The sequence below is a fragment of the Mus musculus genome, chromosome 8, assembly GCF_000001635.26.
Source record: "Mus musculus strain C57BL/6J chromosome 8, GRCm38.p6 C57BL/6J".
Taxonomy (NCBI): Eukaryota; Metazoa; Chordata; class Mammalia; order Rodentia; family Muridae; genus Mus; species Mus musculus.
The window spans coordinates 25,330,629-25,391,576 of NC_000074.6; the positions used below are offsets into that span (position 1 = coordinate 25,330,629).

The following is a 60,948-nucleotide window of genomic DNA, read 5'->3' on the forward strand; positions in this document are numbered from 1 at the left end:
CAGTGTGGCTAGGAAGATGAAGTGGTTGCTGCACTCCCTACGTTCTGGTGGGCATGCCACTTCACGTGTACCTGTTAAATCCAAACTGACCACCATGTGGGAAATCTTACACCCACAGCTTTGTATTTTGACCTATGGAGGAGACAACAACTTCAGTTGTTCTGATGGACAATGCTATACAGCACAGCACTGTACCCCAATTTTTAATGTACCCCATTTTTAAACGTAGTTTATATACACTTGTGTAGTTTCCTCAATGAGACATGCAATAAGAGACAGCAAACTTAATTCTAGACACATGGTAGTTTAATCAAAAGTTACTGGGTGACCTATAGCCCCCCTCAAATTCTGCTTTTTTGTGTGTGCATTATTGTTTTGCCTACATGTATGTCTGTGTGAGAGTGTCGGATCCCTCAGAACTGGAGTTACAGACCATTGTGAGCTGCCGTGTAGGTGCTGGGAATTGAACCCGGTTCTCTGGAATAGCAGTCACTGCTCTTAACTGCTGAGCCATCTCTCCACCCCCAAATCCTGCTTTTTGTTACAGTCTGGGAATCTGGGGTTGTCAGAAAGGAAAAAATAATAAACAAAATCTTGGCCAGACACATGATCAGTCTAGTTCAGAGCAAAACTCCACGGGTGGCTGGCTGCCTCTTGCATCAGGAAGAAGATTGGCTTTTAGTTGGAAGGTCAGCAGGCACCTCCTGCCCACGGCCGGGACTAATGATGAAGCTCTCTGACATGGGGCTGCCCAATAACTCATGAGGCTGCAGGAAGCTCTGTTCCTGTGCACCCTGGGTTGGTAATGTGCAGTAGGCCAAGCAGGCACTCAAGAGGAAATGGTTCTAACAAGCAGAACTTCCTTTTAAATCTCTCCATGATTTGAAAACTAGCTCTAAACTGGAAAGCATGTCTGCTCTGTGGAGAAGGAAAAAAAAGGTTGGGGAGGGCGGGGACTTGCCTTGCACAACGTCACCATCACACACTAGTCTGTCTCGTGGAACTAATTCTGACTCTTTAGTGCTAGATCATAGAAGAGTCAGTGATTTGGGATGCTATATTCAGCCCAAGTGAAGCACGGTGGTACCAACACTCTCTGTAGTTGATATGACTGAAAACCAACCCTATGATCTCAGATTAGAAGCCAGAGGAGGAGAGGCCCCTCCTCCCCTGCCAGCCTTTCAGCCTTTGGGGTTTCCTGGGTTAACAGGTCTCCACTAGACATCCAATGAGGCAAAGTGACCTTCAGAAGCCTGAACCTCTTGTTTTTTCAGAGAGTTAACCTTGGCCCCTCTTGTTGTACACACCTCTCTTGTTGTACACACCTCAGCTTTTCCTATCCGTGGTTCTGCATTTGTGGCAACTACGGAGCCTCAAGGCTGCCTATGAAAAATGCTTTGTTATATTACATTGCCCCCTGGCTCCAATGAATCGCTCTGTAAATCACACTATTGTTAAAATGTCCTAGGAAAACTAAAACCACTTTCTGGGGCTCTGAGAACACAAGGACATTAATCAGAGGCAACCATTACAGGACGAATATTAGGGAAAGTAAAGAAATAAAAAAACACGGTTTTAATGTGTAGAGCTTAGAGAGGTGGGACTGGGGCCAAGCCAGAATATCTTCACTCGTTCAGAAATACCCTGATACAGGAATACATTATCTCTGAAGGCTTTAAACCCATTTAGTTTTATAGCAAAACAATATTGAACACCTGCTGCACCTTAATGATCCCGTTCAGGCAGCCGAGGGTGAGGATGGAGTGGGGGCGGGGCACACTCTATAAATCAGGAATAACCTTTAGTCAGACTCAGCTGGGACCCCAACTACAGTTGTAGTGAGGATGAGGGGTAGGACTCAGACTCCAGGAAAGCATCTAAGACCACTGATGGGAATAGTCATAGGGGCAGGAGGCTCTACGGGGAGGCCATAAACCATTCTGTACTTACGTATGTAAAATGGGGAGGCACAAAGAGGGAGGAGAAGCGAGGGACAGCTTTGACGATGACAAACTTTACAGTCTGAAAATTTAGTCAACAGAATTTTGTTCAAAAGATGTTGGCCTTGCTTATCTTGTGCACGTGAATACATGCTGGTGTGTGTGTGTGTGTGTGTGTGTGTGTGTGTATGCATGTGTGCTATAATTGGGAACATGCCACTCTGCCCCTGTGGAGGTTCTGACCTTCAGTCTGGATCGTCCATCCACCTTGTCAGAAATGCCTGCTGTCTCTTGTTCAGTGCTCTGTACGCCAGCCTAGATGGCGGGCAAGCATCTGGCAATTCTCTGTCTTTGCCTCCCATCTCTGCCGGGTTCCATGGAGATTACAGATGCTTGCACTGCTGGCTGGAGTTCTGAGGATAGGAACGCAAGCTGTGGAGGCTTGTGCGGCAAGCGTTTTACCCAGTGAGCTGTCTCACTAGGCCTCGCTTGGCCTTTCGCTGCTCTGATTGCTCATTACAGAGTTCGGTTTCTAATAAAATTTGACTTAAAAGTAGAAACCTTGTGCCCTCTGATGTCTTGCCATCTAACCGCATGTGACAAGCCCAAGACAGGACTGTCCTTAAGCACATATTAGAGACAGTCTTTAAATCCCAGCCATCCAAAATGAAGGTTGCCCAGAGGGGAGATCGGTTGCATTCCCCTGACTAATTGCAAAGAAAAAGTCAGCTGCAAAGGTCAGCGTCTTCCTAGTCTTGCTAGTTCTTCACTTCTCAACCACACAAAGAGAGCAAGAGTCGCCTGAAATACCACCAACCTTTTAATATTTTGGTCTATAAGCCAGGTGGTGGTAGCACACTCCTTTCATACCAATACTCAGGAGGCAGAGGCAGGTGGATCTCTGAGTTTAAGGCCAGCCTCATCTAGGACAGCCAAGGCTACATGGAGAAACTCTGTATTGGAAAATATGTGTGTGTGTGTGTGTGTGTGTGTGTGTGTGTGTGTATTCTTGCTCAATAATAATTATGGTTAAACTGTACTAAACTGCACAAGTCTGAGATCAGCAGGCACAGGTAAGGATCATGGCTCTATATTTTCTTAGGCAAGTGCAAGAATTATTTAGGCCATAATTTTTTTAATCTGTAAAAACTGAAATAGTAGCAGCATTGGCCTTATATGACTTTTGTGAGAATAAACTTATAATCTGAGAAGGGGCATGAGAACCAGGACATTACTAAGCAAGTAGTTAATGTTATTAGTATGAGTGCTATAATATATTCATAAATCATCTCCATATTACTTATATGTGCATAAATGCACACTCACTTTTTAAAAAGGTGTCACATTTGTTGGGTGTGGTGGCTCATCTTTCATCTCAACAGGCAGGAGGCAGAGGCAAGCAGTTCTCTGTGAGTTTGAGGCCAACTACACAGGCAGTTCTAGGTCGGCAAGGACCATATAAAAGAAGCCTATCTCAAAACAACAAGAAACACGAAAAGACCCCCACCATAGTTTGCATCTGGTTTTGATCATCTTTTTTAAACTCGCAGTGTATTGTGAGCATTTCACACATCATTAATCTAGACACCAATTCCAGAGCAGCAGAGGATGTCATTACATGAATGGACCCTAATGTATTTAACCAGCCTCCCATTATTAGACAATTCAGTTGTTTTCAATGCTCAATAGCCTCGATGCTTTGTGAGGTACTACTGCCTTGTAGAAGCTCCCTGCACCAATAATTGGTTTTTGCCTTAGGAGAATTCCCAGGACTAGAACAATGGAATCAAGAGAAATGCAATTAAGATATTATAAAAAGAACAAATGCATTTACAGAGAATAGGACAAGAAAGAAATACAATTCTACCACGCTAATACAATTAATGTAATTTAAGTGATTTAGACATTCCAGTGTTTCCACTGGTACATAGAAGAGATAGAAACTTCAAGTAAAAGATGGGCATATGTTTCTTATTTCTCTTCCCTTCTGAAACCCACTAGAACGACAATAAAGAACCAAAGAAACACAAACTCACAGTGTTAATGGGAAAGGGAGATGGCGACGGGCAAGAGATGCAAACGGAATTATGAGGTCTGAGAAGCAAGCCAAGTGGCTGAGAACTGAGTGGGTGAGAGGCAAGGGGACCCAGGCCATGGCTTGAAAGTCTGCAACTGGGTTTAAAGGCAGCAGCTGGAGTCTCCAAATCCCTCTGTGGGGTCGTGGCTCTGAAAGAAGACAATTGACCCTAAGAGAGGCTAAACCACAGCATCCAAGTCAGGAGGATCAGGGGCTCTGGGGTTGGATGAGGACTTTCAAGAAGAACGGATTGAGGTGACAAATGTATCTAGTGAATTGGTTCTCAACCTTCCTGTCTTAGTCAGGGTTTCTATTCCTGCACAAACATGACCAAGAAGCAAATTGGGGAGGATAGGGTTTACAATTCCACATTGCTGTTCATCACCAAAGGAAGTCAGGACTGGAACTCAAGCAGGGCAGAAAGCAGGAGCTGATGCAGAGGCCATGGAGGGATGTTCTTTACTGGCTTGCTTCCCCTGGCTTGCTCAGCCTGCTCTCTTATAGAATCCAAGACGACCAGTCCAGAGATGGTCCCACCCACAAGGAGCCTTTCCCCCTTGATCACTAATTGAGGAAATGCCTTACAGTTGGATCTCATGGAGGCATTTCCCCAACTGAAGCTCCTTTCTCTGTGATAACTCCAGCTGTGTCAAGTTGACAAAAAACTAGCCAGTACACTTCCTAACACTGTAACCTTCTAACACAGTTCCTCAGGGTGTGGTCCAACCTCCGCTGTTGCGGTAAATCTCCAACCCAAATATTCCCCAGCAATGAAAACACAGCTCAGTTAATATGAATACATGCTGTGCACCTAGATTGGTCAGATCTACCGTTACTGTCTTCCACATCTTATGAGACCCCTTAGAACTTGTGGTTTCTCCAGGCCACGTGCTTCTGCTCCACTTTTCTTCCTCTTCCTCCTCCTCTGTGTCCTCTCCCTCTTTCATTTTTTCCTTCTCTCTCTCCCACTTCTGTTCCACCTTCCCTTTATCTGCCCCAATAGGCAGCTCTCCTTTATTTTACAAATTAAGGTGGGAAGCAGGTTTACAGGAAATCACCTGAGTGCTGACTCATTCCTTGTTCACAACCCCTCACAGGAGAACAGAATTAACATCAAATATAATGAGCCCCAGAGCTATCCACAACAACACCCCCCCCCCAAAACCCGGCAACCATAACATTATTTTGTTGCTACTTCATAACTGCCATTTTGCTACTGTTGTGAATCATAATATAAATATATGATATGCAGGATATCTGATGGGTCTCGACCCACAGGTTGAGAACCACTGATCCAGTGGCAGTTAGAGGCCTCCACCCTGTTCTCAGAATGCTGGCCTCCAGGCTCACACACCCTCTCCCCTGTTCTCATACTTGCTCCCAGGAGAGAATTTGAATGGATGGCTCTTGTATGAACAACTGGGAAGCTTAGGGAAGCTAGTCAGGGAATGGAGCCCCTGGGAAACATCTCCCCACAAATGATGATGACATTTAGTAACTGCCAGATTATCTTCACACCACACAGAAAAGATCTAGAGCGATCACTCAATAAACACATCAAAGGCCAGGCATGGTGGCACATACCTTTAGTCCCAGTACTTGGAGGCAGAGGCAGAGGAATCCTTGTGAGTTTGAACACAGTCTAATCTATATAGCTAATTCCAGGGCAGCCAGGGCTGTGTAGTAACTAAGATCCCCTCTGAAACAACAACAAATATATATATATCAGAAAATACCTAGACCCCTGACTCTGTTGCCTGCCTGTGGATCCTGTTGCCCTAGTTGGGCTCCCTTGTCTGATGTCAGTAGCAGAGGACTAGGCAGAGTGCCTAGTCCTGTAATTGGTACTGAAAAAATGTAACATAAAAACAAAAAACTAGGCCTTTAGGCCCGGGCTTGAGAATGTGACCTTTGTGACTCAATGCTCCAAGGCATGCTAATCATAAAACAGATGGCGACATTCCTCCATCCACCCATTTCCTGGGTTCAGGGAGTGTTCGTTCAAAGAAAGTCACCCTGACCGTTGCTGGAACCCACTATGCAAATGTGCTATTGTTAGAGGCTCATAGAAACTGTCTTAAGAAATAACCCGCACAATTATCAGGTATTTTTCTTGTGACTTTGCACTTCCTCGTGACTCTTAACTGGTATTTTTGGTATTTTCCAACAACACCCTCCCCACCCCCTTGAGTTGTGGTTTCTTCCTTTAAATACCCCCTTTCCCAGCTACTCGGGCACCCATGATCCTCTACCCCTGAATGGTGTATGACTGTGGGCCCCAGAGTGCGCCTGGAATAAAAGTCCTCTTGCGGTTTGCAATCATGAGTGATTTTGGGTGTCGCCTCTCCTGAGTCGGAACGTGGGGGAGTCCTCACATTGTGGGTCTTTTAGTACCCTGGTGGGGGACCTCCACCTTCTCAGAGGAAAAGGGGATGGGAATTGGGGGGAAAGGCTTATGGGGGGGGACTGGAAAGAGAGGAGGAGCTATGACCAGGATGCAAGTGAATAAATACATTAATGGGGAAAAAAAGAAAAAGTTTGACTAAAGGAAGAAAGAAAGAAAGAAAGAAAGAAAGAAAGAAAGAAAGAAAGAAAGAAAGAAAGAAAGAAAGAACCCAGAAAACAACTAGGTAAAAGACAAAGAAAAAAGATCTCTGAAAAATGTTGCCTATATGAAACAAGAACAGGCTGCACTGGTTAATTTTCTTTATTTCTTTTTTCTTTCTTCTTCTTCTTCTTTTTTTTTTTTTTTTTTCCTTTTCTTTTTTGTCAGCTTGACACAAGCTAGGATCATCAAGGAAGAGGGAAGGAACCTCCATCTGATTAGAAGTCTGTAGGGCATTACTTGGTTAACAATTGTTGTGGGAGGGCCCAGCTTACTGTAGGGAGTCCTGAGTTCTACAAGAAAGCAGGCTGAGCAGACCATGGGGAGCAAGCCAGTGAGCAGTGATCTTCCATTCCTGCTGAGTCTCCCTCCAGGCTCCAGCCTTCACATCCCTCAGTGATAGAATGCGGTCAGAGAATTGTAAGCTGAAAAATACACCTCCCACCCAACGTGCTTTTGATCATGATATTCTATCCCAGTAATAGTAACTGTAACACAGCAAAATGAGAGGCAGGATTAAAAAAAAATAGAATCCTATAAAAAAATTAAATAAAAGTTACTCTGGGTTATTAAATATACAAGGACAACAAAAAAAGCTACAACTTTCTTTGTAAAGACAGATGATGAACCTTTCCCAGAAATAAAACTAAAGGCCTAGTTATAAAAGTAAAAGCTACAGAAAAGAGTACTGTACTGTACCTACGTCAGAGGTAGAGTCGCCTGTCACTCATGGGGCCTTATATTCAATTCCCAGGGCCGTCAGAAAAAGAACATAGTTAGAGCTTATGGAGGAGAAGATTTGAAAAACATCTCACAAAGAAAGAACCGAGACAACAGACAGGAAGAAATCACTAGGGGCTCAGGACACAGTGCAGTGGTCAAGTACTTCCCCAGCATAGTAAGGCCCTTTAGTTCAATTCCCAAACTCAGGGGGTCAGGGGTGGGGTATTGGAGCCTGGTTTGGTGACTCAGATCTGCCGTCCCAGAAATTAAGAGGCAAAGACAGAGAACTGATGTGAGTTTGAGGCCAGCCAAGGTTGCATAGTGAATACCAGCTCAGTCAAGGTTATATTATAAGAGTCTGTCTCAAAACAAAACAAAACAAAACAACCCCACAAAAATAATAAATCTTACTAAATAATGTTGGTCTGAAGTAGAATAATTCCTAATACAGTATATGAGAAAAGGTATAACATTATAATGTAAGACATTATTCTGCAATTTTTTAAACATTTATTTTATTTATTTTATGTATATGAGTACACTGTAGCTGTCTTCAAACACACCAGAGGGAGACATCGGATCCCATTACAGATGGTTGTAAGCCACCATTCGGTTGCTGAGAATTGAACTCAGGATCTCTGGAAGAACAGGCAGTGCTCCTAACTGCTGAGCCATCTCTCCAGCCCTAGTCTATCATTTTTATCACTAGAAGTTAAAAGATTTGGGAGGGAGTATCCAAACAGCAAGCTCTGCGTGGCTTGGTGAGCATGTGATCAGAGGTAGCTGCAACATGAACCAACACAAAACCATAAACTCAATGTACTCGTTTCTTTTCTCTTCCTGTGTTAAAATGCATACCCCAAAGCAACCTATGTAAGAAAGGGCTAATTCTGGGTTATAGTCCCAGAGGAATAGAGACCAATATTGGGGGGAAAGGGGAGACATAGAAACAGACAGGACAAGCACGGCAGCAGGAGCAAGAAGCTGGCTTACAATATGTCTTCCACACACAGGAAGCAGAGAGAGCAGGCTGGGGGCAGGGGAAGGGACTTCTCTGTGATTCAGAAACTTGCTAGAGTTTAAGAATGCCTGTCTTAGGGCAAATCATTTTCTGAATGACCAAAGTGGGACTGTAGATACTCTCATACTTTCATGTTCTAACTCACTAGAGGGAAAACGTGTGGAGGGCTGGTTTTTGTTAGTTTGTTTTTGTTTTTGTTTTTTGGACCAGGTCAGGACCTGACATCCATTACTTCTATTACATCTACTTTGCAAGACCTGCTTGCATGGTAACCCTAGTTTCAAGGGCAAGTTGGGAAACACAGTCTTTAGTTGACAGCTACATATTAGTTATTGTCATTTTATAAGGAAAAAAGGGAAGAACAGATTTAGGAAACAAATCAGTATTTTCTACCACATATACAGTGTAGGCACCAGGGAATCCAAGACAGAATAAGTAAGATAAATCTGTAGCTGATGTTGGCAGTATGTCCTATTCACAGAAGGACCTACTCATTGGACCACAAAATAACCAGTTCAGATGCAATTAGGGGAGCTGGAAATGTCCAGGAATAGTTGCCAAAGAAAAGAACAAAACCAGAAGAATACCTGCATTTGAATACATGGCCAGAGCTTGTGGGTAAATCCATGACAGGTAAACAAAATACAAAACCAGAAAAGTATTAGTTCCAGGGACAACAAAAAATTGAATGGGAAAGGAGATATAATTATAGGTTTCTATGTGGCTAACCTGAGAATAATATTTACATAGTTATGATGTAAATATTTAATATTGATTGAACCAAAAACGGCTGTGTGACTATTTGGGGAAGGCGAGTCTCCTGAAAGTGCACACAGGCCAGGTAATGAACACAATATACAATGTTTGTATAGTTCTTACTGCCTGTCAGTCATTTGAGGTCACCATGTATTTGACTTTCCGTGTGTGTGTTTTGTGTGTGTGTGTGTGTGTGTGTGTGTGTGTGTGTGTGTGTGTGCATGTATGTCCAGGTGCACCTATGTGTCTGTGTGTGTGTGTGTGTGTACGTGTGTCTGTGTGTCTGTGTGTGTGCTTGTGGTCTTGTATGTCCAGGGGCATGTGTGTGTGTGTGTGTGTGTGTGTGTGTGTGTGTGTGTGTGTGTGTGTGTGACTGCATGTGTACATGTGTGCATGCATTGTCTACATTTTTTTTTAAAGACAGGGGCTTTCACTGTACTCATAGAGTAGACTAGGCTGGTTGGCTAGCAGAAAATCTAGCAAGTTTCCACAAAGAAATGGAAACAAATAAGATTGTTCTTGAAGAAATGAGAAACAGAAAGAGAGAGAAGAAGGAAAAGATTGAATGAGACAGAGACATCTCTCTTGAACGCTTGTCCCGGGCTTCAGGCCTAAGAAGAGAACAATGGTTTCATGGAAGTCCTGTGGAGGGGACACAGCAGGACTGAATGAACACCTCAGTGGTGTTCTCTCTCTCTCTCTCTCTCTCTCTCTCTCTCCTCTGTTTCTGTCTCTGTCTCTCTGCCTGTCTCTCTCTGTTTCTCTGTCTCTCTGTCTGTCTCTCTCTGTCTCTGTCTGTTTCTTTCTGTCTGTTCCCGATTCTCTTTGATGGATCCCAGGCTTGTTTAAAACTCATAATGCTCCTGCCTCAACCTCCCAAGTGCCTGGATTACAGATGTATACCCCTATGTCTGACTTGTAGAGAGGTTTGATCCACATTTCTAACATGAGCCTCTCTCCTCAGTGACCAAGGCAGCAGTAGAAAAAAACTGTGACTTTAACACCAAAGGTAGACAGTGAGTTCCAGCCCAGCCTGGGCTCCAGAATGGGAGTTTCTCTAAAAAAATAAATAAATAAACCAACAAATCCAAACAAATAAAAACCCACAGAACCGTAACAAAGGCAAAAGGTTGAAGAGGCAGCAAAGTCATGCTGAGGTGACTGGCTTCAGCCCTACATGTAATGCGAGACTCACTGAGAACAGACAGTTATCTATTATGTGGTCTTGGTCAAGGCATTTGCTTTCCATGAGCCTTGGTTTTCTCTTTTGCAAACAACACCACAATACATACATATGAATAATCCACTGTACTTTCCAGAGCTGGACTTCATTTTCCATTTTCCTGAGCTAGTTTTTTTTTTTTTCAAAAAATGAAATATATAGCAAAATTACATAGTTCGTTTCTGTGGACTCAAACTCTACCCCTATGCTCTTATGTATCTTTCTAAATATTCTCTCAGTTGCATCAGAGAGCCCTACGAAGTAAAAAGAATTCCTCCAGTTCATAGTGGTGGAATCAAGAAATACTCCCCACACACACCTCCAGGCTCCTTAGCAGACTCAAGTCCTAAATCCAAGTCTCTGGGAGCTACATTAGAGGCAATTTCAAGTGGACAGTGTGTGCTGCGATTGCAGGAGATGCTACAACTAGGGAAGAACAGCTGCACACAGACAATAGACACCGCAGTGCCAGCTCTTCCCCTGGTGCTGTGGACAAGCAGACGCAGGAGATGATTGCTCTCCTCGTTTGATCTCTGTTGCTATAACAAACACCCTGACCAGAAGCAGCTTGTGGGAGAAAAGGGCTTGTTCTTCCAGATCACATTAAGGGAAATCAGGGCAGGGACTCAAGGCAGGAACCATGGAGGAAGGCTGTTTACTCTCTCTGGCTCACGTTCAGCTTAGCTGTCTCAGACAGCCCAGACCTGCCTGCCTAGAGATAGAGCTAGAACTGACACAGAGGCTGGACCACTCCGCGTCAGTCACCAGTCAAGGCAACCTCTCACAGACAAGGCCACATGCCAGTCTGATGGGGGCACTGCACCTTGGGAGGTTCTCTCTTCCCAGGTGACCCTAAATTAGGTGAGGTTGACAACAAACTAACCAGGTGTGCTGGCTTGTTTTACATCAACTTGACATACGCTAGAGTCATCTGAGGAGGGACCCTCAACTGAGGAAACGCCTCCCTAAGATGGGGCTGTAGGCAAACCTGTAGGACATTTTCTTAATTAGCAATTGACGTGGGAGGGCCCAGCCCATTGTGGGTGGCACCATTCCTAGGCTGGTGGTCGTGGGTTCTACAAGAAAGTAGGTTGAGCAAGCCACGGGGAACAAGCCAGTACATAGCACCCCTGCCTGGTCTCTGCATCAGCTCCTGCCTCTGGACTCCTGCCCTGTTTGAGTTCTAGTCCCGACTTCCTTGGGTGACACACTGTCAACTGGAAGTGTAAGTAGAAGAGGCCCTTCCCTCTCCAAGTTGCTTTTGATCGTGGTGTTTCACCGCAGCAATAGTGACCCTAACTGTGACACCAGGACAGATGCCATCCTTCTTTTCTGAGTTCTCGTTCTCCTCTTGTTTTCAGAACCTTTACGTCTCTGATCATTTTCACTTAGAAGATATTAAAGTCCAAATAACAGCTGTCGCTATGAGGACTAATGTTTGTGAACCTGTGAAGGGAAGAGGCCTTGGGTTGAATTTCCCAACTGAGCCATGGAGATAAATAAAATGGAGAAAGAGAAGGGGGCCTGGAGGACTCTGTTAAGTAAAGCAACGTTTTTGACAGAAGGGCCTTTGAGGTGACCAACAAACTTCAAATCCTGTGCTTGGCCATGGCCCGCTCTCTGCAGCTCTAGGCAATCTTTGTGTGCTAAGGGACCCTTCCATGTGTACCTCCCTATTGCTGAGTCACTGAGGCCTGACTGAAGCCGAGGCCTGAGGCCCAGTTGGACCTCTACTGGATGCTTTTAAACACCATGGATGTCTTCCAGGCCTACCCACACCCACACCCACACCCACACCCACACAACCCCACTCCCCACCCCAACCTCCATTCCTCCTAAAGCAAGTATTCTACTAGGAAAGAGTCATTGCAGCCTTAGGCTGTCCAGGAGCCAGAATCGGCAGACACTGCCCACAGTTCCGAGCCTCACCCTGGTCTCCTTGAGGGAAGGGGTCTTCTGAGGGGAGGAACTCTTCTGAGGAGGGATATTCTCTGAGAGTTTCCTCAGAGTAAGGCTCTCCTTGTGGGAGGAATTGTCTCCTCAGAGGAGGTCTCCCCAGGAAAGAAGTCTCCTTAGGGAAGGGGTCTCATCCAAGGGAGGGAGGAGTTCTGCAGAAGAAGGGTTTCCCCAGGGGCAGGGTCTCCTTAGCTGATGCTGGCTGAGGCAAGAGGGGTCTCATGCCAGGCAGCTCCCACAAGACAGCAAGAGCCGGTACAGTGCAACTAGCTTCCTGGAGGCCTCCAGAAGCCTCTATGGGGCCCTGTAAGAGAGAGCTTGGCTGGTCCACAGCCTTCCTGCCAGGGCTGGGACTGCTTGGCTTAGCCCCCTAGAGGTGCTGGCCAGCATCCCTTCCTAGCCTACATCCACATTGGTCATTTCCCTGCCCCCACTGCCCTTTAGCGGGACCGCTGACAAGTTGAATACATCGGGAATAACAGCCATTTGTTCTGGTTATCGCTGCCGGTATTGAAGCCAGATGTGTGCGTTGCTGACATTGACATGGTACATCTGGCTGGGTTTTTGGTTTCCATCGCGGAGTTTACCACATCCACCCCAGTCTGCTAGAAGACAGGAGGCAAACATCTGGAAGTCATTGCAGCTGTCACGCTTCAAGGGGATCTTGTACCACAGAGAAGAGAATTCAATACGTAACTGAGCAAAATTACCCAGCTCCTCTTGTCAGTGCAGATTTCAAACGCCATGCAGGAGAACGGCAGCCACGCTATGGTGTCCTCCTCCCTCCGGTCCTATGATGCTGGCGGGTTCCGAGAGACCTGAGCCATGGGTCTTCTCTCTCCACCTAGCTACCTCACTGAGCAAAACTCTCACCCAAGGTCACCTGTGACCCAGCACATCAGAATATTTGTAAATCCTGGGGAGGCCATTTAAGACATTTTCTTGGTTTCCTTTTGATCGCAGTGTGCTAAAAGCTTTAAATTAAACAGTACTTAGTCACCACCACCCCCCACTTCCGTTCATACCCTGTCTTTTTTCCATAGTATCCAACACAGTAGTCCTACTCTATATATTAAGCTTTATCTCATATTTCTTTCCTAAGGCAAGTATTAGCCTTTATTAAGACAAAAATAAATAATACTAGTTCTTACTCTCTGACTCCTCCCCCCCCCCCCCCAGCTTTTGTCCTCCCTGGAATCTTCTGTTTCCTTCATCTCTATACAAATCTCTTTGTCATTCATATTCTGCCTCAAGTTTATTTTCACCCATGAAGCCCCTCCTGGCCTCCCGGGCCTCTGTAGATCTGGCTTTTGTGTGTTTCCCTAATTAAGCATAAGTTTATGGAGAGGGACGGCTGTTTAGCATGGCCCATCTCCTATAGAAGACTGTGTCATGCGCTGAAGTATAGAAAGTCCTCCACAACCCCACAAGCCTACAAGCGTGAGTTACTGGTTTTTGTTTGTTTGTTTGTTTGTTTGTTTTTTGTTTTTCATTTTTATTTTGTTTTTTCGAGACAGGGTTTCTCAGTGTAGCCCTGGCTGTCCTGGAACTCACTTTGTAGACCAAGCTGGCCTCGAACTCAGAAATCCGCCTGCCTCTGCCTCCCGAGTGCTGGGATTAAAGGCGTGCGCCACCATTCCCGGCGAGTTACTGGTTTTTAAATCACTCTTTCTTCCCACATGGTTTTTCTCATCATCTATTTTACCTTTTATGACAAGACTCACTGTGCGTGTATGCAAAAGCTGGGTGTCGTCAGCTTTCTGCAGTACAGCTTCAAACCACCCAGTAAATTAAAAATAGCAGTGCTGTAAGAGTTCTGTCATTTGGAGAGTTTATTAATTTTAAGTTCTTTCCATTATAGGGTAATCACTTTTTTTAATTAAAAATATCACACTGGGGTGGGAGAGATGGCTCATTTGTTGAGAGTACTTGTTGCTCTTACAGAGGGCCCAGGTTCTATTTCCAGCACCCACATAGCGGTTCACAACCATATATGGTAACTCCAGTTTCAAGGGATTCTCCTGACCTCTACAAGCACCAGACATACACCTATTGTACAGACATATATGCAGGCAAAACACCCATACACGTAAGATAAATAAATTATAAAACATGGTATACTTATGTGTAGGTCATGGGAGCATGCATGCCACAGCCTAGCATGCTGGGATTGAAGGTTAGCTAGCAAGAGTTGGTTCTCTTCTTCCACCATGTGTGCTCCAGGAATCAAACGTGATTTGTCACGCTTGGCAGCAAGTGTCCTTATCTATGAGCCATCTTCTCTAGTCCTGCAATAAGAAGTTTTACAGCTGGGCTTGGTGGTGCACACCTTTGATCCCAGCACTTGGGAGGCAGAGGCAGGTGGATTTCTGAGTTTAAGAGTGAGTTCCAGGATAGCCAGGGCTATACAGAGAAACCCTGTCTCCAAAAAAAAAAAAAGAAAGAAAAGAAAGAAAGAAAAGAAAAAAAAAAGAAGACGTTTTACATTTTACAAAGTGTTTATTTTGAATGTGTGTGAGTATTTTGCTTGTGTGTGTGTGTGTGTACTGCCTGTATGCCTAGTGCCTGCAAAGGCCAGAAGAGGGTGCTAGATCCACTTGAACTGATGTTACAGACTGTTTTAAGCCATTATGTGGGTGCTAGGAACTGAATCCTTGCCCTCTGCAAGAGTAGCAAGTGTTCTTAACTGCTGAGCCACGTCTTCAGTGCCTGCAGTAATACACTTTTATGGTAAACTGGGTTTCCTATACATAACCTGCACTATAGCAAGCCATCAACATTTCAGTGTAAGGTGCACCGTAGCTAGAGCAGCCGTTGAAGAAGCCGATGGCCATGCATGGCTACTGGGGATTAGGAGATCGTTTTCCTTCATGGGTGTAGCCACCAGTAAGTTGTCCACCATCCAGTTAATAACGCCACACCCATGCACATGTGAGCAACCTTAACCAAACTCATTGAGTTCACAGGAGTGACAACAGAAGATGTGAACACAGGGCATGGCCATAGTTGGGTGAGGAAGTGGGAATGGGGAAGAGAGGAGGAGGGGGAGGTGACAAGTACGGACAAAATACATTATACACACGTCGGAAGTTGTCGAAGAGGAACACAAAATCATTTAATATAGTAAAATCGAAGCATGGTTGGAGAAGGACTAGGTTACGAGGTCACAGGTCAAGGGATCTGAGTCCTATTCCCAAGAGTGTTCCTAACCTGCTTAGTAGTCAGGAACCTCCCTCATGCCTCCAACCCCCCTACAGCCAACAACCTTCTCTTCTCCAGGCAGTCACCGAGACAAAACCTGGGAGATAAACACTTGAGGAGGGCAGATTTATTTGGCTGGCAGTTTCAGTCCATCGTCACCTAGCCCATGAATTGCTTTGAGCTTGAAAGTATATGGTACATCGTGATGGTGAGAGTGTATAGCACACAAGACTGTTCACTTCAGGGGCTGGCGAGATGGCTCAGGGAGTAAGAGCAGTCAAGGTAAGAGCACTGACTGCTCTTCCAAAGGTCCTGAGTTCAAATCCCAGCAACCACATGGTGGCTCATAACCACCCATAATGAGATCTGACGGCCTCTTCTGGCGAGTCTGAAGACAGCTACAGTGTACTTATAATAACAAATCAATCTTTGAGCTCAGAGCAAGCAAGGATCAACTGAGGCTGACTGGAGTGAGCAGAGGTCCTAAATACAATTCCCAATATAAATAAATAAATCTTAAAAAAAAATAAAAAGACTGTTCACTTCATTAATTTCAGAACAAAAGAAGAGGGGTCCCAGCATCCCCTCCAAAGGCGTATCCTCCAATGGCCTAATTTCATTCCACTTAGGCCTCATGACCTACAAGTTCTGCTGCCTGCCAGTAACCCAAAGGTAAGGGCCAAACATTTGACATGTAGCTTTGCTAGAAGTTGATGATTCAAACCATAGCAAGCCTCTCTGTGTGATGAGCCTGTGGATACTTTGTTGAGAAGAGGTGCATTCCCAACAGGCCAGCTTCTGGACCTTTTCTGAGATTAGTAGGCAACCATCTTGATCCATGATCTGCCTACAGAGCTCTGAAACAGTACAGAGACACAAATGAGTCTGAAGATGGAGTAGGAGAGGCAAAACTGGCTGGACATGGTAGCACATTCCTGTAATCCCAGTACTTGGGAGGCAGAGGCAGGTGGGTTTTTGAGTTCGAGGCCAGCCTGGTCTACAGAGTGAGTTCCAGGACAGCCAGGGCTATACAGAGAAACCCTGTCTCAAATAAAACAAAACAAACAAACAAAAACGAAAAACAAACAAGGAGAAAGTGTAAGTAGTGGGACTTTGTTGTGGTGCACACCTAACCTCAGAGTGAAGACAAGCCATGGCAGCAAGCATTGGCAAAGATGTATCTGGCCACTTAGAGTCCCCAGGGTGTTGTCCTTCCTCTGGACACTGATGTACAGTACCTTGCTCGAATCTTGTTGTGTAGCTAGGCAAGAATGTAAGAAAAGCAGCATCCAGAAATAAAGGAGAGGGACCAGAGGGAAGACTAAACAGGAACACACTGGGCAGTAATGGTGTATACCTTTAATGTCAGCGCTAGTGAGACAGAGATAGACAGATCTGGGTCCCAGGCCAAGCCTGGTCTACAGAGTGAGTTCCAGGACAGGGCTACACAGAGAAAGCCTGTCTCAAAAAAAAAAAACAAAAAAACAAAAAAAAACAAAAACAAAAACAAAAAAACAAAAACAAAAACAAACAAAACAAAACAAACAAGAGGGTGTTTGGATGGAATGAGGTAGGAAGGGGAGGGACGCAGCCAACTCAGGGTCTTTGATCAAAGGATTCTGCTTTCCGTCTGGGACAGCATCTATAAAATAAAATGATCCTTAAAGCCTACAATCTCTTGCATTATATAATTCATCTAGAGACCACTTTTGAACAAATCAGCAAATCACTTCTGATTAAACCCCAAATCCCATGCAAGTTTGTCCAAACTCATGGGACTCTGAGATCCCTGCACAAAAAGAAGATGGCAGGCATTAACTTCCTCAAGCCCTGAAATCCCTGCATGCTCTCGCCTTGGATGGAAGAAGCTGTTTTCTTCCCTCCTAAAAAGGAAATTACAATAGGAAGGCTGCAGATTAATGACCTAGAAAACTTCTCCAAAGGAAATGAGACTTAATTAAACTCCATTAAATCATAACTCCTGGCTTTTGTTCTTTGGCCTCTCAGTACCGAGTTCGGGCTGAATTTGCTCTGTCTCTGGGGCTGTTGAATTCAGTCCATAAGCTCCAGGGAACACCTGCTCTTCTCCAGGAAGAGCAGCCAGCCCCTCTCCTGAAGAAATACCTTCAAGACATCATAGCCGGGTAAGTCGCATCCCCCTTTAAGAGAGAGGCTGGTTTTTCTAATTTGTGATGGTTTACGATCAACTTGACAACTTGACTACTTAAGAGCCAGGATTATATCATCCTTTCATTAAAAAAAGCTAATAAAAAAAAAGCGATTAAGGCATCCCATTAGTTGGCTGCAAATGAGAGGTTATGTAATCATTGTCTTGGCCAGGACATGAGCGCTCCTGCAACTGCCCAGTCCTCACACAGAGAGAGACACATGGAAGAAGTTCACATCTCTTGGCTCCTGCTCACAGGACTCCGGTATTTAAGCACCATGCCCTTCCCTTCTCTCCCTGGGCCATTCTTCTGCCTCAAGTTTACCTCTTGCTTTCCCCCATACAAACTTGCTTTCCCGCCTTTCCAAAATCTTGTCGATTTGGACACATTGCTCTGTATCATAGTCTGTAGTCTCATGATGAACAAAAAGGCCCAGGTAACTTTCAACCTTCCACACTCTCTTTGAAAGTGGGACCTTTGAGAGGTCCCAGAAGAGGCCCTCTCTTTCCTCAAAATGCCACCTTCCTTTCTTTCTTTCTTTCTTTCTTTCTTTCTTTCTTTCTTTCTTTCTTTCTTTCTTTCTTTCTTTCTTTCTTTCTTTTCTCGTTCTCCTTCTCCTTCTCCTTCTTTCTCCTTCTTCTTCTTTTTGGTTTTTTGAGACAGGGTTTCTCTGTGTAGCCCTGGCTGTCCTGGAACTCACTTTGTAGACCAGGCTGGCCTTGAACTCAGAAATCTGCCTGCCTTTGCCTCCCAAGTGCTGGGATTATGCCACTTTTCTTCTAAATTCGGTTGTTTGTCCTCTTGAAGACTAAAGTTTTCTGCTATTTAGCAGGTCTCCCTTTTAAAGACCCTGGGAAAGTACTCATGTAGCCGAACCCCTTATACTACACAAGTCAGCTCACCACTCTCTCAAGCCAGGGCAGCATGCTTGCTTTATTGGGCACTTTTTATCCAAACTTGTTCGTGACCTTGGGGAAAACTGCTTCTGCACTCTGTAACCGAGCTAAGTATTACTACTTAGCTAAGAGAAGTCCATCTTGCACTAGTAACATCTAGTTAAGTCCAAGGACCAGAACTTCCTGAATAGGTCAGAATAGTTGGGACTGTATTAATTACCTAAGATGTATGTGGTCGTTTGAATATGCTTGGCCCAGGGATTGGCATTATTAGGAGGTGTGTCCTTGGTGGAGGAAGTGTGTCACTGTGGGGGGGGGGGGGGTTGAAGACCCTCTTCCTAGCTGCCTGGAAATCAGTCTTCTGATTATCTTTGGAACAAGATGTAGAACTCTCAGCTCCTCCTATGCCATGCCTGCCTGGACACTGCCATGCTCCCACCTTGATGATAATGGACTGCACCTCTGAACCTGTAAGCCAGCCCCAGTTAAATGCTGTCCTTATAAGAGTTGCCTTGGTCATGGTGTCTGTTCACAGCAATGGAAACCCTGACTAAGACAATGCAGTTCAAGCCTGTATGCCTCTTCTGTCCCTACAGGCATGGACTCAAAGGATGACAAAGGGACAACATCATGTTCCTCTAGATCTCGTCCACTAGTGTAAAAGATCTTCCAGAGCACTGGTTCTCAGCCTAATACACATCCTCATATTGCAATAACCCCTAAACATAAAATTATTTTTCATAATTCATAACTGTAATTTTGCTACTGTTATAAATCATAACATAAATATCTGTGGGGGTTTTTTGGGGGGGATGGTGTTAGGTGACTCCTGTGAAAGTGTTGTTAGACTCCGCCAAAGGGGTCACGACCCACAGGTTGAGAACCACTGATTTAAAAATGTGAGAACTAGTGTACAATTTAATTTATTACTCACCTCAGTATGACTCAACGCGCTTCCAAGGAAACTACAGTTGCAAGCAGGATCATACAAACCCATAGTTCTAACACTCGAGAAGCTGAAGCCTGAGTATCACCGTTCCGAGGTCAGCCTGAGCTATACGGCTGATCCTGTGTCCATATTCGTAACTATATAGTTTAAAGGGAGTAATCCTATCATGTGAACAATGCCTCCTCCAGACACCATAGGTTGTCTAACAAAAAAGCCTGGTGCCAGGTATAGGCTACCTCTTGTTAAGTTATTGGTCAGTGGATTGCCGTTGCTCTTGGTGATTCTCCAGAAACTAATGGTAAAACTCTAATGCTGAAGACACACCACATACCTGAGTCACAGGACGTGGGAAAAGCAAGCTGAGTACCAACCTGGAAGCTTCATCCCCACTGTCTAGCTTTCATAGCACCCGAAGGTGCTCTGCATGTTGCAGGAAGACAAAAATAATCAACAATTTCACCCAGCTGTGAGCCATGGGAGCTCTAATAACATGTAGCCTGGCAAGATATGCCTACTGGGCCAATATGGAACTCACACCTGGTACTATTAACTGTGCCAAATCCCAGGGCTAGCTAAGTCATAGATCCAGGGGAGAACCTAATACTATTATTATGCTAAACAGATGTAGTAATATAATGCCTCCTTAACTATTGTCCTTGTAATCCATAGATAAGTACGTTTCTCAGTGCTCATCAGAGAAAGTTCTTTTTACTGTAGAGGGTGATTAACACAGGGACGCATAACTCGTCAATGTTCAAAGAAAAAGAGATGGTGGAGAACTCAGCTCTAATTGGACATCTGTATCACACTCTCTACCTGCAAGGCTCAGGAATGACTGTAGAAGAGGCAGATGGAAAGACTGTAAAATCCAGTAGTAGAATTCTGCAGCGAAACAGTATTTGATGGGGCAACATCATCACATATACACAAACCCCCAGTGGCTGTGATTGCTTGCATAAAACCTGTACAAGACCAAACCAGTCAAAATCCCAGCATGAATTTCTGAGAGCCTAATGAAGTTCTACCACTAGCTAAGGTGCTATTGGTTATCGGTGGATGCTGGGAGGGAGAGTCAGCTGATCTTTTGTTCTGTGTTTTGTTGTTGTTTCTGGGATTTAGCCCCTGAAAGCCCCTATGGCAGCACTTTGTTCTACATCCAAATTACATGAAGTGTACTTAGTGGGTTTAGAAAAAGAGAGAGAGAGAGAGAGAGAGAGAGAGAGAGAGAGAGAGAGAGAGCCTATGAAGTTTGGAAAGGGTGGCGATGGTGGACAGGGGAGAAATTAGAAAAGGGCAAGAGATGGATTTGATCAAGATGTATTTATATACATGTGTGAAATTCTTAAATAATGAAAGACTATTACACATACAGAGAGAGAGAGAGAGAGAGAGAGAGAGAGCACTTAGAAAGCATTGTGGAAGGAACAAAAAGAATGTAAGAGCCAGAAGATGGGGAGACATATAGCAAAAAAAGACATCCTTAGGACATGGCATAGCTATTGCACTGGTGAAGTCATTACAGCTGTGGCTATCTGCACAAGACTTGTATGAAATTGGGCCCATCAACATTTCAACAAGAATGAGGGAGGGGCCCATAAGGCCTGGGAAGGAAGTACCATTCTCATCTCATCGGTGGTGTGGCCACAGATACGTTGCCCTTGTTCCATTGAATAACCTTCCACCCACACTTGGGCAAGTACTAATTAAACTCGGAGGGCCACACACAGAACTAAGGAAGACACAAGGATAGGAGGAGGGTTTACTGAGCAGTTTGCCAGCTGAAGTGGGGAGAGGATGAAGGAGGAGTGTGTGTCAGGGGGAGGATGACTAAAATTCACTATCTAAAAGAATGAAGCTGTCAATTAAAAAATAAAGAAATAAGAGGGAAGTGTTCAGGAGATGGCTCAGTTGGTAAAGCGTAAGGACCCAGTCTAAACCCAGAACCCAGGTAACAGTGAGAGGGGTGGCATGCACTTGTAATTCCTGCACTAGCAAGAAGGCTCACCCACCCACTAACCTACAAAGTCAATAGTGCCAGGCCAATGCCAAGTCCTGTCCTCAAAAATACAATGTAGATAGCACCTGAAAAATGGCACCAGACCTCTGGCCTACCTCTCTTTGCTTCCTGTTTATGATTTGAGATGCGAGCCTGAAGCAGCTGCTTTAGATACCACGCATGTCCCCCTGCCATGCTTCCCCACTGTAATGGTGACACTCTTGTCCCTATGAAACCATAGGGTGCAATTAAACCCTTCCATCTGTAAGGTGCCTTGGCCATGGTGTTTTATCAAAGCAAAATAGAAAAGTAACCAAGACAGGAGAAGGCAAAGGAATAAGGAGTCACATGAGGGAATCCATACTTTTTGACAAAAAAAAAAAAAAAAAGGGTTGAATAAGTACATTTTCAGTGACAGTCACCAAAGGTAGGCAAGGTAGAAATCATAGGCAGGGAAGTCCCGGAATTGTGAACAGTGTCGTTTGATAGAAAGGCTTTTAGAGAAAAGAGAAAAAAAAAACCTACTAAGGCTTCAAGCTTCCCTGCTTTGACTCTATTGCTGGGATGGAGCCTTCTAAAAGATATTCCCACATTGCATACAGACCACAAACCTGACTCAGGATGGGCAATGTCACTGTGGTTCCACAGGCCATGGGAGACGTGCTCAGTAGCTCTCCATGACAGTTCTTCCCAGAAGAAAAGCCCCACCTTAATATGTAGAGCAGACATCTTGAGAAGGGAAACACAGGATCTTCTCTTTCACTCAGCCACACACCTGGTGAGATGGTGGTGGATCATAATAAAACACCTGGCAGAGCAAAAACTACCCACTTAGTGGCCAAGAAGCAACAGAAGAGAAGGAGGAAGGGGCCACCTTTGATGGAATACCCTCACTGACCTGAAGACCTCCACCTGGGCCCTGCCCTTTAGAGGTTTGATGGTATTCTAATATAGCCCCTGCGGTCAGTCATCTATTATGTGGGGTTTTAAGGGGACACTTAGGATTCGAACTGTGCCCCTTACATTCAAGGTAACTCATCTTAATTTTTTTAAAGATGTATTTATTTTATTTACATGAATATACTGTAGCTGTCTTCAGACACACCAGAAGAAGGCATCGGATCCCATTATAGGTGGTTGTGAGCCACCATGTGGCTGCTGGGAATTGAACTCAGGAAGAGCAGTCAGTGCTCTTAACCTCTGAGCTTTCGTTTTTGAAATCTTAAACTCTCCCAGTTTTACAGCAAAATTCTCTCCCTCTTTGTTCCTGTCAGCTTCTATATTCCCTCCAGAATGGCACTCTACGAAGAGTTTTCTCTTGGGCAGGTTTCTCATACGCAGGCTTTGTCTACGCCAGGGTCTGTAAAATCCTGTCTGCTCCCAGAGTAAAGTTGGGTAGGATATGAGGCCGAACCCACGTTGCCACCTCCACCAATCTGTCACACTTGGAAACCCACCACCTCCTGAGGTCTGGCCTCTGACTTCTAGTCAGCTGATCTCTAAATCCTGCTGAGACACATACTGTGCCCCACCTGATAATCCTGATCTATGGCCACCGCTTCAGGTGATGAATCTTCCTTGGATTAATCCTGATTTTTCCCCCCTACTCTCCTTTCAGGTTTAACCTATCCTTTGTAAGGATGACAAACGACCTAGGCATGTTTTCTTTTTCTCCTTGGCCTTGTCTTCAGCAGAGAAATTTTCCCCAGAAATAGACCCGTGGAACGTTCACCTCCGTCTTCCCACTTGCCTCCGCTAAGCACCCTCTAAATCAGACCCGAGGCTCCAGAGGGAGCAATATCCTTTCCTTCGCAGCTGGTCTGAGTTTTGTCGTCTGGGAGACTGGGCTTAGAACAGCTTGAAGTTAGAAGGGAGGCGAATGAAGCTTTAAATCTCCTGCACTTAACAACTCCGCTGCAGCCTCAGAGGTAACCGCACTCCCCTTGCCGGCTTCCTCTCCGCTCTCTGTATCTGTGCGATGATCTGTGCTCACAGAGCCTGACTCCAGGCTCTGTCTGCCCTGGCGTGGTAGCACTGAAAGAGGGAAGGCTGGGAAAGAAAAAAAAAATTTAATAGAACCAACACATAAAAATAACAGGCTCTCTGAAGCGCACATGAAGAAATAATTAAACAGATTAAAGCCGGGAGGAGGAAGAGGGGATGGGGAACAGGCGGGCTGTGACTGCCCTCTGCTTTCCCTTCCAGGGGCGGCCTGTAGCTTGGTGGGGGTGGAGGGGGGACCTTGCTGCTTTTTCCTTCCTCCTTGTGGGCTGCGTTCATAGGCGAGTACTGCAAAGTCGCTGAGCAACTTTAAAGGAGGACACATTTCTTTGTGTCCCCCAAGGACCCGAATGGTGCGGCCCTCCCATGAGGAAAGGAATTTAATATTTTGGGAGAAGGTCGGGATGGGCTTCGATGTGCCAGGTACAACGTTGGAGAGCTCTCATTCTGGCAGGTGATGGGTTGGGTGCGTTCCAAACCTAGGAAATGAGTGAGATCTTCCTCTGGCTCAGGAGAACTACTGCCCTCAGTGCTTCTGATAGATGCTTAAGCCAAAACACAGACTTCCACACTCCTTCCTTTCCTTCCCCATCAATCTGAGATGCTCTTGCTATGATGGTGAAAGAGGGAAGAAGGCTGGTACATGGGGGTAATTTAAAGATTTTTAAAAATATATATCTGGGTCAGCAAGCTTCCAGTGAGAACTGAGGACTTGGCTGGTTCCCGACTTTGTCTGCCCATGCCATTCTTTTGAGTTCCAGCTAAGTTCCTCTCAGGGGGAACCATGTTTGAATGCTGTTGCTGTTCATCTATATATAGTCAGTTCTGCTTCCAGATTCCTAACAGTGTGAGGATAGATACATTGTACAATGCAAGGACACAATGTAAGGATACATTATACAATGTAAGGATACAGTGTAAGGATAGATACATTGTACAATGCAAGGATACAATGTAAGGGTAGATACATTGTACAATGCAAGGGTACAATATAAGGGTAGATACATTATACAGTGCAAGGATACAATGTAAGGGTAGATACATTATACAATGTAAGGATACAAAGTAAGGATAGATACCTTGTACAATGTAAGGATACAATGTAAGGATAGGGAAGGTTCAAATGCAGGTACCTTGCCCAGAAGGTAGATGTGGCTGAACACCTCAGAGCCTTGGCCAGCTTTGAGGACATAAAGCATAGGGACAAGCAGACTGGATTCATTACCCTATCTCTACCTAATTATACTGCTAGGGCATGGTCCCTGGACAAGGTATGTTCACATCTTCCTTCATTTCTCTCAGTAATGCTTTATTTATTTATCTATTTATTTATTTATTTATTTAATTTAGTGGGTGGGTGTATGGAGGTCAGAGAAAACAGCTTGTAAGAGTCACTTCTCTCTTACCATAAAGGTCCCAGAAATTGGGCTGAGGTCATCAGACTTGGCAGGAGGTACCTTTATCTGCTGAGCCACCTTATTAGGTTTACTCTTGGATGTAAGTCTGTCTTATTTGGGGTTACTATTGCTGTGATGAAACACCATAACCTCTTGGGGAAGAAAGGGTTTGTTTCACTCACAGTTCCACACAACAGTTCATTATTAAAAGCAATGAGGACAGGAACTCAAGCAGGGCAGGAACCAGGAGGTAGGAGCTGATGCAGAGGCCATGGAGAGATGTTGGCTTGCTTCCAATCACTTTCTCAGCCTGTTTTCTTACGGGACTACCAGCCCAGAAATGGCCCCACCCACAATAGACTGAACCCTCCCACATCAATCATTAATTGAGAAAATGTCCTATAGGCTTACCTATAGCCTGGTCTTATTATGAAGGCATTTTCTCAATTGAGGCTCCTTCCTTTCTGATGACTCTAGCTTGTGTCAAATTGACATAAAACTGGCCACTACACTCTGTTAGACTTTTTCTCTAAATAACTGGGCTCTGTGGGGAGTGGGGGAGGGAGGAAGAGAGATGGAGAGGAGGAAATGGGGGGGAGAGAGAGGGAGAGAGAGAGAGTCAGTCCAGGGCCTAGCATAAGTGAGACAAGCACACTCACAGTAGGCTACATCCCCAGCCCTTGAAATCTGTTTTTTGTTTTGTTTTGTTTTGTTTTGTTTTGTTTTGTTTTGTTTTGTTTTATCCCCTTGTCTCACCATCAATAGTACAGTTGCTTTTTGTTTGTTTGTTTGGTTTGGTTTTGGGTTTTGGGCTTTTTGGGGTTTTTTGTTTTTTGTTTTTTTTTTCAGTTTTGTTTTTTGTTTTAATGCTAGTGGCCTGTAGCTGGTCTTTGGCTACTATGTGGGTTATTCTTTCTTCTGCCTTTCTTCACCTCTTTTTCTTCCACCCCTTTAATTCCTTAATATTAGATAGGAGAGAAGAGGTATAAAGAGGAAAAAAATAGTTCTGAATAAAGTAAAGCAGAAAGGTGGTAAGACTACTTCCTGTTACTTAGTTCCTTGGAGCAAGTTTGATCTTCAAAGTCGGGATATCTAATGTCTTCTTCTCATTTCTTCCACATGACTACTTAACTTTGACCCATAGCAACCAACAACCAAACCACAATCCATCAACCTCCTGGGGACCCTAACATTTGTATCTTCTGAAAGGTCCCCAGAATTCCAAACATCATACAATCATAGAAACTATCTGCAGCTGGCAAAATCGCACCCCGCCAGAGCATGAGGCAAATCACAGTCACCTACTGGGGACAATCTGAAGCAGCCCTGTATCCCACACCTGGGATTAAGATGGAAACATTTTCTTACAATATTTCTGTGTTTTTGTAAAGAAACCAAAATTCTATAATTCTCACTACAGGGGTCAAGTCCAGGAACTGGGCATACAGTATAAGCACTCAGTCACTGAGCTAAATCTTCAGGCCTACATACAAGTTTTCTAAGTTTTTGCTAGACCCTGCACACTCACATATTAATTCTGAGTTTGTCTGAGGCATCTCTTAGATTTCCCATGTAATTCACATGAATACAAGTTTCATCTCTTCCTCTATAATTCTTTTATCTTTTATATCTGTTAATGTCCTTTGAAATGGACAATTAAAAGAATTGCCTGTCTAATGCATAACACTGATATATAGTTCCAGATTTGTTGAGCTGATAGATAGGTGACTATATACATGATTTATCCCGAGACCAACAAAATTAGTATAATTCATTCATTTTTATGAGTGCCCAAGCTTATGTATGGATGAGGTGGAATAAATTAAGAGGGAAGGAACACAGAGAAGAGATCAAAAGCAGAGATAGGTGGCTGAGCGCTCTGTTGGTAGAGTGCTTGCTTAGTAAGTACGAAGCCCTGGTTTTTCTCTTCAGTGCCACATAAACTGGGCATGGCAGCATACCCATAACCCTGGCCCTCAAGACGAGCATCAAGGTCATCTTCCATTATATAGTGAGTTTGAGGCTAGCCTGGGATACACGAAATCCTATCTCAAAATAGAAAGACATGGAAGCCCATAATGTCTGTTTAGTGACCTACTCATCTACATGAAAATAAGTGAACCATGTGTTCAAAGCCAGGCCCTGCTCTTCCGTGGGCTGTCCTTCTTGTGAATTGTACATGTTATCAAGAAAAAAAATATTTAAAAAGATTTGTCTTTGAAGGAAATGGAAGCCATGGATCTTAAACTGTTCCTCCGCACAATTCAGCACGGTTTGTTTACTTGGGACTCAGTAAGTCAGTGACCCCACAGCTCTTAGATGCATCCCAAAGTGTCCTGGCACGTACATTTTTTTTGGAAACTCTACCTCTTGAGGATAGATCTGGAGACAGGAATCAGGACTAGCTTATGCAGAGCCAACCTCCATGTTCCATCAATAAAGTTTGTCAGAGAAAAACTGGGGCCCCTGGAACACAGAATTTCTTTAAGATTGTCCTACCCATACTGGGTGAACTGTCTGACATCTGAGACTTGCCAGCCTTAGAGGCTATGACAACACAGGCCAACTGTCCTAGGCAGTCTTCAAAATGACTTCAAGTCAATTACAAGGACCTAAGAAGGCACAGAGGAGCCAGGATCTAGTTAGCATGCTTTTATGAGACTTTCTCCCTTTGCCACTCATTTAGAACTCTGGATGCTATGTGCATGAGCGTCTTATATATAAGACACTTTCACCCACGTAAGCTCATGAAATCATAAAAACCCTGAGACTGACAGTACAACAACAGGGAGAAAAAAAATTGAAAGCCAACTGGCTTTCCTGAGGCCATACTTGTAGGAAGGCAAGATTGAAGTTAAAACTAAATCTTCCAGGAGAAATCTTCTGGCCCTGAATGCCAATGGGTTTTTTATGGGGAGGTGGGTTTGGTGAGTTGGTAGGAAAATAAGTCAGGCAGGCTTGTTTGCAATGGCAAGACTTCCCGGTTCTTTGTGAAGATCACCCCCCTCCTGCCATGAAGGACACTTTTCTGAGGCTCTTGATTTTGTCTAAGAGGAAGACTCGGGGCTTCCAGCCAGGGCTCCTCGGCTCTCTATTCCTACTTTGTGCTGGGTAGCTGGAAGCTGAGAGTGTGAAAACTGGAAGCATTTCTATGCTGCCTAGGTGCCTGTGGTCCTCCATGAATGACTGCTTCCTTGTTTCTGAGGCTGGACAAGCAGCCAACTGCTAGGCAAGCCAGTCTGCAGGCACCCCCTTCCCATCTGGCAGCGGGACGTGGGCACTCCTTGCCCAGGGTGCTAGGCCGTCCGTCTGCACAGAAGCATCCGGCTTGAGCTAATGAGCCGTTGGCATGGATGGCCAATTATTTTAGATCATTAATATCTGCCAAACTTGCTTTTATAGCCATGGCCTGAAATCAAATCCTTCACCAGAAAGCAATGGCTCTCTGCCTAAGGACTCTCACATGCCTGCCACGGCCTCAAGCTCTGGGTCCAAGGTCATGATGTGTTTAACTCGGAGAAGCCATGTCCACAAGTTGTAATGAGGAGCTTAGAACCCCGCCATCTTCCTGTCCAGGAAGTCCCAGGTATTTCTAGATCACTGGGCTGAACCAAAAGCCAACTCTTTCGCCTGGGCCTGGAGTACGCTGGCTAGTTCTGCCCCTAGAGTGCACAGGACTCTTCTTCTAGACCTCCAAGGCCTTGAAGATGTGCACATTCTAGAGCAGTGTTTTTCAACCCTTTGGGCTGTGACCCACTCTGGGTTGTGGCCCTCTTGCAGTTGCATATCAGATATTTTGCATATCAGATATTCACCTTACAAGTCACAACAGTAGCAAAATTATAGTTGTGAAGTAGCACCAATATAATCTTATAGCTGGGGTTCACTACAAATGAAGAACTATATTAAAAGATCACAGTTTTGGGAAGGTTGAGAACCACTGTTCTAGAGCAAGCTACAGACCCCGATCCAGCCCAGCTCCTTCTAGCACTGTAAACTCTGTTCTGGTCTCCGTGTACCTCCAGGTCAATGTCATGGTGCTCTGTCCTAGTTTCTAGTGCTGCAACAAAACGCCATGACCAAAAAGCAAGTTGGAGAGGAGAGGTTGATTCAGCATTGCCGTGCATCACCAAAGGAAGTCAGGACAGGAACTCCAACAGGGCAGGAACCTAGAGGCCGGAGCTGATGCAGAGGCCATGGAGGGATGCTGCTTACTGGCCTGCTCCCCTCGGCTTGCTCAGCCTGCTTTTTTATAGAACGCAGAACCACCAGCCCTGGGATGACACCACCCACCATGGACAGGGCCCTCCCCTTTGGATCAGTAATTGAGAAAATGCCTTACAGCTGGATCTCACAGAGGCATTTCCTCAACTGAGGCTCCTTCCTCTCTGATGTACTGTAGCTTGTGTGAAGTCGACACAAAACCAGCCAGTACATGGCCCGTTCCCCAGCTCAAGCTGCTCAAGAGAGAGGATCTGGAAAGCCAGACACTTTTTAAAAAGGTTTTTATTAGTATCTGCTAGCCATCCATCATCACAGATTTCATTGTGACATTGGCACTCCCATTGTCCCCTCACCCTCGTCTTACTCCTATCAGTCTCTTCCTCTTCCCAACTAGATCTCTCTCTACTTTAGGTCTTTATTTTGTCAACCGATGAGTTTAATAAGGGTTGGTTCCAGGAGCAATGGGGTGAGGGAGCTACCTATAGGAACATGGGCCACTAACAGTGCTTCTACCACTGAAGAAAATGGCAAAGCACTTTTCTTGAAAGAAACAGGGCTTAGTAGAGGAGGCAAAAAAAAAATAATGACCTACATCTGTACACTCTGCACAATGGCTTCTTTTCACAACCATCCAAGGTGACCACTCTGGTGTACAGTTGTTATGGCTACCGGGAAAACAGACTGCATAAGCAGGATGAAGGCAGAACTTTGGGAGCAGAGAAAAGTTTATGCAATCTAGCTTCCAACTAGGAACTGGACCACCATTCTCAGAGGCCCAGGCTCTGGCTCCCCATAACTTGCCAACCTATGCAGAAGAGGGGTCGGGGCTCACAAGATGGAGAGAGCCCCTTTCTGCTTCCTAGGGAAAGTCTTCATCCTTCCTCGCTCTAGAGGATAGCAGCCACATAACCGAAGCCTTTCACTGATCACAACGGAACTGCCCACACACACATACCTGCGCACATACCCATGGCACACCTCCAAATGGCTCAAGAAGTGTCTACGTTCTTCCCCGTTGACTTGTACTTGTTTTATGATGCTAGAAGTAGAACCCAGGGTCTCACACAGACAGGCAAGTGCTGCTCCAGTGAGACAGATATCCACAAGCCTCTCCTGCCATTGTCCAAGTTCACTTTCTGTTGCTGTTACTGAGTGCTACACATTAGGTTCGTTTATTGATTTATTTTCAAGATAGAGTTTCTCTGTATAGCCTTGGCTGTCTTGGAACTAGTTCTGTAGACCAGGCTGGCCTTGAACTCACAGAGATCCCACTGCCTCTGCCTCCTGAGTGCTGGGATTAAAGGTGTACACCACCACCACCACCCCATGCAGCTTGTTATATTTCTTTTTAAATGGTTTATTTAGCAACTACTTACAGAATTTGGGAAATCCAAAATGTACCATTGGCTCACCGGAACATGAAGATGTAAATCGCAGAGTGAAACGAGTAAACACCTGGGTGCCATCTCCCTTCCTAATAATTAATGCCATTACAATGGCCTACTTCTGATTTCATCTATTCCTGACTGCCTTTCAATGGTTCTGCCTCCAAATATCATCAAGATAGACTTTGGAAATTAAGTTTTTATTTAAAATGTTAATATTTATTTATCATGTAGATGGGAGAGTGAGTGTATGCCCCCACCCCCCGGGGGGGGGGGGAGGTCAGAGGACAACTTTCTGGCTGGTTCTTACCATCTACCACAGGAGGTTTGGAGATTGAACTCAGGTCGTCAGGCTTGACGATGAGCATCTTTACCCACTGAGCCCCTATTTTTAATTATTTTTTTTAAATGATTGTATTTTCTTTTGCATGCCCTAGCTACAAGATGGGAGGGGAAATGTGCACGTGAGTGCAGTTGCAGACAGAGGCCAGAAGAGGGCGCCTCAGTGAGCAGCCCGATCTAGTTGCTGGGAACCAAACTCTTGACTATGAAGTTATCTCTCCAGCCTCATTTCTTTCTTCCTCTCTTCCTTCCTCTTCCTTCCTTCCTTCCTTCCTTCCTTCCTTCCTTCCTTCCTTCCTTCCTTCCTTCCTTCCTTTCTTTCTTTCTTTCTTTCTTTCTTTCTTTCTTTCTTTCTTTCATATGTATCATTTTGTTGGGTGGAGGGGGGGCGGTGGGCAGGGAGAAGCGAGCAGAACTTGTGCCACCGTGTATACGCTGTGGTCAGAGGTTTGCAGGACTGTCTTCTTCTTCAGCCCTGTCAGGTCCCCGAATGCAACTCAGATGCTCAGACTTGACAGTATGTACCGTCTCGCCAGGCTTCCCTGCCACGCCCGCACCAGCACATGAAATCTTGAGGGACACTTTCAAGACAGAGCGGCTACTTTGTCCCTTCATCCTTCCCTAATTCTTGTCCTCAGTTTTCTTAGTTGTTACGACAACTAAGTCCTTACCCTTTCATTCTTCTTGCCGCTTGCTTGCTAGCTCTTTCTCCCAGGCTTGCTTTCTTCGATCTCTTTACTGCCCTCTGTCTTCCTATCTCTTCCCTCTTACTCCTTTTCGCTCACTTCTGCAAAGAGCATTAGTTCTTCACAGTGGGGGGTTCAGCCCCAGAAACAGTCTCTACTTCTTGCTGGGTTTGTGCTGCCTGCAGCTTGCTCACTGCCAGACCCTGAGGGCATGTTTACACCACTCTTGGCTTTAGTGCCTCAGGGTGGAGCATGACAGTAATCCCAGCACTGAGGAAGTAGAGGCAGGAGAACTAAGAGTTCAAGATGAGTCTTGACTACAAAGTGAGTTCGAGGCCAGCCTAGCTTCATGAAAACTTGCCTCAGAAACAAAGACAAGGAGGAGGAGGGAGTTCGGGTTACAGGAGGAGATAGATTCCTGGGTAGAACTGTTCATTCTGGGAAGCTTTTATTCCTCTACATCTGACTGTTGAGCACGGCTCCTTATCAAGCCGTTAGCAGCAGCTATCAGCATCACAAGTAGGAACTGGAAGGAAGGAGCCACAGCCTCACAGTCTTCCTTTCTATCTCAGTGACTCGAAGCCTGCAGCTCCTTTGTAAAAATCAGACTTCGATCTCATCAAGTGACAGGGTGCATTTAGCACGTGTGTAGCACACAGTAAAATCTCAGTGCCTGTGGTGATGACGAAGAGGGTGGAGGGAAGGAGGAGGAAGTGTCAGTCGGTTTCCTCTCTCTGGCAGCCTTCAGACAGGAGGAACCATAAGCCAGCAGACGTGAAAGGATTAAAAAAATACTAATATCGCTCTCCGGGGTTGGAGAGGGGAGAGAGAAATGGAGTCATAGCAGAAGATGTGGGCAGGAGAGAATCCTACCACTGAACCACCATGGGACCTCATAAAATTGCAAAGCTTCTGTAAGGCAAAGCACACTGTCAGTAGGACAAAATGGCAACCAACAGATTGGGGAAAGATCTTTACCAATCCTACATCCAGTAGAGGGCTAATATCCAATATATACAAAGAACTCAAGAAGTTAGACTCCAGAGAATCAAATAACCTTATTGAAAAATGGAGTACAGAGCTAAACAAATGATTTACAAATGAGGAATGTCAAATGGCTGAGAAGCACCTAAAGAAATGATCAACATCCTTAGTCATCAGGGAAATGCAAATCAAAACAACCCTGAGATTCCACCTCACACCAGTCAGAATGGCTAAGATCAAAAACTCAGGTGACAGCAATGCTGGCAATGCTTGCTGAAAGGAGCCTGATATGGCTGTCTCCTGAGAGGCCCTGCCAGAGCCTGACAAATACAGAAGTGGATGCTCACAGCTATTGGACTGAGGGTGGGGTCCCCAATAGAGGAGTTAGAGAAAGGACTGAAGGAGCTGAAGGGGTTTGCAACAATATCAAGCAGACCCCCCAGAGCTCCCAGGGACTAAGCCACCAACCAAGGAGTATACAAGGCTCCAGCAGCATATGTAGCAGAGGATGGCCTTGTCAGCCATCAATGAGAGGAGAGGTCCTTAGTCCTATGAAGGCTTGATGACCCAGTGTAGGAAAATCAAGGGCGAGGGAGGCAAGAATGGTTGGGTGGAGGAACACCCTCATAGAAGCAGGGGGAGGGGGGATGAGATAGGGGGTCTCCAGGAGTGGGGGAAACCGGGAAAGGGGATGGCATTGAAATGTAAATAAAGAGAATATCCAATTTAAAAAAAGAAAGAATACATGGGCAAGAATTAGAAGCTACAGTCAAGAAGGACCTTCCAGATAAATGATTCTGTAAGCAAAGGTCTAAACACAGAAAGTGGTGACCCACGTTGGACATGAGCATCTTTAAAAAGTGAGAAAGATGCAAGGGCTCTACTGGGGGCCTGCTTAAAAAAAAATAAATGCAAGAGAAAAAAGTTGTAAGTTAGATTTTAAAAAAAGTTCAAATAGAACCCAAGGGAACTCCACAAGAGGAAGCCCTGTGGTAGGGGTAGGGGTAGTGGCAGGGTCAGGTGGGGGAGGTGGGGGTGGGGAGGGTGTATGTGCAGCAAAGGCTGACAACAAAGAGCTGTTAGTGGTAGAGAGTAAACAGGGAGGGGGAGCCCGTGGAGCCTGGAATCCGGGTGCAGAGTATTTTTCCAAGGCTCTAGGATGTCTGCAGGTAGCTCTAGATAACATCATGTTTCTGTGCTGACAAGAATGTCTTGGGAAGGGGAGCCACCAATCCAAGAGAAGGAGAAGTAGCCGGAGGTCTGTCTGTGACCAGGCCTCCTAAGGTCTGGGATTACAGGCTGGTGCCAGCAGGCTCAGAGTTCCTCTGCTTGGGGACAGATAGAAGAGCCTGTTCCCTTTTCTCAAAATGGAAATCCTGATCCCACTCACTCCTCTTCTCCCTGTGCTTGCTAGCTTCTCTGTGCTTGCTAGCTTCTCCCCATGCTTGTTAGCTTCTCCCATGCTTGCTAGCTTCTCTGTGCTTGCTAGCTTCTCCCATGCTTGCTAGCTTCTCTGTGCTTGCTAGCTTCTCCCATGCTTGCTAGCTTCTCTGTGCTTGCTAGCTTCTCCCCATGCTTGTTAGCTTCTCCCATGCTTGCTAGCTTCTCTGTGCTTGCTAGCTTCTCCCCATGCTTGTTAGCTTCTCCCATGCTTGCTAGCTTCTCTGTGCTTGCTAGCTTCTCCCCATGCTTGTTAGCTTCTCCCATGCTTGCCAGCTTCTCTGTGCTTGCTAGCTTCTCCCATGCTTGTTAGCTTCTCCCATGCTTGCTAGCTTCTCTGTGCTTGCTAGCTTCTCCCCATGCTTGTTAGCTTCTCCCATGCTTGTTAGCTTCTCCCATGCTTGCTAGCTTCTCTGTGCTTGCTAGCTTCTCCCTGTGCTTGCTAGCTTCTCCCATGCTTGCTAGCTTCTCCCCATGCTTGTTAGCTTCTCCCATGCTTGCTAGCTTCTCTGTGCTTGCTAGCTTCTCCCCATGCTTGTTAGCTTCTCCCATGCTTGCTAGCTTCTCCCCATGCTTGTTAGCTTCTCCCCGTGCTTGCTAGCTTCTCCCTGTGCTTGCTAGATACATTCTACTCCCTGTTTCTGTAACTTTGACCACATTAGTTATGTAATTAGACTAGAATTTGTCTTTTCTGTCTGGAGTCTTCCTTTAGCATAATAGTCCCTGGGTTCATCTACTCAGTAGTATGTGACACTGTATGTACCTATAGCATCTCTTTTATTAACATCTGTTGATGGCCACTGGGGTTCTGTCTCATAGCTAAGCTACCTTGGATAGCACCGGGCCTCACCTGGCCTCACCTGGTGTCACATCTTGAGAAAATACCACGGACAACTCTTAAGTTTGCATCTCCAGTTCAGACTTTCTGCGTGGTGGCGCACGCCTTTAATCCCAGCACTCGGGAGGCAGAGGCAGGCAGTTCAAGGCCAGCCTGGTCTACAGAGTGAGTTCCAGGACAGCCAGGGCTACACAGAGAAACCCTGTCTCGGAAAAAAAAAAAAAAAAAAAAGAGTGGCTAACTTACAAATCTGTCTGCTTATAAATCATCTAGAACTTGATATTTCCCAAACTGAACTTGAAATTTCTGCCCCTAACTTGGTCTTCTCCCTGTTCTCTCCATCTATCCTCCAACCTGCTCCACGGAGACACCAAAGTCATCATACTCCCTCTTCCGTGCTCCATGTACCACCTCTCACCTGGACCACCACGACTGTTAGACCCTGTGCTTGCTCTGTCCTTCCGGCCTTCTCCCCAAGCCAAAAACTTTCTCCAAGATAGTTAACTCAGCTTGAGCGCTTCCTCTCCTTTAACCCTTCCATTGCATCACTCCCACTCCCGCCAGAGAAATGCCACCGAAGTATAATAAGCAACACACCCTATATAGTCTGCCTCCATCCATCAACGTGAGCTCATCGCTAACTAATCCTGCTGTGTACCAGTAATCCATGACCGAAAAACAATTATTCAAAAACTTGGTGCCTAAAAAAAAAAAAAAAAACAAACATTAATTCTTCCACGTGTCCAGGCAGGAGGTGGGAGTGGTCTGCTGGGTTCTCTGGCTCAGCCTCTCATAGGCTATAATCAGAGTGTGGGCAGTGACCGTGGTCATCTCAGATCTCTCAGCCAGTAGTGAATCCCTTCTCAACTAACAGAGCAGTTGGCAGGATTCAGCTCCCTGGGGGCTGTCAGGCTGAGGGCCTGCGTTGTTCACAAGCAAGAAAATCCCTCTCTCCCTGGCTCTCTTGTCATTTGGGTCTCTCCATGGGGTGGCACATTGTGTGGGTGGCTGAATGACTAAGAGAAGAGAAAGTACAGAAACGGATGCTTGGGGCTCTTGGAAGCAATGTCTAGAGTATCTGCCACATTGTAATGGTTGAAAGCACATCACACTTGAAGACAGAGTGCTACAGAAACATCCTAAAAAGACAGGGATCTTGGGAGCCACATTGAGTTCAACTACAACACTTATTCAAGTGCACAGGACTCTTTGTCCCATAGCCTACCAGGCTCCTATACTACCATACTCTACCACAGGGCCTTAGCTGCAGCCGGGCCCTCGGCCTGCAACAGCACTCCCAAATGGCTAGTTCACGTCCTTTTAGTGTCTGCTCACACAGCCCCTTTACATAGTCCCTTTGGGTGAAGGTTTATCTGATTAGTTTATTAGAAATCCCAGCAGTCCTCTGTCCCTTTCTATCCTGATGTTTGCTCTCTCTCTCTCTCTCTCTCCCTCTCTCTCCCCCCTCTCTCTCTCCCTCTCTCTCTCTCCATAACACAATCATTTTCTTTTCTTTAAAGACTTACTTATTTTATGTATATGAGCACACTGTAGCCGTCCTCAGACACACTAGAAAAGAGCATCGGATCGAATTACAGATGGTTGTAAGCCACCATGTGGTTGCTGGGATTTGAACTCAGGACCTCTGGAAGAGCAGTCAGTGCTCTTAACTGCTGACCCATCTCTCCACCCCACCCCCAACACAATCACTTTCTAATGTCCCACCTTTTACATGTCTCTTCCCATTAGAGTATAAGTTCAGGAGGAGTTTTTCCTCAAATTGTTTCACTGTTGTAACCCTAGTACCTAGAACAAAGTCTGGCACATTAAATATGTTCGGTGAATCCTGAAATTTTCATGTCTGTGTGTTTGTGTATGTGTTGACAATGTATGTGTGCGTGTGCATACCGAGTGCACATGCATGTGTATGAGTTGCAAATCACTAGCTTACAGAATGCACATATACAAAGGGGCAGGAGCACAAATACAGGGCAGATAGTAGAGTGGTTATTAGAACTCTAAATGGGCCGGGCAGTTGTGGTGCACACCTTTAATCCCAGCACTTGGGATGCAGAGGCTGATTTCTGAGTTCGAGGCCAGCCTGGTCTAGAGTGAGTTCCAGGACAGCCAAGACCACACAGAGAAACACTGTCTTGAAAACAAACAAACAAACAAACAAAAACAACTCAAAATGGGATCCCAAAATCTAGTTTCATGTGCCATCTTACCTTCTTTCTGAGGGGACTCCCCGAGTATTATAAGTAGTTCTGGCTAACACGAGGGTGGGGGGAATCTCCTTGTGTGTGCCTGGGATTCCATAGGAAACCACCCTGGTACTTTGATCACTGAAAGGAACTGACAGCTCTACTCCTGTTGCTACACTGAAGCATGGTGCTACACTCCAGCATGGTGCTACACTGTTAAATCAGCCCTCTTCCATTCAAAAGACCTGAAACCACATCACGCATTCGGTGCTCTGTGGTTATCATTCTTTACCTCGTCCAACATTGAACCCTTGCTATGCAGTACCAGGCACTCTACACAGACAGGAAAAGCAGAGTGCCTATCCTTAGCAGCACAGGAGCACACGAGGGAGGGAGACAGCTAAACTACTAGGTTGCCCCTCTAGACATTTCATTTGAGCATCTCCGAAGCTGGGCAGCTCAATACTTCCCAAAACCACCGGTTATCCCGGTTATCCCAATTATCCTGGCAAAGACTCCAATGGCTGAATTTTTCTTTTTATGAAGCGGGAGTCTGTTTTCTTACGGCTTCCGCCTTCAGTCTTAATTTTATCCTCTGGCTCCATACCGAATAAATCTACCGCTTTTCCAAATGACAGCCTTTTAAGTATTTGAAAACAGTAATCAAGTCCCACAGAGAGCTCTCTATAGACTTGTGGCCGCCTGGGGTGGGGGGTGGGAGGGCACAGTTGGCAGCTGCCCTGAACTGCTAGGGATATGTAAGCTAGGCAAGCTAGGCTAGCCCCAATGAGGGCCCCAGGAACAGGAGGGCCTTTCTGAGGCTCCCCCAAAGACCACCACCCCCAGACTCTCAGTGGCTCTCCTGAGGACCAACAGGACTCCCACACGCTCCCAGAGACACCCCGTAGCTCTCCTGAGAGTCCCTGAGGACTCCTGAGGGTTCCTGAGACTCCCAGTGGCCCCCTGAAGACCCAATAGCTTCCCTGGGGCTTTCATGGCTCCCCAACACTCCCTGAGTCTGGAAGACTGTGGGGCTCTCTGATGCCAGGGACCCGGCTGCGGGGGTAGGGGGGTGTTGAGGAGCCAGCTGGGGTTCTGTGTTCTTTGTTTCAACTAACCGCAGTTCTCCAAGTACCTGCTTGTCTGACGCAATAGGCCTTGTGTAAGTCTCCCCGACAAGGGGCCAGTTTTCTGCTTTTTTTTTCTTTTTGCACAGCCCAAACCCAGCTCCTTCTGGCCGGCCCAGCAGGTCTTGAATTCATTAAAGTTCCATTTGGCCAAGCTCTCTCCAGCGCTCTGCCAACGCTGTGGGCAGCTGTGCGCAGGCCTGGAGACCTGGCTTGCAGCAGGAGAGAGGGGTCATAGGGTGCCGGGGGAAAGAGGAGTGGAGGCACGGGGGAGGGTCAGGAAGCAACACAACCTTAGATAGTTGCTGGTTGGCTGGCTAGCCACGGAAAGGATAGACCAAGCCCGCTCCCCTCCGCGACTCCCCCTCCCAACACCACGACCACCAAATCATTCTCAGAAAAAGGACCAGGATATGGGAGGAACACGTGGGCTCAGACTGGAACAAATGTACAAGGATGCTTGTTCTTAAAAGAAAAAAAAAAAATTTTTTTTTTTTTTTTGATTCCTGGCTGCAGGGGAGAGCAAAGGGAATTAAGGGCCCGTTTTCATGTGCGGGAAATTTTCTGTATTTTCCCTTATCTGTGCACTTGCTTCCATCTAAAATGTAAGGAAGTGAGTTTAGGAGCAACCCCCCCACCCCAACCAAAAAAAAAAAAAAAAAAAAGAAACAACAACAAAAACTAGAAGACCACTCTTTGGCTTTCCATCCATCTCCTCAGCCCTCACTCTCCAGCCCATTTCACTGTCTGGCTCAGGTCCACCCCATGCTGCTGCTGCTACCATGCCCAGTAGTAGTACAGAATACAAATAACCTCCACTACCCTCCCAAGCTACCTTCCTTCCCTCCGCTACTCAGAATGTCAGGGTGTTCCTGTCTGGGGACACCTAGGATAATTGGACAGAGGTCTGTCTTTAAAGTTCATCAGAATGTATCCTCGCTGAGGATAGAACTGGCCAGAACTCCATATCCAGCATCCACAGGGCTAACTCCATCTATCTAGCAGTGAAGTCCAAAAAAGGAGGGCTGCCCCAGTTTGGGTGGCTCTGGTCTGGGAGAGCAACACTCTAAAGGTGGAGGGAGGAAGATCATACAAGTTCCAACCATCCTAGACTACATAAGGAAACCTGGCCTAAAAGTTCAGAAGGTTGTGGGCTGGGGGAAATGGCCTAAGTTTCTATTGGGCCCCCCTTTGGCTCCTACATAGCAATGCTACTCAAACCAAGCACCTTACCCGTCTTGTGTTTGTGCTAGCAAAATATGCCGTTAGGAACAGGCTTCTTTACAACCATTTACATTTAAAGACAAATTTAAAACCCTATTTGCAGTCCTAGAACTACCTACATTCCCCATAGCAGGATTAAGGGGGCTAACCTCTCCAGGACAAGTGTCCTCTAAGATAAAGGCTTACAAGGTCCACGCATTCTTGTCATGATCCTCTGTGGAAACTTTATAGGTAGCTTTGCTGTAGGCTTCCACCCTCGAGGGTCATCCTGGACTCCATCCAAATAAACAACTGGGTAGTGGCCAGCCTGATCTACAAAGCAAGTTCCAGGACTGCCAGGGCTACACGGAGGGAGAAACCCCATCTCAGAAACAAAACAAAACAAAACAAAACAGAACAGAACAGAACAGAGCAGAGCAGAGCAGAGCAGAGCAGAGCAGAGCAGAGCAGAACAGAACAGAACAGAACAGAACAGAACAGAACAGAACAGAACAGAACAGAACAAAACAAAACAAAACAAAACAAACATCTTTCTATGTTGAGGGCTGTAGAGATAGGTCAGCAGCTAAGATCACACTGCTCCTCCAGATGAGCTGAGTTGTAACTCTAGTTCCAGGGGGAGTACAATGCCTCTGGCCTCCATGAACAGTTATGTGTGTGTGCATAAACACGAGTGCACACACACACGCACGCACACACACACATACACACTTAATGTTAATAATAAATAAATATATTTTCTTTAAAAGCTTTTATCTTCAAGTCTGGAAGTGGTGATACATGCCTTTAGCCCCAACAACTCAGGAGGCAGAGGCAAGCAGATCTCTTGAGTTCGAGGCCAGCCTAATCTAGAAAGCAAGTTCCAGAACAGCCAGGGCTACAAGGAGAAACCCTAGCTCGTGGGGGAGGGAGGCTGAGGGAATTCTCATCCCCCAAGTTTGGAGAAAGGGTAAGGAAGCTACTGTCAGCAATCAGGAGCTCCTAAGGTCGGCGTGAGGGCGCTCATAACAAGCGGATTGGCCTGGAAATATTCCTTGCTGGACATCCTAGGCAGGTGTCCTGACCCCTCAGTTGTGGAATTCTCTCTGAAGGGTGGGACATCCTGAGGTTTCTGGGGAAAACAAGAAGCCCCGCCCCTTCACACGATCAAACCCACAGCACAGCTGGTGTGTGGTTAGCCTGGTGGGAGGCTTTGGTGTGCATCTCTCTTGTTATCAGAGCAATCACCATCAAATGGTATTCCCCCCCCCCCCCCCCCGTTTTGACATACTCATCTCTCGGATAGGCGGGTTAAGCTGGGTCGTTCTGCCTTAGTGTAGGAGGCTTCGTCTTCACACCCTTAGTCCTTCCTGCAGGTGGGGTCTATCAGCCTCTCTTTACCAGGAGCCCTAGTCTACAGAGAAAGGCTAGCAAGCTTATCTTCACCGACCCTATGCAGAGGTCTTTGGAGACCCAGATTAGATTTGGTTGGCGGTCTCTGCCCCAAAGCTAATGAGCTGCAAATACTCCCTTCAAAAGGACCCCCACTGTCTTTGAAACCTGCACAGACTCATCCAGGATACCACAGAACACCACAACCCCAGGCGGGGCAGCACTTCCCAGCAGGGATGGGAATCCCAGTGTGTCCCAGGAGGATCAAAGGATGGAGCCAGCCACCTCTCTTCTGCTCATCCAGCCTGAGCCTCTTGGCTGAAAAAGAGCAGTTTAGCTTCATACCCCATAGTTTGAACACAACGGGAAGAGCTTAACAAGTACCGTTTGTTGAGCTATTAATCCTACCGCAGACACTGTCCTAAGCACTGTGCATATTGGAGCTCCTTCATTTGCCTTACAAACCTTGCTTAAAACAGAGATATTCTGCAATTAAAGCAAGATCACCCAGTTGACAGACCCAGGACTCCACATAGGACTAGCTGACTTCTAAGACCACCCATGTGGCACACTGGCTTCATTTCTATTAAACTTTGGAAGAAGCAGCAGCCTTGATCTACATGTGTATGGGATCCATGTGCTCACGGCCAAGTAGAAATCAGTCTGTGCCTAAAATAAAGCATGCTATAGGGCCAACAAACATGCAAGAGCGTAAGGGAAAGATGCACTCTCGCTTGGAGCTCTGCACTGGGCCTTACCACAGCTGTTTGGAGGAAGGATTCTGAACATAAGCTCTGTCAACTTCTACTAAATGAAGAACAGTTGGTGGTTTGAGGGCTTCCAGAGATAACTTTTGCACACTCTGGTTTGTGAGAACCGGGAGCCAGTGTGTTATCGCCACACAAGAATACCCATGGTATTAAACACAGAAAGTGAACATTAACTAGAACTAAAGGAGAAGCAAACTATAACAGTAGACTAAATAAGATGAATCTAACAAGACTAGATTGAGTATGGAGTTAGTGCTTAAATGCTTAAAACTCACGGGGTGGGGGGCGGGGGAGGATATGAATGAATCCGTTGCTGTAACAAAATGCCAGAAACTAAATAGATTATAGAGAAAAGAAGTTAGCTCCCAGTTTCAGAAGTCTGATAGCTTGATAAGGGCCTTCTGAATATATTACAAGTGATGGCGTAATGGTGGGAGCATGAGCTAAAGAGAGGGGTCATGTGGTGACACAGGAAGCCAGAGATTGGAGTTCAGGTTTGCTCTTTTGTAGCAACTCAATCCCATTGATGGTACTGGGGCTCTTTGAGAGAGACCCTCAGAGATCTTTTCTGAGGCCACACCCCTAGTGATCTCATTGCCTCCTAGCAGGGCCCACCTCTTAAAGGTTGATTGTACTAAAGGCAAAGCTTCCAACCATGAGCCCTTTAGAGCCACTCTACCCAAATCAGTGTGTATGTGTGTTGAGGCAGGGATGTTGATAATATCAAGGCTCTGATAACAAGATTTATCAGACACAGAAGTGCACACCTTTAATCCCAGCACTCTGAAGGCAGGGGCAGGCAGATCTCTGAGTCTGAAACCAGCCTGGTCTACAGAGTGAGTTCCAGGACAGCCAGGGCTACGCAGTGAGACCTTGTTTCAAACAAACAAAAAGAGACTCCAGTTGAGACGATCAACATTATAAAATACCAGCCAAAACACTCTACAGTAGACTGCTATAAGTATTGCATTATCCAATCTAGACTGCCCAGGTCAATGGGAAGGGCTTCACGCAGCAGGAAAGCACTTTTGTGGGCCCTTGAAAGGCAATCAGGCACTGAGGAAGAAACAGGAAATATCTGCCAAAAAGCATGCATAGGTAAACATAAATAGAAACATAAATCAAATCTGCATTGTGTCTCAAACTGCCGACTCAGAGTTCAGAAGGTGCCGGGACAGTGTAGACTCAGAGTTCAGAAGGTACCGGGACAGTGTGGCTCAGCTCTTCACTTACAAAACAGAGACCTAAGGAAATAAAGTTGCAACGGATAAGCTGCTTAGCCTCCTGGGCTTAGTGGCTATTTGTCTCCATGGAACTGGGATTGCTCTGTGGACAAGATCGCAGTTAACCTAATAACATGCTTGGGACCCAGCCAAGAGACAGAGATGGTGACAGCAACGTCGGGGATTTGGCCCTTTGTGTTATAGGTCCTTGGAAATAGACCAGGTTCTCCAGTTCAGTTTTGTAGTTCTCTCCAGCTGCAGTGCAATGAGAAAGCAAACACTGTATGAAGCACAGAGAGCGAGGGGAGACTCTGCCTAGTCCTCTGGTATATCATCCATGCTCGCTGCCCATCTGTGTAACACACTGCAACTAAGTATAGCTTACAGCCACAGATTCATCCATTTTAATGTGGTATTCGATGAGATTTTTATTAACATATAGACTCCTGTAAACATGTCCACATGAAGACATTTCCTCATTACCATAAGACTTTTTCATACAAGGGCCACTATAGACACCAACCCTACCACACACCAAACACACACCCTTTACACCACACATACACACACACCCCACATCCCCATAACCCCCCCCCCCACACACACACACACACTACACACATACCACAGACAAGGACATGAACATACACACACCAAACACCAGATACAGAAGACACATGCACACATACACACACACACACACAACATCCTTTCCCACATACATACCACAGACAAGCACAGGAACATAAACCATACTACACCATACATGCATACATACATACATACATACATACATACATACACACACACACATACACCACACTACACCACACACACACCTATGCATACACACACCACACCACACTACACCACACACACACACACACACACACACACACACACACCATACACATACCTCCTCCCAACACACCACATATACACACTACATGCAGACATATACTCACCTCGTACAACCCACCACACCCTAAGCAGACACCATTTTCTGTCACTTCTCTTAAGAGTTTACATAAATGAAAACAGGCAGCACAGGATTTTGACTTCTTCCATCTCCTAGCCTGTCCCCCATTCTGCCTTTGACTCGCTGAGCAGCACCAGGATATGCCTGCCTGTCTATCAGCTTGGCAGTTCCTACTCTCACAGTGGGCTCTTCCTAGTTTTGAGATGTTTTGAAAACGGCTCTCACGAACATTGCGTACATTGACGTCAATTTTTACTATCATTGTGGGTGAATGCCAGAAGGGGATCTACATATGTGTCCCTCTGTAGAACCCCCAGACTTTCCCAAAGTGAATGAAGTTATGTTTCTGCCTCACCAACACTTGGGTTTTGTGTGTGTGTGTGTGTGTGTGTGTGTGTGTGTGTGTGTGTGTGTGTGTGTGTGTTTAATTGTAGTGGATCTGATTTGTTTGTTTGATTGTTTTCTGTTCTTTCAGGCAGGGTCTTGCTGTGTAGACCTGACTGGCCTTGAACTCTTAATGCTCTGACCTTTGCCTCCCCCACCCCAACCCCCAAGCCCCCAGCACTGTTGCATTTTTATTTTTTTGAGGCATATTAAGTTACTTAGACTGGTCTTTAACTCACTGCGTAGCTCAGGCAGGCCTTGAACTTGGGATTCTCCTGCTTTAAGCCTCATAATAACTGGGATTACAGGCCTGACATACCAGAGCCAGCTCCGATTTTTTAATTGGGTTGTTTTCCTGTTGTCAAGTTGACTTCCTTATATATTTTGGATATTAAGCTTTTATGAGCGAAATGGTTTACAAATATTGGATTTTTATGCATCTATATATTATTATTATTCGTGGCTGTTCTGAAAAAAATAATACACTATATATCTTTACTTTTTTGTTTATTTTATTTTTTTTGAAACAGTCTTATGTAGCCAAGGCTGACCTCAAACCTGCAACCATGTAGTATATAATCTAGAATGACCTTGATTTTTGGATCCTCCTGTCTTCATCTCAATGCTGGATTACAGACCTGTCCCATCACACCTAATTATCCCCAGGGCTGGAGTGAAACTCAAGGCTCCATAGGGTTATACCCAAGGCTCTATGCCAAGCACTCTCCCAACAGAGCTACATCCCAGCCTCGATATCCTTCTATAGTATGCTTTAAGTAGACACTGGTTATAGAAGCTTTGCATTTATCCATAACTATGCTATGTGCCCGTGTATGTGTGTATGTGTGTGTGTATGTGTGTGTACAATCATATTTTCTTTTCTATAAGGCTAGGTCTACTGTCAAGAAATTTTCTTTTACCCAAAAATGTCCTGACTCTAAAAAAATATTCTTATCAGATACAGAATGCTACATTAGCATTTTTGTTTGTATGATGTCTGTTTTCAAAGCCATCTCATTTCTCTAGTCTCTGTGGTTGGTGACAAAAATCAGCCCTGAGCTTTTGTCCCCTCACACTGAACGTGTCATTTCCCTTGGCTACCTGACACACAATTCCTCCGTGACCTTCCACTGTATTACAGTTTGGATCTGAGCTGCAGGGGGTGATGTCGCAAGGTGGAACTTTGGGGAGGTGCTTGATCGCAAGGGCTCTGTGTGGATGAATTCCCTGATGGGTTCATAACTGAGTGAACCATTGGGAGCTTGAGTGACCCATATAATGAAGTGCTGAAGAAAGTATGTCCCTAGGGGCACACCCTGGAAGGTACATCACATCCCCAACCTTGCTCGCTCTCTGCATCTTGTGAGATGACACACTTCTGCCCAAGGCAGTGGCACCAAGACACTGTGGACTAAAAGTCCTAAAGCCACAAGACAGGACATGTCTGTCCTCCTATCAAGCTGCTTCCTCAGTCATGTGTCACAGCAGCAGAGCGACCCCACATGGAAGTTACCTGCATTAATCCCTTTTTTTTTTCCTTCAAGTTCTGTTATTTCTACCGGTTGTTGAGTCCAGCCAACCAAATGTTGTTGCGGTAAATCTCCAACCCCTATGGCCAGGGAAAGAACACACAACTCAGTTATAATATTTATAAGCTGCACGCCTAGATTGGGCAGATAGACCACCACCCCACTCTATTCCCCAGCTATGAGATCCCTTGCTACTTGTGGCTCCTCCAGGTCAGTGGTTCTGCTCCATTTTCCTTCTACTTCCTCTTCCTCTATCTTGTCATCTCTCTCCTCCTTCCCCTCTCTCCCTCTCTGAAACTTCCAGCCCCATCTTTCCCTTCCATTGCCTAATCTTAGGCTCTAGCCTTTATTTGACCAGTTAAATTGAAAAGGTTCACAGGTACAGTGCCCACTCTTGTTGGGGCAGCCCCTCTTGAGGAAGCAGAATTAGCATCAAAATACAAACAGCACCAGGGGGATCCACAACAAAATGTTGTTTCTCACACTGTAGTTTTTCTATTCTAAAATAGCGACTCAACACTGGGTGTGGTAGCACACACCTTTAATGCCAGCATTTGGAAGGCAGTGGCAGGTGGAACTCTGTGAGTTCGAGGCCAACCTGTGCTTCAGAGCAAGTTCCAGAACAGCCAAGGGCTACACAAAGAGAAACCCTGTCTTGAAAAACACAAAACAAAAAGCAAACAACAAAAACTCTCAACCAATCATATATATGCTATACATATATATGTATACTTATTATACATACATACATATATATATACATATATATATATATTTCTCAGCTTAGATTTCTTAATCTTTTTAAGTTGGAGTGTGGCTTATTATTATTATTTTACTTCACTGACGATGGTCAGATCTATCATGTAATAATTTTTTTTTTCAAGTATCTGATCATCTTTGGGTCATTTTCAGTTGTTTTTTCTTTTTCTCATGAATCCTTAAATTCCAGGTAAATTTGCAGTAGAGCTTAACCATTGAAAATGTTAAATTGTGGGCTGGTGAGATGGCTCAGTGGATAAGAGCACTGACTGCTCTTCCAAAGGTCCTGAGTTCAAATCCAAACAACTACATGGTGGCTCACAACCATCTGTAATGAGATCTTCCGAAGTGTCTGAAGACAGCTACATTGAACTTACATATAATAATAAATAAATCTTTGGAGTGAGTGGGGCCAGAGCAACCAGAGGTCCTGAGTTCATTTCCCAGCAACCACATGATGGCTTACAACCATCTGTACAGCTACAGTGTACTCATATACATAAAATAAATAAATAATATTTAAAAAAAAGAAAATGCTGAATTGTGACAAGTCCTGGTTCCATTGCTTTTCTCTGAATGACCATGACAGCTTGGTCTCTCACATGGCAGTCCGAGTGCTTTCTCTTAAGCTGAAACACTGTCTGGCACACGTGTGGTTCAGGAGCTGCTGAGAGGTCAGCTTGCTCCCCACTGGGGATGTGCTCCCTACTGAGAGGTAAGTGTGCTCCCTGATCAGGGATGTGCTCCCTACTGAGAAGTGTGCTCCCCATTGGTGATCTGCTCCCTACTGGGAGGTAAGTGCTCTCCTTTGGGGATGTGCTCCCTACTGAGAGGTAAGTGTGCTCCCTGATCAGGGATGTACTCCCTACTGAGAAGTGTGCTCCCCATTGGTGATATGCTCCCTACTGGGAGGTAAGTGCTCTCCTTTGGTGATGTGCTCCCTACTGGGAGGTAAGTGCTCTCCTTTGGGGATGTGCTCCCTACTGAAAGGTAAATGTGCTCCCCATCAGGGATGTGCTCTCTCTCAAGAGGTAATTGGTCCCCTTTGATGACATATCCTCTGAGAGGTTAAGTGTATTCTGCATGAGGGACGTGCTCTCTGGATAGTTTCCCTTGGGATCCTCCACTGTATCCGGCCGCCATAAGATAACTGGCTTCAACTTCCCCATTCCTAATTTCCATCAGTCCCCTTGTCACCTCCAGCATCACATCACTGGTACCTGGTACCACAAAAGAGGCCACAAAAGAGAAAACTCACTTCGTGCAGCTCCCAGCCCCTGAGGACATCTCTCCATGGTCTATCTATTACATTTGCTCTCCAGTACTTTCAGTGACTTCCCCAAATCTTTATCGGAAACATTTGTCTGGTTAGACCTCACAGTCTGTCCTTATTGGAAGCAGAAGCCTTAGGATAATCTTTTTTAATTAATTAATTAATTTATTTATTTTAGGCGGGTGAAAAGGGGGAGGGGATACGTGCAAACTATGGTCCATGCATGGACGGCAGAGGATGGCTTTTAGGAGTCAGTTTTTCCCCTCCAGCATGTGAGTCCCAGGGCAATCTTTTTAAGGATATATTACCCCACATTCATGCTTCAGTCCTATAATTATCTTACTGTTGCCCTTACAGCAAAGACTAACTGACTCACCACGATCTTCAGTTAAACCCCTGGACAGGAAATAACAGGCATTTGCACTGGTTAAAAATTCCCAGGGATGCCAGGCGGTGGTGGCACGCGCCTTTGATCCCAGCACTTGGGAGGCAAAGGCAGGCGGATCTTTGTGAGTTTTAGGCCAGCCTGGTCTACAAAGGGAATGAAGCTTTTATCTCGACAAAAAAAAAGTCTGGGGCCAAAGAACATGCAGCCACCCATGAGGAGGTAGGGTTGGTGGGTATGGCCCCTGCTAGAGCCTAAACGACTGAGCAGGGAGCCCCAGAAGGCCTGTGCTTTCTCCCTCTCTTCTACCAGGCGCCTGCTGATACCATTTTTAGATGCAAGTCAAAGCCAGAGTACCAGCGAGTCTGCAATGCTCCACCTTCTAATGTGCAAAACCCAAAGAGAAGAGCCCGCCCCTGCCTGGACTCATTCTCCTGACCCCTCCAAATAAGCAAAACACATGTCTGTCTTCTCATTCCTCACACGATCCTCTTTCATTCTCCATCTACCTCACCCTTCATGGATAATTTCCCTAGACATTTAGCCCCCTGTTGTCAGCTAAAGTCTAAATTCCCCTGGAAAGTCTTATGACTCCCCAGGCAGAATAACATCCTCACATATGTTCCCAAAACTCCAGTTCTGCTCTCTTACAACACCATCCTTGCTAGTGAGGCATTAGACCTTCATCTCAGTGAGCACTTTCACCTTCTCCAACAGTTGAAGGCTCAAGGAGGGAGCCTTCCACTCCCTCCTTGACTTAAGCACTGTGTGAGGCACCACTCAGTCACAGTGTCAGGCCAGGCTCTTGACCCAGCCAGTATTCAGTAAGTATGTGTGCCCTGACCAGTGTCTTTGCCTATCTGTATTCTTCTAGCATTGAGACTACTGTGTAGCTGGTATTCAATTGAACCAGAAACATTAATACATACATAAAAACATTTTTTAAAACTTCTACCGTATTTTAAAGTACTAAGTCCTATTAACCTGCCCACTGTGAAGTCTCCCTTCAGACCTACAATTCCACCTCGCAGGAGGCTCAAAAGTTGGGGGACATTCTGAGTTATATAGTGAGTCCCAAGCCAGCCTAGACTCCTTCATAAAACTCTGTCTCAAAAACTCTGTGATACATACAGCATTTGCTTAGCATGTACAAGGCCCTGGCCAATCTCTAGCTCCCCTCTTACCCAGTGTGGTGGTTTGACTAGGAATGGCCCCCACAGATTCATGTGTTTGAATAATTGGTCCATAGGGAGTGATGATATTAGGAGATGTGGCCTTGCTGGAGGAAGTGTGTCACTGAAGGCAAGCTTTGAGGTCTCAGATGCTCAAGCCACACCCAGTGTGGCATTCACTTCCTGCTGCCTGCTGAACCAATGCAGATGTCAGCTCCAGCACCAATTAAATGTTTTCTTACATAATAGTTGCCATGGTCACAGTGTCTCTTCACAACCCTAACTGAGCTGAGAGAGAGAGAGAGAGAGAGAGAGAGAGAGAGAGAGAAGAGATCACTCTGTTCTTAACTTGTACTGTGTCTTCTCTTTCCAAGCTGTGCTAGCTGCTCCCTACTCCTTCCCTGAACTCTCAGATTAGCCACCATGTATGTGTGTCAACATGCCACCTCCCTTCTGCCGATAGTTTCTGATCCTCCCAGGCAACTGTTCTGGCCTCAGAGTCTTCTCTGCAGCTCAGCCTGTCTGGGAGCTCTCAATCCTCTGAGAGGGACTCTCAGATTTTACTATTTACCCTGGCAGGCAATAGCCTAGTGAATCTAGTCAGCTTCAGGGACTTCCTGAAGCTATTTTGTGTTGTTTTCCTGCTTAAGGAGCTTCCCTACAGGATGGAATGTTTCAGAGGAAACTGTTACAACACACACACACACACACACACACAACATACACACCACACACATACAAACATACACACATACCACACAGGGAACTGCATCACATGTGCACTTATGCACAGAAACACATATATGCAAAAGAAATATTGAAGGTCCAGTTCCCCCATACCTCAGAATGCGGATCTTTAGAAAAAGGATGATTGCAGATATAATTAATATCTGGTCATATACTGTGGTAGGATGGGTCTTTAACTCAGTATGGCTGATATCATCATCATAAAAAGACCATGACTCCGTACATGGAAAGCACCACTAAAAGCAGAGACAGAGACTGAGCGGAGCCACAAGTGAAGGCACATACCAGAAGATGGGCAAGGAAAGATCCTGGAGGGTGATACTACATCCAAGTCAATATTTTCTGATTGGAACCAGTACCTTTTCAAATTGTGAAACAAAAGCCATGTGCTATGTGGCCTCCATAACCCTAGGAAGCTGATAGAGATGCCCAATATCTTTATCAACTTCATCTCAAGAGGCATAAAGAGTTTGACTGGGAGTCAAGAGTTGTATTTGTTATCTTTCTCTCTCTCTCTCTCTCTCTCTCTCTCTCTCTCTCTCTCTCTCTCTCTCTCTCTCCCTCTCCCTCTTTCTTCCTTCCTTTCTTTCTTTCTATCTTTCTTTCTTTCTTTCTTTCTTTCTTTCTTTCTTTCTTTCTTTCTTCCTTCCTTTCTTCCTTCCTTTCTTATTTCTGAGACAGGGTTTCTCTGTGTAGACCTGGCTGTCCTAGAACTCACTTTGTAGACCAGGCTGGCCTCGAACTCAGAAATCTGCCTGCCTCTGCCTCCCCAAGTGCTGGGATTAAAGGCGTGGGCTACCAGGCCCAGCTAGTTATTTTTCTATTGTTGCTATTAAAACACTTTGACCAAAGCAACTGATAGAAGGAAAGGTTTATTTGGGCTTATGGTTCCAGAGGGACGGGTTCTGTCATGTCAGGGATGTCAGAGGAATGGGTTCTGTCATGCCAGGGATGTTGCAGGCCTGACAGCTGGAGCTGCAGGCTGAGCTCATTTCTAAATCACAAGTGAGAATAAACTAGCAATGGCGGGTGACTTTTGACATCCCAGTGATGTACTTCCTTCAGGAAGGCCACACCTCCTAAATCAGTGTTTCTTAACCTTTCTAAGGCTTTGATCCTTTAACCCAGTTCCTCATGTTGTGGTGGCCCCAACCATAAAATTTTCTTCATTGCTACTTTATAACTCTAGTTTTGCTACGGTTATGAAACATTATGTAAATATCTGAGTTTTCAGACAGTCATAGGTGACCTCTATGAAAGGGATCAACATGCCCAAAGTGGGCAAGACCCCAGGTTGAGAACCATTGTCCTAAGTCTACCCCAAAAGTATCACCAACTGGGGGCCATGTATTCAAACATCTGAGCTTATGGGGCTTGGTCTCATTTAAACCACCCCGGGAGTCTAGTCCAGAGATGGACATCCGTCATTCCAGCTATTGAGAGGTTGAAACTAGAGTTCAGGACTCTGTCTTAACCTCCCACTACGTAAGCAAAACAAGACAGTCTAGGTCACCTTACCTTGGGACTTTTTTCTGCTTAGCCATGAGGTTGGAGTACATCCCAAAGTTTCAAAAGTAAGGACTGTCTGGTCCATGATAAAACACTGGCAGTGGTTTTCTCATGGGCGGATAGGCAAACGATGACATAATACTGTTTACTGTTAATCGTCAGTGTATAAAACGTGAGAGCAATTTTACGTCTGTGTAGTATGATATGCAAATATGGAGCACTCTGAGAAGGGTAGATTGAAATAGAACTATGGGTAAATAATAGAACAGTTGGCATATGTAGATGGAAAAAGCTGAGAGTGTGGTATGGGAAAGACTGACGTTTGTGTAAACACTGAGCTACATATTCTATTTAAAAAGAAAGAAAGAGAGAGAGCCTGGATCAGAAATACTAGAATTCTGAGGCTAAGGGCACCCATGAGAATGCATGCACACTGTGAAGGTCCACAGAGAGATTAGTAGGCAGTTTATGGAGACACAAGAGTGGTATACCAGCTTTGCATAGCTCAGGAGGGGCAAGAAGTCCTCTCACTCTTCGGAGGTATCCTCTGATTCAGCGAGTAAAGCCTTACCTGTGTCACTCGCTACCTTAGATATGATTATACTGCTGTGAAGAGACACCATAGCCATGGCAACGCTTATAAAGGAAACATTTCCTTGGGGCTGGCTTACAGTTTCAGAGGTTTAGACCATTATCATCACCACAGAAGCATGGTGGCATGCAGGCCGACACGGTGCTGAAGAAGAAGCTGAGAGTTCTACCCCGAGATTGGCAGGCAGCAGGCAGAGACTGAGACAAGGCCACACCTACTCCAACAAGACCACACCTCCTAATAATGCCACTCCTTATGGACCTTTGGGGGCCATTTTTTACTCAAACCAATACAATCTATTCTCTGGTCCCCATAGGTTTGTAGCCATATCATAATGCAAAATGCATTTCGTCCGACTTCAAAAGTCCCCATAGCCTATAACAGTCTCAGACTTGTTTAAAAGCCCAAAGGCGAAGGTCTCTTCTGAGACTCATGCAGTCTCTTAACCCTAACCCCCTGTAAAACCAAAATGAGAAAGCAGATCACATACTTCCAACATACAATGGCACAGGGTATACATTGCTGTTCCAAAAGGGAGGAGAGGGAGGCCAGTGAGGAAATTCTGAGCCAAGGCAGCACTGAAAACCAGCTGGGCAAACTCCACGCTCTGCATCTCCATGTCTGATCTCAAAATGTTCTCTTCAGATCTCTAACTCCTTTTGGTTTTGTTGACTTCCTTTTCTTGGGCTGGTTCCATTCCCCATTAGCAGTTCCGCAGCAGGTATCCCATGGCTCTGGTATCTCCAACATCTTGGGGTCTCCAAGGCAATCCAGGCTTCCCCATCCGAGATTCACACAATGGCCTCTCTGGGCCCCCCATGCAGGGACACCCCTGACACATACCTGGCCTTGGTAGCTTCTTTCATTCATGGAGGAAGACTCTATAACTCTTCCCTCTGTCCTTGGCTGTAAAGCTAGAACCACATGGTTGAAGCTACCAAGTCCTGCTGCTTGCTGGGACTGGAACATGGCACCCTCATTCAACTACATTGTCACCATCTTTCTGCTTTCAAGGGTTTCCTTCTGCCTGAGCTTGGCTGTCCTGGAACTCACTCTGTAGACCAGGCTGGCCTGGAACTCACTCTGTAGACCAGGCTGGCCTGGAACTCACTCTGTAGACCAGGCTGGCCTGGAACTCACTCTGTAGACCAGGCTGGCCTCGAACTCACTCTGTAGACCAGGCTGGCCTGGAACTCACTCTGTAGACCAGGCTGGCCTGGAACTCACTCTGTAGACCAGGCTGGCCTCGAACTCACTCTGTAGACCAGGCTGGCCTGGAACTCACTCTGTAGACCAGGCTGGCCTCGAACTCACTCTGTAGACCAGGCTGGCCTCGAACTCAGAGATCCGCCTGCCTCTGCCCTCAGAGTGCTGGGATTAAAGGCGTGCATCTCCATGTTTGGCCCTAAGCTTTTCTTTAATTTCTTTTTACTTTTGCTTAATTTCTTTTCTCAGTTTGGAAGCTTAGCTGGGCAGGGTCTTGCCTGAGGTCACTGCTCCCTTTATTCAACATTGTAACGTTGTAACATGGGGATTTTCTTTAATCTGTTTATTTCCTTTTAGCTCCATTCCACTTCCTGGTACCTCATTTCTCCTCAAAATTGTAGATTTTGTATTTTTTTCTTCTTCTTCAGCTTTCTCCTTTCACTATAAATTTGCACAAGCGCGACCACTAATAATTGCACAACAAAATTGGTATTAGGTTGTTGTGAGATTTCTCTGCCAATACAATTAATCCAAACGCTTCAATTTAGCTTCAAGAAGGTTGGTTTTTTTGTTGTTGTTGTTTTTTTGGGTTTTTTTTTTTTTTTTTTTTTTTTTTTGAACCAGGGCTAAAGCTGTCGTATCCTTCACCAAAACATCAGAAGAACATTCTCTAGGCCACTTACTAACATTTTTCTCCTCTGAAACCTCTTGAACCAGATCCCCACAGTTCAAATCACCCTCAGCACCACAGTCTTCCACTGTTTCTACTAGGATGGGCCATTAAACCTGGCCTAAAACGGTCAACTGCTTTTCTAATTCAAAATTCCAAAGTTCACATTCCTTCAAACAAAAGCATGGTCAGGCCTATCACAGCAATACACCATTCCTGGTACCAACCTCTATCTTAGGCTTTTATTGTTCTGAAGACACACCATGACCACAGCATCTCTTATAAAGGAAAGCATCTAACTGGGGCTGGCTTACACTTCAGGGGTTTAGTCCTTTATCATCATGGTAAGAGGCATGGTGGTTTGCAGGCAGACGTGGTGCTGAGAGTCCTGTATCTGGATCCAAAAGCACCAGGAAGAGATTGAGACATGCTTCCTCCAACACCACCACACCTACACCAACAAGGTGACACCTCCTAATAGTGCCACTCCCTATGGGCCTATAAGGACCATTTTTATTCAAACTACCATAGTCACCATTTTGACAGGACATGTTAAACTTCCATGATGAAAGGGTAGGTCTTAAAACACAAACCACTCCCCCTATCAAGAAGCACGTGGGAACAGTTTCAGTGAAAAGCAGAAATATGTTCCTGCTTTTATACTAGGTATAACAGAAGGTCACTTTTGACCACGAGCGGCTGGTGAATACATCTCGGAAAACTAAGGAGCATAAAGATGCCTGAGTTATAGTCTCATACTACCCTTGGCTCTAGAAGACACCAGGGACTCATCTCCAAGGCTTGCGCTGGATGTCTGCCTGTTCCTATAGAAACCAGTGCTTTGGAGAGATGCCCCTTCCATTGTGGAATGCCTCTCAGCATTGTAAGGGTTCTTCTGTGTGAGCTGCAATCTTCCTCGTGGAACTTAGGGCCTTTGACTCTCAAGCCATTCACTGCTCTGGCCCCTGCTTTTTGGATCAGGCAAGGTTTTTGGTTTTTGTTTGTTTGCTTGCTTGCTTGCTTGTTTTTGTTTTTTATTCATGTTTGTCACAGGAAAGAGCCAGACCCAGGAAGGTTAACTGGCAGAGAAGACATGACTGATCATCATAGAACTTCCTGCTGAGCTGTTCTGTTTTGTTCATTTTCTGACTGACCTCTGAGGTCTGCAGAAACCAAAAGCCTCCCACTGCCTCCTTCCCCTAGCACGGGCATGTCTTCTAAGGCATGCGTGTGGGTCAGCTTTCCATGGCTGTAACAAATGCTGGAGATACATCAAGTTATTAAGAGAAAAGGCTTGTTTTGACTTACAGTGATGGAGGCTGCAGTCCATAATTGGGCAGCCATGTTGATTACTTTAGGACCCTCGCCGGAGTCGGGAGAATCCGATCATAGAGGGAGCCTATGGCCAAGCAGGAACCAAAAGAGAAAAGATGAGTGTCTCACCAACAAACCCTTCTGGGGGCATGACTCTACCAGTCCTACTCCTTACATATAGTTCCTGTCATCCCAACACCACCAGTCTAGAGACCCCTGTGTACCTTTAACACGGGGGTCTTTGAGTGATTTTGACAGTCTAATGTGTAGCATCATGTTTCATATCTGTCTACCCCACAGCCTGTGGCTGCATGGATGACTGTGAATATGGCCCAACAAAGAAACCTTCAACCTATTTAAAGCATGAGCAATGTTTTATCTATTTTTAAAAACCCTATTGTAAGAGTCTTGATCACAAACATTGTAGATGACAATGTTAGGTCACGTGGTGACAAAGGTTGACAGGCCATGCTTGGCTGTGCCTGTTTCCCGTTCCCCAGTAATCCTAGAGCAAAGCCTGGTTGTCAAACTTACCTACTGTATGGCTTCTATCCATTGTTAGCCCTGGCTTAGTGAGCTCTGAATCACCACCCATTGCTTGTCATTCTGAATCCAGAAGCTCTGAGAGAGAAGCCTTATCCTGCTAATAGGCACACAAATCTTTTTATCTCTAGTCTAAATATCGCCAGTTCCCTCCGCTGCCCTCAAAGGCCTGGCCTCTAAATCACCACCATCCACTGCTGTGGCCTCCTGAAGTGGCTTCATCCTTATCCATGGACCATCCATCCATACAGCAATCTAGATGCGTTTCTTCTGTTGCTCCACATTTACTCTTTCAGCAGCCACAAGACACTCAACTAAATTCCTAAATTCAGTTTGTATCCCCTTAAGATAATAGGTAATTTGTTTGTTAGCTTGTTCTGTTGTTGGTTTGGTTTTGGTTTGTTTTTTGTTGTTTGTTTGTTTGTTCATTTGTTTGAGAAGGAGTTTCTCTATGTAGCCCTGGCTGCCCTAAAACTTGCTATGTAGATTAGGCTGGCCTTGAACTCTGACTCAGAGAAATCCACCTGCCTCTAGGTCCTGAGTGCTGGGATTAAAGATATGTAACACCAAGACCGGCTAAAGTGGATAATTTTAAGCTAAAATTTTAACTCTCTGATGTTGGTGTGGCTTGCCTGCTCACTCACCTCCTCTTTCTCTGAATACCTCATGCAAGATCACCAGGAGCCTCCGCCTCAACGAGGCTTTGCCTAGCCTCTCTCTCTGTCTCTCTCTCTGTCTCTGTCTCTGTCTCTCTCTCTCTCTCTCTCTTTTATGTATATGGGTACACTGTAGCTGAAGAGATAGTTGTGAGCCTTCATGTAGTTGGGGAATTGAATTTTTAGGACCCCCTGCTCACTCTGAGCCAAAGATTTATTATTATACATAAGTACACTGTAGCTGTCTTCAGACGCACCAGAAGAGGGTGTCAGATCTCATTATGGGTGGTTGTGAGCCACCATGTGGTTGCTGGGATTTGAACTCAGGACCTTTGGAAGAACAGTCGGTGCTCTTACCTGCTGAGCCATCTCGCCAGCCCTATGTTCCCTTCTCTAGAACCCCCCAGCCTCTCAGCTGCATGGTTCTCTGCAGCAGTTAGCCCCAGTTGAGATGCCATCTATAGCTTTACCTAGTTATCTTTTTAAACGCTGTCTTCTCTAACTAGAATATAAGCTCAAGATAAGAACTTCCAGCAGTTTACACACACACAAGTACTTATGGGAGTCTACACAGATACACATGGGTACATGTACATTGCACACACACACACACACACACAAGCACTTATGGGAGTCTACACAGATATACATGGGTACATGTACATTGCACACACACACAAGCACACACAGGCATCCACATAGATTCACTTGGGTACATACATGTACATGTGCATAACATAGACACCGATGTAGACATACACACAGACATTGGTGCTCTTGATATGGGCATCTGGCCAAGATAGCATCAAAATCAAGATTCTCTCTTCTTAGACTCCTGAGTAGCTGGGATGACCCAACACACACACACACACCAACCTCATGGCTATTGGAACTGTAGTACATAGAAGATTTCCTGACATACAGTAGGCACCTGGTGAATATTTTTTGGCTCAATGAATGATAAAATCTAGGCATACTAGTTAACCTGACATGACCATAACAAAAACCACAGGCCAGGAGGTTTAAACGACAGAAATATATTTTTCTTACAATTCTAGGAGCTAGAGAGTACAACGTCTGAGTCTGGTGGGGTCTGGCTCGAGTTTGGGGGCTCCTTTTCTGGCTTCCTTCTGGTGGAGGTTTTCTCACCGTGCACACAAGGCACTTACTTAGCAAGTGTGCTCAGAGAGGAAAAGGCAACCCTAGATGGCCAATTCATTAGAGGGAGATAAAGAACAGCTCCAACAGTCTTGATATACAGTCCCTTGGCCTGTTACTTTGGGCCTAACGTGGCATCATGACGGTTATGTGTGGTAGCATAGGAAGGTTTAACTTATGGCACCGAGAAGGGGGTTGGGTAACACCCCCACCCACCCACCCACCGTGGCCTAACTTCCTAGGTCACCTTCTAGTAGAGCCTACCTTCCTAAAGGTTCCGGGGGCTGGAGACCAATCCTTTGTCAGCTGGGCCTCCAGAGACCATTCAAAACCCAGAATGCCTGCCAGTGCTTCAGCTATGACTCAGGAGAGACATGATTCCCCCAATAGGTGCAATAACCCATGGCTCAAACCGCTGGTGGGAGAAAAGTACGGCCCCGATGCTGAGGCAATTGTCTGCTCACCTCTGAGAGAGACTCAAGTCAGGGCTACCAATCACACGTTAGGACCAGACTCTGTGAGGGGAGCACACATCGCCCCAGTTCTCCATCCCGTGTGGTCTCACCTCCAGGTATCAGGATCAGAGACTTCCCTTCCAAGGATTCCCACGTGTCTGGCAGGCCCTGGACAAGTGGGCATAGTAGCCAGTGCTCAGGGGTCCACTTGGCAGAGATCCATCGCTGACCTGTCAACCTAAGCTCACCCAGTGAGAAGCCAGGCTGTGCTCCTCGGGTACTGACAATAGGCTGGCAGGTCAGGCTGACTCTTCATGTAACATTCGCAGAAAATTAAGTGCTGGCAATGTGTGTGGGATGGACTCCAAGGTGACAAGGGCTCCGAGAGTGCGTGGGAGAAACCGACAAGGAAGCCGTGGGATTCAAGTCACGTCTAGCAGGATGTGTGGGCCCTAGACAAGAAGAGGGGAGGGAAGAGGGCATTGTGGGTAATGACAAGGGATGGGGTGGTAACAGTACCTTAAGAGTAAGTCACATCAACCCAGGTCGCTGGGACCGCGACAGAGTGGTGGGGGGCGGGGGAGGGGGGAAGGCAGCGTTCATGCAAAGGATGAGCTGCTATTAAGGTGCAGTGTCTTTGCAGGGGTGAAACGCTTCGTTCTGCCCTCTATCCTCCCTTCCTACTGGATGCCATGGCCGAGGAGCAAAGAGCCGGCGCCTCCATGGTTTCTGGCTATCTTCCCGAGAGCATTTGCTAGCAGCAGACCTTTGATTTTTGCACACAGAGCAAGCAGCTTCTTAGCTTTTCGCACTGTTTTCCCTGCCAGGCTTTTTCTCTCATCAGTGTCCAGTTCTTGGGTAGAAGAGCCCCCTACTTACTGCCTTGAGCAGGGCCCAAGCTTCCTGGGCTCTGAGGTTCAGTGCGCATTTGTTGGGGAGAATTGCCAGCAAGCAGGTCTTTTTCTTTCTTCAGCCTGACAAGAACTCAGGCAGCCGCACTGAGCATTTGTGTCACACAAAAGGCCAGCTCAGCCCTTCTCCCTGCCAAGCCGTGTTCCCAGCGGTTGGAGTGTGTGGGTGTCCTCTGCACTCAGGATAAGTCCAGCAGTAGCCAGGCCTGAGCCCATGCAGACCCGCAGGAGCCAATTTCCATCCCCAGGGAAGCAAGGGGAGGCAGTACCCTTGGTTCTCCAGTCCCCACCTACCAGGCCTCCAAACCCCACTGAGCGCTTTGCAACTGAACAGGACAGTGGGGACCCAGGCCTGGGCTAAGTCGAAGGGAGGCAGTGACAAAGACAGGAGACCCCAGAGAAAACGGGGGGGGGGGGCGCGGGAGGGGGGAGCAGTGTAATAATCATAACACATTTATTGACAGAACTTCAGGCCTTGAGAGTACCCCATCCCTACCACCGTTACCATGACGACCATCCTCAGCCACGTCACACATATGATCAACAGACTGCTGAGACCAGACTCAAATGGACATTGTTTAGAGAGGCTAATGATGGGCTAAGGCTATAGCTCAGTTGGCAGCACACTGGATCCCTAGCACGGCATAAACCAGGCATGGTGGTTGGTGCCTATAATTTCAACGGGAGTAACAGAAGTCTAAAATTATCTTCGGCTAAGTAGTGAGTTTAAGACTAGCCTGATCACATGAGCCCTTATCACAAAAACATTCAAACAAGTAAATAAAGACAGTAAGTATCACCCTCTGGACAGTGCACATGGAAAAGGCACGGAGTGAGTTGTTATCTGGGGCAATGTAGCCTCCCCTCCCCAGCCTGTAACCTGTTTGCTCAGGGGTAGAGCTTGCTGCTCAATCGTTCTGCCACGCCCACTGCTGGAGCCTGCCGCTTTGCTGTTCCGGAGCCATACACATGGTCACCTTGCTACTGGACCTCAAGATGATTTGGCGGAGAATTGGGCCCCTCTCCCTCCTTCATAACTGAGTGTCGGAATAGTAAAATTGAGCTTTGATCAGAATGACTGTCTTAGCTACATCTTCCTCTCGTGCCGCCTAGCCCCTCTTTTCTTCCAGGTTTCCAAGATGCCTTTCCAGACTAGAACCCAGACATGTGAGCCGCTGGTCGGACACAACAGGGCAACATGAATTTGGGATTGGGAATCAAGAATGTCTAATGTGCAGATACCCCCACCCCTTAAATATGTACAAGACAACTGTTTGTCATCCCTTGGGCTTCCTCTTTGCCCACGTGAATCCTACCCACACCACAAGCATATCTATATGGAAAGTGTTCTATCCCTATCCACGTTATAGAGGTAGGGATCTTGAAGGTTGCCACATATGACAGCTGGGTACTGCTATTCCTACCGTGATACTTTGGGGGTTGCTAGAGAAGGGGATTCCCACCCCTGAGTTTGCTGGATGCCTGGACATCTAAAAACAACTTGATTGGTTGTGAGGGGGACGGCAAAAGGAATGGTAGGGACAGACAGATCCCTACTGGGATATGAGACCATCAAAAGTGTTTCTCTAACAGTTGGATCAAAGCCTAAGGACCAGTAGCAGGCTCAGACTTCCACAGGCCCCCGTGGAGAAAAGCAAGGGATCCCCATTTGTTGCGGGTGTCATTAAAGGGTATGGCTAGCCGGGCAGGGCCTCAGAAGGCAGGGTCTGTAGCTGAGCAGCTGGTAAGTAAGACCCAGGAGTTCACATTTAATTAGAATTCCTGCCTAGGATGAAGGTTTGCGGCTGCCAGCCCAGGCCTTGAGTCATTGGTCATGGCCCATAAAGGCCACACACAAGTCACAGTACAGAGCTTGCTTTCCTGTGCTAGGGGGTCTTAGAAGCCTCTGTGATCCCCATTTGCAACCCTGGATGCCCCAGGACTCCACCAAAAGCCTCTCTCGAAAGGCCACATAAGCAG

General features: G+C 45.9%; 1 long non-coding RNA gene across 1 annotated transcript, besides 1 other annotated feature; it reads right to left on the minus strand.

Moving 5' to 3' along the window:
- Positions 12,061-13,707: an enhancer, noted in NCBI's record as "VISTA enhancer mm610". NCBI's record gives its function as "enhancer in: limb[3/5] | branchial arch[3/5] | facial mesenchyme[4/5] | other[4/5]" and the evidence as "EXISTENCE:transgenic organism evidence [ECO:0001131][PMID:17130149]".
- Gm39146 lies at positions 23,193-59,195 on the minus strand. The gene is made up of 4 exons (XR_870260.2): positions 58,937-59,195; positions 58,067-58,509; positions 55,240-55,330; positions 23,193-23,559 (listed from the first exon to the last, which is right to left on the minus strand). It is a non-coding gene; the product is annotated as a predicted gene, 39146 (long non-coding RNA).
- Between the last annotated feature and the right edge of the window lie 1,753 nt (positions 59,196-60,948).